This window comes from Carica papaya, chromosome 3 (assembly GCF_054855325.1).
Source record: "Carica papaya isolate Zhongbai chromosome 3, ASM5485532v1, whole genome shotgun sequence".
NCBI lineage: Eukaryota > Viridiplantae > Streptophyta > Magnoliopsida > Brassicales > Caricaceae > Carica > Carica papaya.
The window spans coordinates 13,998,673-14,070,761 of NC_142311.1; the positions used below are offsets into that span (position 1 = coordinate 13,998,673).

The following is a 72,089-nucleotide window of genomic DNA, read 5'->3' on the forward strand; positions in this document are numbered from 1 at the left end:
TATGTATATACACATATATACATGCCCCTTTTGATTATACACACACACACACACATGCCATTCTAGAACCTTGAACAAATGATAACCCAAAAGACTAAAACGGAAGTAACAGGGAAAAACATTGTTGACAATCTCTTTTGGGTAACCAAACCTGTTCCCTTCTGGAGACTACTAGGTGCTACGAATATGGATGGCACGCTTCCAAGAAAAATCATTTTGCACAAGGAAAACCCATCATACCTCTCCTATTATACGCATCATGCGTGATATATATACATATATATACATACGGTATCAAGACTAAACCTCCTTAAAAAACACAACCATGATTCTCTGTTGGCCATATGTATGTACTTGCTCATGGGACTCACTATCATTACATCATATCCCCTCTCATCATGTCAAGTTGTTGCATATGTTTGCTCGTTGGAAAATGTTTTTGATGCCCATGTTTGATTGATCCAGAAATGTATCATGATATGGAAGTGAATGATTAAAAAGCATGTTAACATGTAAAGCCTTTGTTTTATGATTGATGTATGGGATGAGAAGTACATGCGCAATGAGCATCACTCTTGGAAGTCATATAGGCAATAAATAATTTCCACAATCATTAGACTCTATTAGAAGTAAAAAAAAAATTTGGATCCCGACTTTCAAATACTTCACAAATCCAATTAAGCCGTAATGAGTTTTATATGCAGTAATATTAGTAATATTATGTAGTAATTCAGCAATTACTGTATAATGATAACTTCTCCCATTGTAATGTTGCTAAATGACCATAAACTGTTTAGGAAATTACAAGATAAATGACTTAGAAGCATAATGAATCATGGAATTATTCTTCATTTTTATTTAATCACCATAATTAATTCTCATTTTAAAAAGTAAATAAGAAAAATCATCCAGAAAAGTTAATGTCTTATGCCTCCAATATTCTGGTGAACAATGAATTGGCAGAGTATTCTCTCTCTCTCTCTCTCTCTCTCTCTTTTTTGCTTTTTCCCCTCTGACACTTTGTAGCAGCACATGCAGGAACTAGAAACGAGACCCCTCATAACTGAGAGACAAGTGCTTAACTATGTGGCTAAGCTCATTGCCTCATATGGGTTCCCTTCTTTCATCTTATTGTTGAAGAGATTGCTAAGGTAAATGCATTCGAGAAAGTCATCAATACAAATGCAAATGTCTCTCATGTAGATAGCGGCAAAGGGCTTACTTTACAGACCTCTGTATTGAACCCACAATCCATTAGAAGCAATAGCCATGCTCGTTGTTGTTCAGAGAGTCGATCCCTTGGACCTTTAACTTCAACAAGCTTTGCTTCACCTCTGTAGTCTCCGTGGAAGCGCCATAGCAATAAATCTGGCATTCCACTGGACCAGCTCTTGTAATCTTGAGCAAGATGTCGGCAGAGTGAGGATAAACAAGGACCTCCAATGCACGTGACAGCTGCCCGGAGTTCAGAGAGAGAATGCCTTTCCCAATGAACTCCTCTACAATTTGTCCCCAAATGCAATTCCCATGATGTGATGAGCATCTCTTCAGCCATACCATCATTGATTTTCTTAAGGTGAGACTCTATAAGACTCTCCCTTGTTAAATAAAAGCCATCGGTCTCTAAATCCAGGGGAGCAGTCTGCAGAAAGCACGATATTTTATATTTAAGCAATTTCAACTCGCAAACAAGGAAGACTAGTGTAAGAAGTCCTTTTCGTAAAAAAATTTTAAGGATGAGTGAAAATTTACGCTTTTAACGAACTATGCTTCATTACTCAAGTCCATCCATACCCTTTCTTTCACTAAAAGAATAGTCATATCCCTCTCTCTTTCCTCCGTACAAAACACAGACATTTATTCCTCAATTAGAAAGGTTACAAGAAAAGGTAGGACAGACCAAACTCTGAAACTATAGTTGGTGCTCTTATCCCAAGAAACTACATGGAACTGAGCAGAAAGTTCTTTTGATTTTATTCCTGCACCTATGAAGCTCGGGCCTTCCTATCATTCATCTGGCAAATGACCAAAATACTATTCATTTGATGTGAGAAACACAAATCTCTTCTCTTCCTTTGTCTCTCCTTCATCCTAAAACATCTTTGATAGGTTGACAAGTATTCTTCTAGTTCATACTTATACTGTTTTGTTTTCAATTGTAAGCAAACAGAAATATTCTGTGTGATCATTATTTTATACAAAATCAATTTATTAGCTTGAAAATCAAACCTGAAATTTGGTGCGGAAAACATTTGGCACGTCAGAAAATAAAATATCCCACATAAGAAGTCCGAAGATAGTCAACCAAATGCCACTTTCAGAATGAACACCCTGCCACCCTCCACCTTCCCCAGCATAATACTGCAATGCGAGCTGCTCTACACCGCATTGTTCCCCATCATCTCCATAAAACCTGCTCTTTGTACCAGTTTCGCAATTCAAAGGTCTCCCTTGAATATGAACCTATACTCCACAACAATTGTCATCAAACAGGAGAAAAGGACAGCATGTCAGAATATCAGACGACAACTTTTAGTTCAAAGTTCTAGAATCAAGGAGCATCTAGATTCTAGAAAGTTAAAAACCATGGGAGAATAAATAGAGCAATAACCTCTGGGATTTTTCTCTTGATATAATCTGAAAAACTTGGAGTTTTCCAACGTCTTGGAGGTTTTCCTAAGCGAAGAATTCGCCTTTGCAGTGCCATTCTTGAACCAGCACGTACCCATGGATCTAATAATCCATTTTCTGCAACTGACAGGCTCTCATTGGGCAGGTCCATGTGCTCCAAATCAACAGACAATCTTAATATCCAATATCCTCTTCTTCCATCACAATTGAGACAATCAAGTAAGAGCCTGAGTAGATAAACTGCATCATTGTACCTAAACCAGAAAAAATAAGTTCTTTACGCAGCTAAAATCTCAAATGCATAGAGGTGAATAGTATGCAGTATCTACATAAGTCAACTATTTTCCAGATTTTGCAGGCTCCTAACTTCTAGTTAGCATTGGTTATCTATATAATCATGTCAGGGTCCATCATGGAAAGGAGTTAAATGATTGATGAATGCCAATAGTTTCCCCAGGAACATATAATGAAAGTCTAATTATGATTGATTCTGGAACCAATCATGTTGTATGCATATAAATAAAAACAATGATCCATAAGTACAAATTTGATACCTGCGCTCACGCTCAAGGAAGGAAATTCCTAATAGAGCCACCTTTGAGTAAACCCATGATGCAGTAAACCGTGAACTGAATGCAGCAACTGATTTAGATGTTCTGGATTTAAATTCTTTTGTATAAGAGCTGGAAATATGGGAGTCAGCTATCGTGATGCATCTCAACACCATATCAATCTCGTTTTTATCAAGAGATTGATCCATTATTTGTGCAACTTCAATAGCCTGCAATAAAAGGTTGTTTAATATGGTAGACATCACAGAATGTTAATATTTGTTCTCATGGAAACAAAGACCTCTTCATAAGCAAGCAGCTCCACTTGACAGGAGAAGATTCGCTCTGTGATTATGCACTTGTAAGATGGATACTTGACGATCCCCATATTCACCAATACAAAAGATGACAGATCCTGCTCCCCATTCAGAAAGAAAAGCCTCTGCAATAGCAATAAAAATCTTGAGTAGTTGTAAATCATTCAATAAGTTTATCTAAACATCTATTGTCTATTTATATAACACTATGCAGAGATTTATGATCACCTCAGCACGCCAGACAAGGGATTCAGCTTGTGAAGATATCCTAACACAAAACCCTGTTTTATCTGAAATCAAGCTTGGGAGGAGCGGACTGCACATTGGAAACCAAGGTTGATGAAGACAGAACTTAATGAACACGCACTAATTCATCAAATTAGCAGGTTTAATGTGTCTATAATGAAAATCGCATGTACCATAACCCGTCTTCATAGGAAGAAAGAAGGGACCCAATAAGATCTTGCTTTCTTGAGCCACGATCAAAATTCTGAAACCTCAACAGAAGCACCAAACTGTAAAAAGCTCATAAAAGACACGGCAATGAACTAGAATTTAACTTATCTTTTTCCTTCATAAATGAGGAAGAAGTATTATTATGGAAAAGAGTTGTTACAGAAGAGGAATGATGATAAGGCATCCTATTTGAACAAAAGCTAATTGGCCTATATTGTGCATGCATATATACATCATGTGCTTATTTATAGATACAAGTACCAATAAGTTTACTGCTACAAAAGAAAAAATGTTTGACCCGTATCTGTCCACACAGCAGATCTCTTCTTGTGTAGTCATCAGAAGTCAATTCATCACTGTCGGAGCATAAACTATGGATGCAACCAAAATTAGAAAGATCCAACCAAGATGCTCCATCAATATATAAGATTTTCTTTCTTTTTTCTTTTCCAGAAATGATATGTACAAAATTTAATTATCTGAATTGAGATTGACCTCCTGCTTCCATAAAAAGGTGATGTCCTGCTGGGTGGGCATCCAACCTCTGCCCGCCAGCATGGACACTTCAAGTTTTAGGCAACCATGTGATTAGTATAATTAATAATTCACCCAACCTTCTTTGCCAGCAACAACTTCCGATCTCTTAAAGTCTTTGTACTGATAGATGAACTAACATTCGATATGACATTGTTATTTTGTTACTCTCAATAAAATAAAAAATTTAACAAAATCATGCAACAAAAGAGACAGAGTGATTGGATTACAGAAATACAAACCTTCTTAAGCATAGACAAAATATCACGGAGCTCAAAGACATTAAGTAAATCTAAGATATGCTTCATATCATTGTCATGTAGTTCATTTCCATCTTCAAACGGACAGATCATGCCTATTGCTGAACATTCAAAGGAAAATAACTTTCCCGTTAATAACTTCAATTTTAAGTTTGGCATGAAGAGTTATGGTCAATATATCTAGTATATAAAAATTACCAATGAGTTCCCCAACAGCTTTTTGAGAATCCAACACTTCAGGGTAGGAAATTCTAGACAAACGAAACCATGGCCCTGATTCAAACAACCATATTAAGGACTCCGATTATCTTGTTTAGAAAATATGTGAACCACATTACAATACCACAAAATGTAAGCAAAAGTCTGTCATGCCTAGAAGAGCAATTTGCATATATGAAAGTCACTAATTATTACCAACAAAACTATAGGATTAAGAAAGAAGATAACAGGAGCTATCTGTAGCAAATTGCTTTTAACTTTTACGCAAATAGCACAAAACAATAAAACATGAACAACTAAAGCCATTTAGATCCACGTTTTATCAACTAAAAAATCTTCAAAAAAAGTATATAGAGAGGAGGGATAATCATAATGCAAATTGCTTGCAAGAAACCATAATGCAAAATTATACAACAATACCCATTGCAGCAACCACTACATGTTTGTTTGTGACAGTTCTATCAGATAAAACTTACTTGTAGCAATCATATTACAGTTTCTTCATCTGATTGAGTTCTAGATATTTGTTTACATGTATATATATAAGAAAATCAGATGGCAGCACACATAGAAATGATCCAGGAGCTAACAACTTTTTTTTTTCTTCCAGACTTGCAACACTTCTAAGACATCAAAGGACCTCTTAGAAGAGGTAACATTCCATGGAATATTTATTAGCTTGGCTATCCTGTATGAACACAGCCAGCATCTCTAGGTACAAAAAACTCTTTCAAGACGATAATTCTTAACAGCTTATGCAATTGATATCTTCGTTAAACAGAAATGGAATTCATACAGTTATTTCTCACTGCCATAATAATGGGATCATATTACAAGGAAAATAACATGAAAAAACCAAAACATAAAAACAAATGAAATTGGCAAATGAAGCACCTTTCCGTGTGTAAAGCCGAATAAATAGCCTCTGGCTATCCTCCGAGGCTGAGGTGAGTGATTCTGTCAACAGAAACATAGCAGCAGTTCATAATACATTAAAAAAATGCAATTACAGAAACAAGAAACGGGATATTGGTTTTATACCCAAAAAATCTTTTTCATCAGCCGTGAAAAGATGAGAATTGTTCCCTAGGACCTCGTTTATCACCAGGTTAAAATTTTGCTGATACTTCATCATAGTGGGCGGATGTTTCCTCTGAGATTCAACAACCTGAAGGACTTTTTCCCACAAAACTTTAAAATCTCCAAAATCCTTGTATTCTTTGTCATCATTGGATGTCATCTTGTTACACGTAATATCAATGGGAACAACTTCAGGATAATATTTTGGAAGAGCAGCCACTCGTCCCTGCAAGAAGTCTCAGACTGAAACAATGACAATTAAACATATAATTGTCTATTGCAATAATTACTGTGTTTCTACAAACAAGTCTTATGTTGTCAATAACTAGCTGACCTTAGCTTGTTTCAGCAAAATATTTTCTCAAAGAGATGGTATAAAACCATAATTTTTTATCTTCAACCTTGCCAAGAGAACCAGAGTACAAGGCTGGCTATCCATCTACTACTACTTTTTCTCATTGCCAGGATATTCCGAAGAGGAGATATCTCCTTTGCTTAGCATATTATTTTTTTGTTACCATATTCACTCAATTAGAACACATAGACAGGTGCACATAAAAAATCAAATTAACAGCAAAGCATTCAATAAACAAGAACTGAGTAACCTCAAAGTTCAAGCAATACTTCTCAATTAATGGAGACAAGTATTGAGCTAACTCTCGAGGAAGATAACCAAGCACTTTGCTGACACCAGAATCTGCAGAGAGAACCTGATGCAAAAGGGCCATACAGTTTCTTTAATGAACATACACGAGAAAACCATTTTATGCAAAAGGATAGAAAAACAAAATAAACCTTGATAGCATTCCGGTCCTTAATGTTAGCAGGATCTCTAAGAAGAAAGATGCTCATCCCAAAACTTAGCATCCTTTCATCACTGAACCTACGACCAACAATAAAAGTTTGAAGAGTCACTGCAGATATTTCAGCCGATGTTGTATCTGTACAACATTCAGGCACCTCGCTATTTGGGGAAAATAGTCTGTCAACCTTGCAGTGAATAGTTGAATCACTAATAGGATTTTCAGCCAAACAATCGCTGTGACTTTGTTCAACGGACCCCAAGTTCAACAGCTGTCCGCATGCCTTGTGATCATTTTCTTCGGCCACAACAAGGTTGGGGAATCTATGAGTAGCTTTCTTTGCAAGTGAATGCCCAGGACCTGTATGAATTGCATTCATCGCCAGTCGCTCTGATCCATTAGAAAGAAGTTGAACTTTTGATCTTGAGCAAAAATTCAACTGCAGTAGGGTGCGCTGCGTCAATTTTCGTTTGGTTCCTCTTGACAGACATGAATCTGAAGGCCATTAATTTAACTAAAAGCATCAAGACTCAGAGGTTAGTAGCAGCAAACATCATGTTATATACAAGAAACTGGATTAGGATGTAGCATGATACTTCACACATCATACAGGGAGGCAGTTCTCTTAATCCCTACCTGGTGTAAAACAAATAGCAACGCACATTTTTAGTATCTGACCACATACAAATACAAATTAAAAACCTCTGGAAGCATCCAAAATTCTAATATTCCAACCTGATTAATCGAAATTGATCTTTGAGGAAAACCTGCCAAGTGGACTATCAAATTACAATAACATAATACAAAATACTGCTGCATCAACTTTGTAACGAAGATATCCACCTAACAAATTTTTCAAGAGCAAATGGTTGTTCAGGAACTCTCAGAAGCTTGATCTATTCACTTTTGAGGGCAGGAGTTCCTCTCTCTCGATTTGTGAATTCATCGATTTTGCTCAAAAAGAAAATTCACAACAATTTAACCAGGAGAAATATCATGCATGAATTTCTCCTTCAAACATATCCTGGATTACCAAAAGAAGAAGGTAGAGTTGACCTAATATTTGACAACAAGTCAGGAAAAGACAAAGCTTTCCCACTCACTGAGTATCGAAGCACTAATGTGCATTATAACATGATGATTGATAAAGCACCACATACTGTCAAATGACGAACAACAAAACATGTGTTGTAAATTGATAAACAACAATATTCATTTACAAACTGATGTAGTACAAAAAAAATAGTTTGTGTGTCCCCCCGTTGCATAAGGAGTAGAGAAACTGGCACCTTACATAATAAAAAACCCAACTTGAGAATGGTTTAGGCAATGAAGCGACTAGGACGACAAGAGTTTTGAATACTCAGAGACACTTGCACACTTTTATGCTGAACAGCAATAATAGAACCAACATTAACACTTAAGATGCAAAAAATCTGAAAACATTTATGCACAATTGGTAATATGAAATGCACTACTGGAATAACAGTAATTTTTAAGTCTATTTTGGAGATATTAATAACACGCATATTTCCTTAACCTTTCTGGGTACTTATCAATTGAATAAAAGATGAATATATAAAAGAGAAATAAGCAAGAGATTTACAGAGAGAGAGAGAGGACGAAGAAGAAAATAGAGAATAACAACATACCCAGATGTGAATTGATCATATAATCCCCTCCTTGGAATTTTTTCCCGCAAACAGGACAGTTTACCCAATCAGAAGACAACATCTCATCAGCAACGCCTTTTTCATTTTCTACAGCTCCAGAGGGACTCATTTTATCCTCAGATGATTTTGCAACACTCTCAGTTGAATTGATTTTTCCATTCTTATCAATGCAGAAATTCAGGGAACTCTAAAAATTTCAAACTTACAGTAAGCAAAAAATTTAGTATTCAAAGAGAAACGAGGAAGAAGTGGACATGAACTTAAAATTCACAATTCTGGACTTATATTTTCAAGAGTACACATAAAAATCCGTTAAATGGCTTAGCAACTATCAGAAAAATGAATTGAATGTCACGTTTTAAAAGCTACAAGCTTAAAAACATTAAAATTCAAAAAGTTTAAAAAAGAAAGAAAAAAGCCCTTCAAAAACCAAGGCTATCTAAAATAATCAATTGCATATTATATATATATGAAAGCACACGTATTGAATCTCTTCTAGCTTTGATATACATATAAATTTACATATACATGCACAATCGACGCGACAAAAAGTGAAATGTTAACGAAACGAGAACGCGCGCGCGCGCGCGAGAGAGAGAGAGTGTACCTGGAGAGGTCTAGAGAGAAGAGATTTGCGATTAGGGAGGAATCTTCTGCGTCTGCCAATCAATCTGATCAAGCTCTCTCTTCCTGTCAGCATTATGTTTTACAACTCTACTGATGAGTAGACCTGCAAGGTTTTCCAACAAATTGTTGACGATTTTGCTTTAGCAATATCATAAAATGCAGACAATAAATGGATCAAAGATTTCCCGCAAAAAACTGAAGATAAAAATTGAAGAACAGAGAAGCTTAACCTTGAAAGAAGGTACATGAAATCAGAGCGGCAAGCAAGCAAATCCCCTTCGGCTAGGATACTAGAAACTTCAATTCCAGGGATATATCGTATGTTCTTCGCTCCATTCAGGATGCCCAAAACGGCTGCGTTTTAGGAGCGCGGCACTATTTAACTGAAACTAATTTTTTAAATACAAACCGCAATTTCCAAATTTCTTATTACATAAAAATATACTTTTTATTTATCTAAAATTTTACGAACTAAACTTGAAATTTTTTTTGTTGATTATGAAATTTTTTATTTTCATGCTATTTTTATGGAGAAAATTACGTTGAAATTTATGTTGGTCATTGACTTAGTTTTGTGTGTGTGTGTGTTTGTTTTTTTTTTTTTTTTTTAAGAAATAAAAAACTTATCTAATACATTTCTTTTTTATATTTTTTTTTTAAAAATTATATTTTTTTTTATATAAGAAAATTAACTAGTAGTTATATAGTAATTTATTTTTATTAAAATTATAATCTCCTAGCATTTTTTTTATTGAAGAATAATTTTCTCTAGTCGAATTTTCTTCTTTTTTTCGTTAACAAAATTGACATCCCATAATTTTAATATTTATATTATTTTGTTATGGTATTATGTAAACATATTGTCTACTTCAAATTTAATGTTTGATTCATATTTATTTATTTTTCTAATACTGATTTATAGCTATATATAAAATTGATAAGGACAAAACTAATGACTATATTACATATAAAAGTAGTGGAGACACTGAATCTTAATCCATAATTAATAATTACGTGTAAAATCAGAATACTCATTTATATGCACACACACACAACAATATTTTTTAAAAAGTTAATTAACAATATTACAGTTCTTTATAAACAAAAAAAATAATGTTAAACAGAAAACCTTTCATTGTTTTCATATACACATCCTATATGAGAAAAAAGCTAAAACTATGACTCCTTTTTTAAGTTAGCAGTCACAGAAGATTTATAGAACTTCTTAATAAACAACTACCAAGGGGAATAAGGGAAAAAATGGAAGTTCGGACAATTTGTCAGGCCAGAAGGAAAGTTACCAGCCAAAAAAATCTATACCCAATTCAATTCTTCTTTCTCTGTATATATATGTGCGTATATATATATATATATATATGAGTTCCAAAAAGTAACACCTTATTCTCAGTTCACTCTGATATTCTCTGACAATTTAATCGTCGAACCACGGACTGCGGCAACATCCTTGCCCTCCTTCATGTTTCTCCTTACTCTCCCTACTCTCTCAAGAACCCTGCTCACCGCTACATCAAATGCGTCTTCAAGGTTCAGCAATGGCGAACTTGGGTCTGCGTATATAATACTGGGGATCATATTCACAACCTCCTCTCTCATTCTCTTTACTTTCTTCTTCCTAACCTGAGCCAACACCTTCTTGATACTCACTCCCTTTTTATTTATATCTTCTTCGGGTATGAAAATGGAGTATTTGGTATTGTTTCTAGGGAAATACCATAAGTACTGTGTGTAAGCCGAGTCGGGATGGAAGAAAACCGGGATGCAGCCGGCGAGAATGGAGTCGAAAATCGACCGGCGAGTGAGGGAGTCGCCGGGAGGTTGTAAGCAGAAAACAGAGTCTTGAAAAACCTCCATGATTTTAACAGGATCATCACAGTTGTTCTCATGGCAATTCAGAAGCTTGCAGCGCCTGGTTGATGATAAACATTGTTTGATGATTTTCCCTCTAATGGAGCCTGTCATGTTGGGTCGTGGGGCTCCGACGAAGGAGAATAAGAACCGCCGGGTTCGGGTTCGGGTTCGTACCCTGTTCTGCCATTGACGAACTTGGTCGTCGCTTGATGGATGAAAGTACGTTGGGTACGGAATCGCGATTTCGTTGTTCCATGGAGTTGACTCGATGGTCAACATCGTCATGTTGGAAAATTCTGGTAAGAACATGAGCTTGCTTCCCCACTCGTCTTGTTCGTCGTTTACTCTGCGAAAATCCCAAGCAATCCGACCAGCTACAAAAAAATGGTCTCTGCCTCCCATGGATTTCCACTCAGGCCGCTCTCGGAGCCATTTCGCCAGAGTTTTACCCAGAGAATCTCTTATCGATACGTTATACCCCCATAAATGCCGACCTATATCGAATCCCGCGAAGTACGGAACGTAAATTGCAGACGCCATGGCTGAGTTGTTCGTCAAGCATTCGTAACCTTTCATTCTGTCGCGAAAAATTGATTCTAAGAAAAACTGATTCGTCATAAACCAGCCTTTCTCTGATAAAACCCCTCTGGAATTCTCCACCGCCGGGCCAAGACCCGAATTCGCCATAAACGGGCACACGTCGAACCATTTAATCAGTTTCCGGCAATCCTTGATTACGTCGTCGTTAAACCTACTTGGAAGATCGTGAATGTATATGTATCGACCTAAACAGTTATCTTCTTCCTGGCCTCCAGTGAGAATCTCGGCTCCATCATTAATGGCGATTTCAGTACTTTCAGTTATCGATGGACTTTTACTCCTGAGAAACGAAACAGAGTCAATGATGTTGAGCTGACCTTCTTTCTCGATTGTTTTCCCACTGTCGATCATCGGAACAGGACTGACTGCCATCCTCGACGAGCTGGAAACTTGACTGGAATTAACAGAGACGAATTTCGAAGCATCGATCGAAGTAGTGAAGTTGCTGAAGAGAAGAGTGATGCCATAGATGCCCCCAAACGTGAGATAATCAGCACAGAGCAATGCCAGGCATGAAACAAGCGAAGCAACAATCAAAAACCAGATTCCCAAACTCGATTTCTCCATTTTGATCATCTCCCCGTAATGTTCGTCGTCAAACAGAGGAAAATAGAGAGAATGGTTGGGAGTGTTTGGCTTGCGGGAAAAGAAAATTAAGAAGGAAAATTGAAGAAGGGAGACGATGAATATTCGGTAGTATTAAGTAGGGGCCCAGCAGATTTGGAAAAGTCTCAGAAAGTGATTGACTTACTAATCTGCCGTGTCATTTGACTGTGTTTAACGTATATGGTCCACATCATGCCATCAAAAAACAATTTCTTGCGGGAACTTTTGTAATTTTATGGAAATTTTGGGATATTCATGAAATTTAGTTGGTATTTTGGGATTCTAGAGGATTTTTCTGTGACATTTTTTTAATTTAGGGGGGAAGAATTTTTTTAATGAAAATCTTGGGGAGGAAAATTAAGTTTAGAATTCTTTGATTTCAGTTTCCAGAATTTTGAGATTTTTTAATTATTGTCAGAGTTTTTCTTAAAAGGAAATGAAATAACTGCAAATTAAAAAATGAGAATTGAACCATTTTTTCAGTGTAATTAAATTTAGTGTCCATTGAATAATAACTCTGAATTTAGAGAGTGATTAATTTTATGTTATAAATTACACAAACTTCTAATATTTTACTATAATTCCAAATAGTTGACTTTTCAGAAAAGCCATTGCTACAATTGGATCTAAAATTTTTAAAAATTTTCAAGAATTAAACTACAAAAGAAAGTAATTACTCATTTTTAATTTAATTTTGTCGTATCTCATTAGTGCCCAAATCAGTCAACCAAAATTAATTAAATCAATAAATTTAATATTTGTCCTAATACTAACAAATATCACGTGTCGTGTATACTTTGTAAACCACTAATTTGCTCAATTTATTAAAAACGGTTTCAATATTAATCTGCACATATATTTATTATAATGATCAAAATGGGTGTTAATTTTTTATAATAAAACATGTTTTCTTTATGATTAATCAAATTAATTTTTAAAGCAATCGGAACGTAGGGAATGTTAAACAAAAAATCAGTAGCATTTGATCACGAAGGAAGCCTCAAACACTGAATCTACATAGCAAATTGTGATCCTAAGCCTTAAATTGATAACAAGTGTTGAGGTCTCCTCAAAATCTTAAAATGATGAGCTATAATCCATGACATGTAAGCAATGCTTGTACAAAGTATAAGAGAGTTAGGAGAATTAACCTATTTGGAGTTTGAGTTTCAAAAGCCTATTTTTAGTCGATTGTATCATCATTTGAGCAAAAGATAAGATTAGAATGAAAAGTTCTCAATAAAGATGGTTTGAAAAGTAAAAGCAACACCCAGGGTGGCTCTTTTTGTATTATGGAAGCGCATTATAACTCTGGATAAACTGATCACAAAGAGCAAAATCCTGTTCGTTAGATGTTATATATGAAACGACTCGAAACTTAAAAAAGAATAAATTATAAATTGAATACGGAAGCAAAATAATATAGTGAGCGTTTACATTACTTACATAATAATTTAAAATACCCAATAAAATTATAAGAATGACGATTCTAAAAAAATAACCGAAAAAATAAAAAATAAATAAAAAGTAAACAATTATGTATCATAAAACGACCTTAACTAGCATTTGAAGGGAGTCTAAGTGGTGAATTATTCACAACCCCCTTATTAGTAGAGATCTGGATCTCGATGCTCTCGATCTGAAATGGTTAATGAAAGGATGAGCTACACTAACCCAGTAAGAATATCACATTACTCACCGATACAGAAATAAAGGTTGGTAAAAATTATAAAAATAACTAATATAACTCTTAATTTAAATAAATTTATTTATCATAAGTAAAACTATTTATTGCATACTTACCGTTTGCGAGATTTAAAAAACTGACCTATAGAGACAATAACTCAACAACATCATAATCTCATATTCAAGTAGACAAGAATAACAACTTTCCCTTTTTATTTGCCTACTGGTATCTATAGGAGTCCATAGAGATGTCAAACTACTTGTAAACTAACATCCAACCTTATCAACTAACCGGCCATTCCCATATTCCGTTCGGTATGAGCGCCAAAATACTATTTCTCAATACCTCATTCAGTATGAGGATGAAACGGGCTGTCCCCATACCTCGTCCGGTATGAGCGCGAAAATATCAATTCTCGATGTCTCGTCCAGTATGAGAGTGAAACAGACCGTCCCCATACGTCGTCCGGTATGAACGCCAAAATATCAATTCTCGATACCCCGTCCGATATGTCGGTGAAATGGGTCATCCCCATACTCTGTCCGGTATAAGCACCAAAAATATCAATTCTCAATACTCTGTCTAGTATAAGGCGACGTTCACGGTAGGGTTTCCTATGTACTCAGTCCGTCCACCATCTTTCAGAATATCCAGTAAGACTATTATTCATTTATTCACTTAACCAATCAATTTTTTATTTACATTTAATTCTTAGTTTCATAATTTAACTGTAAATCACGAAGAAAATACAACTGAATCATCTTACAAATTCTAGTGTATTATCATATATTTAAAACTGTAAAATCAAACAATCAGTTAAAACAAGACAGACAGTAATAAATAACCGGTTCTGTCTCAATTATTAACCTATAATTAATTATTAAATTTTTTTAAATTTCGCAAAATACCGTATTATTTATAATTAGACTTCAATTCGATAACAGAGAATAAGGTGAAGAATTCTTATCCTAATCGGTGTCCGAAATACTGAATTTTTTACTGTGTCTACTGGCGGTTTTCGAGTTTCATAAATTTTCTTGCGGAGATTAAAACACACTTCACGTACTTAGAAATATCCCAAACAATCCAAAATCGATGTTAAAAACTTTTTTCGGCCAATTTCGAGATTCTGGCACAGCGACACCGCCGCCCATGGCGGCGATTTACCTTGGATTGGCTATTTTCAGCCAGTTTTAGCTGGTTTCGGTCGGTTTTATACCAATTCCTATAAGAAAATATGTTAAGGGGCTTCGATTGGCCCAAAAAAATCGAAAACAATAACTTAATGGTGGCAGAATTTTTCGGTGTACTACCTCCGCCGACTCATATTCGCGGTTGGACATTTTTCGTCTGTCAACTTATAGAAAAAAAAATAATGAACACAATGGTGAAAAAATCGCACGAAACGAAAAACATAAAGGGATTCATCAGAGGTGATTTTTAATTTTTTTCGTGACGGCGGCGACGGGCTTTACCCGTGGTTTTCGGCTCATATGTCGTTCCTTTTGCTCTGATTTGGCCATGGTAATGTTCAAAATCAAATTTCGAGCAAATAGAAGAATTTTTACCTTTTTTGGCGGTCGGATGTGGCTCTCGTGCGACGGTGGGCGACAGACAGCGGTTGGAGGTGGCTCCGGCGCGACGGCGGGCGACGGTTGGCTCTTTTCTTCGGTGATTGGTTTTTCTTCTCCATCGGGAGCTGGTAGCTAGGGTTTGGATTCAGTGTGAAGTGAGATATTTATACCCGTCTTCTTTAAATTTGGACCATTCATCGCGTTTGATCTCGACCGTCCGATCGCGTTTAAAGAAAAAATAAATTTGGACTGTTCATCGCGATTTGATCTCGACCGTACGATCGCGTTTAAAGAGAAAACGAATCTAAGTCATTCATCGCGTTTAATTACGACAATTCGATCGTGCCTGATGAGGGAACGGATCCGAACCATCCACGCACGTGGGAAAGCATTCGGGCCGTCCGATTACAGGCACGCAGATTGCTAGCGTGGCACCGAGTCAACGTGCATTGCCACGCAGTGTGCTCCAGTACATCAGGGTTATTGGTTGGGTGGTCCTACGTAGTGTAATTCTTTTAATTTTATTTTGATCCCCAGTTTCTGATTTTTCTTTTAAAAATACCCAATGAACCCAAATTTTTACATATTTTTTCCAAAATTATTTTCAATCTTATCATCCATCTATTTTTTTTTTCATAATTTTACATTAAATAAATATTTATAAATTTAAAATTTATATTTTTATATATTTTTTAAATTTTAAAATTAATCTTGGGCCAAATTTCGGGCTCAAGTATTTATAACTCTCATCTTCTTAAAAAAATTTGGTCCCTCAAATTTGTCTCTCTCTCACTCAATCAAACAGTTGGAGATACTAAGATGTGAAATCTGATTCTAGCTCCCATGTTACCTCTCTGTGTGTGTGATTCTGCCATACGACTTTAATGAAAGAAATTTTTCGGTTGTCGAATACTCTACTTTTTCGGTCCACAATACCCACTGGTACCTCCTAATAAAACAGATTCTCTTGGAGTGAAAGGGGCTCGTGAGCCAAGATGTGAGAGGAGTCCAGGTTGTACTTGTGTAGCATGGACACATGAAATACATTATGGATCCTGGATAATTCTGGAGGTAGTGTCAGTTTATAGGCAGCAGTGTCAATTCTGTCTAAAATTTCAAATGGCCTAATAAACCGGGAATTTAGTTTCCCTCTCTTGCCAAACCTATTGATTCCCTTGAAAGTAGTGACCTTAAGGAACACTTGATCACCTTTCTCAAATTCCAAATCTCTCATCTGGGTGTCCACATAACTATTCTGTTTGCTTTGAGCCGTTTGGATCTTCTTCCTGATCTTAACTATTTTGGTTGTAGTATCCTCTACAAGATCTGAGCCGAACAATTTCCTATCACCCACATTTTCCCAACAGATCGGTGATCTGCATGGGTGGTCATATAACGCCTCGTACGGAGTCATGTCGATACTTGCTTGATAGCTACTATTGTAGGCGAACTCTATTAAGGGTAAATAATAATCTCAATAGCCCATAAAGTTAAGAACACAAGCTCAGAGCATATCCTCCAGTATACGGATCATCTTTTCTGATTGCCATCGGTATGATGGTGGAATGCGGTATTAAGGGATAGTTTCGTTCCCATAACTTGCTGAAAACTAGATCAGAACTGAGAAGTGAATCTGAGGTCCCTGTCAGACACTACTATCACTGGATACGGTAGGACTTGGCTATTATCCGGATATACATTCTTGCTAACTTGTCCAAAGGGTTGGCAATTTTGATGACTAAGAAGTGGAAAGACTTGGTGAGCCGGTCAACAATTACTCAAATGACATCATGTCTTGAGTGTGCCCTAGGCAATTATGTCACGAAATCCATTATAATGTATTCCCACTTCTACTCCAAAATTAGTAATGGCTGAAGTAACCTACTTGGGCGTTGATGCTCTGTCTTGACTTGCCGACACACTAGAGACTTGGAAATAAAGTCGGTCACCTCATTTTTCATCCCGTTCCACCAAAATTGGGGTCGTGTATTTTGATACATCTTAGTACTTCCGGGATGTATTATAAACTTTGAGTTGTGAACCTCTGTCATGATGTCCCTTTTCAGCTCACTGTCACATGAAACACACACTATGTCCTGAAATCTAAGCAACCCATTGGCATTGACTCGAAATTCTAGATTTACTCATTGTTCCCCATATTTCTTGAGGGCTGCTAGGGTGGAATCGATAGATTGGAATTCCTTTATTCTCTGGATCAACTCAGGTAGAACAGTCAGGTGGGCCAAATATATAACTCTCTTCAGGTCCTGAAGTCGTACCTGTTGTGCGGCCCCCTATTACCATACATTCTAAAACCATCAAGTGAGCTAATATACCTGTATTTTTTCTGTTGAGTGCGTTGGTTACCACGTTGCCCTTACCCAGGTGATACAAGATGTTGCAATCGTAGTTCTTGAGAAGTTCTATCCATCTTCTCTGACGCATGTTGAGATCCTTTTGAGTAAATATGTGTTTCAAGCTCTTATGATCGATCTAGATATGAAAAGTCTCCCCATACAAGTAATGACCTCAAGTCTTTAAGGTGTGGATAATCGCGACAAGTTCTAAGTCATTGGTGAAGTACTTTTTCTCATGACTCTTCAACTGCTTAGACCCATAGGGTATGACCTTCGCATGCTGCATCATAACACAACTTAACCCTAGGTAGGAGGCATCACTAAAAACTATATATCCACCTGTCCCGCTCGGCAAGGTCAACATAGGTACAGTAGTCAATCACTTATTTAGTTATGAAAAACTCATTTCACAATTCTCGTTCCACTCAAACTTGACGTTCTTCTTTGTGAGCTGAGTCAAAGGAGCAGCTAGGCTAGAAAATCCTTCCACAAACCTACGGTAATAACCTGTCATCCCTAGAAAGCTACAAATCTTCTTGACTGATGTCAATTTTTTCCAATCGAGTACTGCTTCAACTTTTTTGGGGTTTATTAACACTCCATCCTTTGATATGATGTGCCCTAAGAAAGTAGTCTACTCGAGTCAGAGCCCACATTTACTCAACTTTATATACAATTTTTTTTCTCTGAGAACCTGCAAAATCTGAGTCAGATAGTGAGCGTGTTCCTCTCTGCTTTTTGAATAGATCACGATATCATCGATAAATATAATGACAAACTGATCCAAGAATTGTCTAAAAATTCTATTCATCAAATCCATGAAAATGACTGGTGCGTTGGTTAGTCCAAAAGATATGACCAGGAACTCATAATGTTCGTACCTGGTTCGAAAAACTGTTTTGAGAATGTCTTCTGCCTTGATCTTTACTTGATGGTAACCTGAATGCAGGTCTATTTTAGAGAAGACCTGGGTACCCTGCAACTAATCAAAAAAGTCATCGATCCTAGGGAGGAGGTACTTGTTCTTGATCGTGACCATGTTCAGTCTTCTGTAATCAATACATAACCTTAATGTCCCATTCTCATTCTTTATAAATGTGACTCAAGTACCCCAAGATGACATACTATGTGGGATGAATTCACTACCCTGTAATTTATTGATCTATTTCCTCAGCTCCTCCATCTTAACACGACTCATCCAGTAAGGGGAAACCGAAATAGGCTGGATGTCTGGCTTAAGATCTTTATTGAATTCAACTTCTCTGTCCACTGGCAGTATGGGTAGTTCATCCGAAAACACATTTAGGAAGTCTTAAACTACTAGAATCTCTTGAATATAAATTTCTTTCTTAAGTTTGCTTAGTTAGAGAAAACAGTCGAGTTAAAGCATTAAGTAATAAGAAAATTGTCATGAAGGAATAATATTTAAAGAATTTTATTAATTTGTAAATAACTCTTCATTCGGAGGGTTGAATACAAGTTTCTTGTGAAAATAATTTATGCTAGGTCGCTAGCCAGTTCATTTCTAGGATTACATCGAAATCTCCCGTGCCAATCTCTATAAGGTCCACACTCAATTTTTTATCTGTTATATCTATGATACAAGCTGTATATATAACCTCCCCCAGTAGTGTTCTACTCCCAAGAGTAGACACAAATAACACAAAATCGAGTCTTTCAAGTAATACATTCAAGTTTAGTGTAAACAAATGTGAAACAAATGAATGTGAAGCATTAATATCAATCGAAATATGTGCAAGATGATTACAGACAGTGTACGTACCCTATATCACATCTAGGTTGGCTTCTACATCTTACTGAGTGAGGTTGTAAGCCCTGTCCTAGATAGGAGGTCTAGTCTGGTTCTGATTCATCGGGCACTTTCTCCCGTAATACTGGATACTCCCACATATACGACAAGTATTATTGAGACGATAGCAGGGTCGATCTCCATGATCCTTCCCGCAGTACTGGCAAGTCCTACCGCGTCCTATTGTCGGAATCTGAGGAGGAACCTGAGTCACTGACCTAGATCTTTTATTATGCTGAATAGGTGCAGTGGGTGTTGATCTACGGTGTGAAACCGAGTGCCTGAGGCTCCCTACTTCTGAAGGAAAAATACGAAAGTTCCTCTCCACTAGTTGTGCCTTGGCTAAAACGGCCGAGCAAGTATTAACCTCGAACACATACAACTACTATCTAATCTCAGGACGGAGACCCTACTCGAACTTTCTTATCTTTCTGCCTTCATCCATCATGCTCTCAGGGGAATACCGGTCCAACTCTAGGAACTTTCGTGTATATTCTGATATAATCATATCACCCTGAACCATATATACAAACTTCATTTCCTTCAGATGTCGGAGATGCTCTGGGAGGTACTCTACATTGAAGGCCATCAAGAACTGTTTCCAAGTGACTGGAACGGGCAGAGTGGCCTGCTTGAGTTGCCACTAACGGCCTGCCTCTCCCACAAGTATGTAGGTGGCAAATATGACTCTCTGTTCGGGAATAATCTCTAGAGTCATGAAGACCTTCTCTGTCTTAGCTAATAAGTACTCGACCTCTTCAAAAGAGGATGCTCCTATAAAAGTAGATGAATTTAGTTTTTTATACCTCTCAATGTAGCGTGGATCCATCATGGGAGGAACTGGGTCCCATGGAAGAGGGATTGAATTGTACTAGGGATGGACTGGATGGCCCTATAGTGGTACTGGATGATACGGTGGAGGCACTGGATTGTACTATGATGGTGTCGAGTGATGTGGTTAGGGCACCGGGCTATACTATGGTAGTGTCGGGTGATGTGGTTGGGGTATCGAACCATACTGTGGTGGTGCCGAATAGTACTATAGAGGAGCAGGATCGTACCGGGGTGTCTCAGAATCCTTATGCTGCAGGGGTGGCTCAACCTGTGGCAGTGGATGAGAGTCAGGTAGCTCCCTCCTTTCCTCCTCGGCTTGTTGGGTAGCGATGAGTCTCTCCAACATTTCAAATAGTCGGTCAACATCCTCTCGAAGCGAACCCTCCTAGGCTGCTCGGTTTAGTGGGGATTTTCCTCTCATCATCTATCTGTATATGCATTTCACAAGGAATTATTGAGTGCTAATTTATTTTTTGTGTGTTTCCTAAAGCTTTTGTGTAAGGAATGGTTCCGAAGAATCTAACTCTGATACCAACTAAAACGACCCAGAACTTAAAAAAGAATAAATTATAAATTGAATGCAGAAGCTAAATAATAGAGTTAGGGTTTACATTCCTTACACAATAATTTAGAATACCCAATAAAGCTATAGAAATGACCATTCTATAAGAATAAATGAAAAATAAACAATTAGATATCCTAAAACTACCTTTACTAGCCTTTGAAGGGAGTCCGGGTGGTGAACTATTCACAACCCCCTTGTTGATCGAGATATTGATCTGGATCATCTTGATCTGAAATGGTTAATGAAAGGGTGAGCTACACTAGCCTAGTAAGAATATCACACTACTCACCGATACAGAAATAAAGTCTGATAAAAATCATAAAAACAACTAATGAAACTCTTAATTTAAGTAAATTCATTTATTATAAATAAAACTGTTTATTACATACTTACCGTTTGCGAGATTTCAAAAATTGATCTGTAGAGACAATAGCTCAACAACATCATAATCTCATTTTTAAATAAGCAAAAATAACAATTTTCCTTTTTTGTTTGTCTACTGGTATCTATGGGGTCCATAGGGATGTCCCACTATGCATAAACCAACATTTAACATTGTCAACTAATCGGTCGTCCCCCATATCTCGTCTGGTATGAGCGTCAAAATACTATCCCTCAATACCCCGTCCAGTATGAGGGTGAAACGGGCTGTCCCCATATTTCGTCCGGTATGAGCACCAAAATATCAATTCTCAATACCCCGTCCGGTATGAGGGTGAAATGGGTCATCCTCATATCCCATTCGGTATAAGCGTCAAAAATACCAATTTCAATACCTCGTCCGGTATGAGGCGACGTTTACGACAGGGTTCCCTATATACCTAGTCTATCCACCATCTCCCAAGATATCCAGTAAGACTATCATTCATTTATTTGCTTAACCAATCAATTTTATGTTTACATTTAATTTTTAGTTTCATAATTTAACTATAAATCACGCAAGACAAGCAATACATGCATCAAGAAATCACAACTGAATCATCCTACAAATTCCAGTATATTACCATGCATTTAAAACTATAAAATCAAACAATTAGTTAAAACAAGATGAATAGCAATAAATAACCTGTTCCGGCTCCATAAGTAATTTGTAATTAATTATCGAAATTTTCTAAATTTTGTAAAATACCGTATTATTTATAATTATACTTCATTTCCATAATAAGGAATAAGGTGAAAGATTCTTACCCGAATCGGTGTCCGAAATACTGGACTTTCTACTGCGCCTACTAGCGATCTCTGAGTTTTCTGAATTTTATTACGGAGATTAAAAGATGCGTCACGTACCTAGAAATACCCTAACAAAATTGGTGCTAAAATTTTTTTTCCAGCCAATTTCAAAATTCTGGCACGGCAGCATCGCCGTGCTCCAGCGATGGTACCGCTGCTCGAGGTGGCGGTTTGCCTCGAACTGGCTGTTTTTGAACAGTTTTAGCTAGTTTTATACCCATCCCTGTGAAAAAATACGTTGAAAGGCCTCGGTTGGTCGAAAAAAATTGAAAAACAAAAATTTATCTGCGGCGGGATTTTTCGGTGTAGCGGCTCCACTGGCTTACCTTCGACTGTGCGTTTTTTGTCGGTCACCCTGTAGGAGTAAAATGGCGAACACAATGGTGAAAAAATCGCATGAATGGAAAATAGAAAGGAGCTCATCGGAGGCAATTTTTAGTTTTTCCCGCGACGACGGTGCCGGGCTTTACCCATGGTTTCTAGCTCATCCATTATTCTTTTTGTTCTGATTTGGTCATGAAGGTATTCAAAATTAAATTCCGAGCGAATAGGAGAATTTTTACATTTTATGGCTGTCGAAGGTGGCTCCGGCGCGGCGCCGGGCGGTGGTCGGCTCCATTTTCTGGCGACTGATTCTTCTTCTCCATAGGGGGACTGGCGGATAGGGTTTGGATTCAGTGTGAAATGAGATATTTAAACCCGTCTTTCTTAAATCTGGACCGTTCATCGCATTTGATCTCGACCGTTCGATCACATTTAAAAAGTAATGAATCTGAACCGTTTATCGCAATTTAATCTCGACTGTATGATCATGTTTAAAGAGAAAATAAATTTGGACTATTCATTGTGTTTAATCACGACCGTTCGATGTCGCCTAATAAGAAAACAGATCCTGACCGTCTACGTGCGCGAGAACGTATCCGGGCCATCCGATTGCGGGTATGTAGATCGCTAGCATGGCCTCCTGCGTGGCACCGAGTCAGCGTACCTTGCCACACGGCTTGCTCCGGTTCGTCTGATGGGCAATCCTACGTGACGTAATTTTCTTTATTTACGTTTTCACATTCAATTTTCAATTTTTTTTTCAAAAATATCTCTCGAACCTAAATTTTCACCATTTTTTCCTAAAATTATATTTAATTTTATGCTCTACCTAATTTTTTTTCAAAATTTTACATTTTTTTTAATTTTAAAATTAATCCTGTACTAAATTTCGGGACCAAATTTTACAAAATATATAGGAAAGAAGCAGAGACGCGTAATCATATCCTCCTCTAATGTTCATCTATGTATTGCATTTGGTGTCTGCCTTACAGTTTATTGAGACTGAGTTGGATCATTGCGGGCACAATGAAGGATGAGCTTTGAGCGTAATAAGGTATTCAAAAGGATAAACACTTTGTTAAAACTTATTTCTATACTACTATTTACGTAAATTTAGAAGTTTTTAAGAGTATCGCATTTAATTTTGACAGATTTAAAAACACATGGTTCCAAATATTGATGGAGGATATCGAGACATCATTGATGTTTTGGTAGTAGGAAATACATTTGTCTATGAGTTACACTCTCTTGATACTCTTTGAATATGACTTACAATTTTTTCTTTAAAAAATGCTTATATTGACACTATCTTCCTAGGAGAAAAAGCAGGACACGTACCATAAAAAAGATGCACAAAAGGATAAATAAAAAATCATCCTATTTAACCCAAAAAAAGGAAAAAGAAAGAAAGAAAAGAAGTAATAACGACATAAAATTGAGATAGCATTGCATTTCACTCTAGCCAAAAATACATCTCCAAAAACTCAAACCTTGAACCCAACAAAAAGCAAGGAAAACCAATTGATCCCATAAAAAAAGACAAAGCCAAAAACCTATCCTTCATAAAGTCAAGCGTTGAACTCTAGCCACAACAGCCACAAACAAGCTAAGAAAGCTCCTCTCCCTATCACCTAAAATTCTTTTTTCATCCACAGTAACATAAAGAGGAAATTTCATGAACGCATGATTGGATTATACTATTAGGCTTTTATTTTCTTAGCAATTTTGTCTAATGGGATAAAGAATTATCAAGATCCGCAACATAAGATATTACGTTTTCCCCTTTCTTTTTCTTAAAAATAATTGATGCCCTGGCAACCAAAATGGAAGCAAATAAATATCATAGACTGACTAATCGAAAGAAAACCGATCTTCTATAAAGCATAAAGAGTAATTGATCATACACAGTTCTTTAAAGAATCTCCAGCTCCCTGGAAGAAACAATAAGATAGTGCAAAATCAGCAATAAAAATACCAACAAGAGAGATGACGACAGCTGATGTTGTTGATTCTCCAACCCCTTTTGCGCCTCCCATGGTAGTAACTCCCCAGGCACAGCTCACAATAGATATGATGGCACCGAAAACCTGTGACTTGATCATGGCACTAATAATATCCCATGATTTAAGAGCTCTTTGAGCTGAATCCAAAATAATATTAATGCTTATCCCATAAACACTATCAGCCAGGAGGGCGCTAGATGCCATCCCTATAGTGAAGCACATTAGAGTCAAGAATGGTAGCGCTATACAGGAAGCAAGTACCCTTGGTGTGACCAGGTAATCCACAGGGTTTGCCCCAAGAACTCTCAACGTGTCAGTTTGCTCAGAAACCTGCATGGTTCCCAACTCTGCAGCAAATGCACTTCCAATTCGCCCTGCAACCACAATTGATGTAACAACAGGACTCAGTTCTCTTGAGAAGGCCAGGGCTAACACCCCACCGACAGATCTATTCAGGCCTAATCTGGTAAATTCTCTAACGAACTGGATAGTGAAGGCCATTCCAACAAATGCTGAGGTCAAAAGGCATACTCCAACAGATTTTGGACCAACCCTCTCCAGCTGTTGAAGAGTATTCCTCCAGTGTACTTTACCCTTTAGAGTTCTAATAATCACTTGCCCTGCCATGACAAGAACTGATAATCCCCTCCATAGATATTCAGGAGGAGACCACTTGCTAAATAAAGTATCTGCTCCTGAATTGAGTGTCGGTGCATGGTTTGCACTGTTGTCTTCTTCCATAACAGATAAAGATGGGTGGCCATCATCTGCATTGAGGACTGCAGGCAATCTACTTTGCCATGCTGATTTTATTAGTCTAGAGCCTTGAGTTTTTCCAGCAAAGCCAAATTGAATGGAATTTGAGACTTCAGATCTAATCAAAGCATTTGAGCTCTGATAACTTCTCCTGTAATATGAGTCAAAGATTTAAAACCTTTTTTTAATGTTAGCCTTATGCCTACCTGCCTACTGTCTTTTACTTAAGTTATCTCATTCCTTTGAATGAGATAACTTAAGTAAAAGACAGTAGGCAGGTAGGCCTTTAACGAGCCAATTCTGTCTTTTTTCTATTTCTTTCATTTTTCATATAAAAAGCTTTCAGATTTGAAAATTATAAGGTGAATAATCTACTTTGAATAAGCAATACCCTGAACACACTCACAATTTTCTCGTGTACACATTCAAACACACCAAGAGAGAAGAAGACAGAGACCTGTGGTAGAAATGAAATATTGGATGAAGAAGAGAAGCTGTTTGCATGGCTGCCTGCTCTACTTGAAACTCTTCTGGGAGACTATCCTGGTTTGCTAGCACATTCAAGACTCAAGTTGTTATGAAGGCCCTGGTATAACACAACAATCAGCCGCAAGAATTTCAACTGTTTTAACATAAAAATATTTATAAATATTAAACACAAACTGCTTGTTAGTCTATCCACTGTTCTGAATGCGAAAGAAAAGAAAGTTATTTTCCATCTGTAGAAGTATTCACAGCAATACCAAGTTATAAATAGTTACAAAAAGCCTAAATTGTGAAGGATGAATTCCTTCTCAACCAACCAAACTCTTACAAAAGCTGACCAAATTGTATGCCTGCAGGACATTTGCACAATAAATTTCAGCCTCCATTGTCGTCTTCGAAGTAGTAATGAATCAAATAATCCCCGAGAACAAAAAAATAAAAGCTCGTAAAAATTACACCCAATCTAGAAACAAACTTGGTTTCAAGCCTACAGGTAGCTTTCCAACTAGAATGTGACAAATCTTCATCCTACTAGTTATAGCCTAAGCAACAAAAGTAACGCATCGAAAATAACACAAGTCCATTATTTCAATTTCTTGGAAGGAAATTGATTATAGAGCTGCCCATGTGGAACTAGAACAATTCGAAAATGGTAAATCATCAAACAGGATGTCTTAGAAAACGAATAAAATTCAAACCTGGTGAAGAATCCGGCGACTTGCAGCGGAATTTGGCTACCGCAGTCCTCTTGTAGAGCTCGTCGGAGGTGATTGCAAGGCACAGTGTTGGATTCAATGGGTGCGAGGCACACAGAATCGGCGCCCAAAATTCCTTTTGCTGCTGCTTCTTGTTGATTAGATATCACTGCCACTTGAGAGAAGGAGAGGAAGCAGTAGCCTGTTTGGAGACGATCTGGGAATTGACTGACTGAGAGACGCTATTGGTGTTGCTGTATAACAAATTGCAATCCTAAGAGCTACCTCAGAGTTTACTTGTAATGAGCGAATTAATGCTGAAGTCTTAGATTTTACTAATCGTTAACGATATCGCGATTAAAGTTTCCTTTGGCAAGCTTGTCCTCACCAGTTAACGATCGTCTTCTTCGCAGAGCACATCCATGAAGGGAGAACAGAGAGGGAGACTTCGTCGCAGCTGCTGATCGGATGTAGCAAAATGCAGCAGCTTGGTGCGGGAGGCTGGGGGAGGGGGAATTGGGAAGTATTATCTGGGCTTTGGGGTGTCTGATTTCTGATTTTCTAAAAAATACATTAATACTACGCTTGGGTAAATAATTTTTATTATTATTATATATAGAGAAAAATAAATAAGCTATAATTATTTATGTTAATATATGATTTATTTAGTTAGATAGAGTCTAGTAAATTTTAGTTATAAATAAAATAAAATATACTATTTTTTAGAAAATAATATATAAAATTTTTATGTAATAAATATATATTTGTTTCTATTTAGAATTTTAATAGATATCAAATAGTGATAAATATATATTTTGTGTTGATTACTAGTTACACATAATGAAAATTCAAATAACAAAAAAAAATTCCATCTATATAATAGAAAAAGTAAAAATATATAAAAGGATATGCATATTATAGTTGAAAAATGTATTATGATTATATTAAATAATTAGTATATTATTATTTTAATTCTAAAAATATTTTAAAATTAATTATAATAGTATTAATTTTAAATTATATAAAGCCCCTATAATTATTTTCTTAAATTAAAAAAGGGATATATAAAAATATTTTTTTCTTGATATTCTTGAAACAGTCAAATCATCACGTGAAGAAAAATAAATATTATTACAATAATATCCATAAACGAAAGGAGCTTCTCTTTTACCTAAAAGCCTTGATAAACATCAAAAAATAAATAAATATAAATTTGAAAAAATATCCTTGAAGGAAGCAGACCCGTATCATTTAATACAACACACTCACCCATACATTGCTCTTACTAATTTTTTCTCGAGATCCAAGCACCTGCACCGTGCGGGCTCAAGTTCAGGGATCACAGCCTGAGCTCGAAGGTCTCTTCGTTCATTTCATTTTCAGGCTCAAGTTCAGTGAACCAAACAGCAAACAGAGTATCTTCATTTTCAGGCAATAAAAAAATGGAATCTCTTGGCGCCTTACAGACGTCTAGTAATACTCTTTTCCGGAAGCAATTTAGATTCCCTCCCTGTACTGCTTTACCTCATATTACTTTCTTGAACCGGAGGAATCCTTTTCCTTACCGAGATTGGGACCGAGTAACTAGTTCGCGGAGACGTTCGCTTTGGGTGGTTACTGGTATTTCTGCTCCAGAAATGAGGTATTTCTTTTTTATTTTTAGTTTCTCTTATCCTCGTTTTTCATGCACCAGAGCTATAGAGTTTCGGTATTTGTCTAATCTTATCTGTTCTGCTTGCTTCTGTGACATATTTGATGTTAGGAAAACGTGAATGGATTTTGAATTATGTGCTTGATTTTGGTTCAAACATTTTGGTGGATGAATGATGATTAAAGCAAGCAAAAGCAATTTTAACGAACAACTGTTTTCTTTTTTTGAAATAACAAAAAAAGCACGTAAAACTGCAATACAAAGAGTCATTACTCCTGGAAGCAATAAAAAGTTGAAAAACAATGATAGTTTAATAGAAGAAAACAATTTTAACGAACAACTGTTTTAAAGTTGATGCCAATAATCCCGTTTTCTTATATGATTACGCTAGACGTTCTCTGGTTTTAGTGATGGTGTGCTTTTGTAAGGTTCACTATGTTTTTTTACTGCTGCTCGATTGCTGATGAAGAGAAGAAACGGATGTTTTGATTTTTGATGAGAAATAGGGAGATAGCAGCTTATTTGAGGGTAGCTAACTCATGCATCGGGCATCCATTGGTGGAAATCTTTTGCTATATTTTTCTCTTTTATTTAAACTTTTCATGTGAAAATTGTTAAATAAAATGCCTAATGCTTCTTTGGAAATGCTTACAAGAAAGTGGATGATACAATTATCTTTTCTTGCCAGAGAGGAAGAGAAGAAGAAGATGAAAAGGAAATCGAAGTCGGTTGGGGAAAAAGTGCAGTTGAACATTAGGCTGGACCACCAAGTTGAGTTTGGTGAGAGGGTTGTGATTTTGGGGTCGTCCAAGGAATTGGGATCATGGAAAAAGGAGGTGCCAATGGATTGGACAGAGAGTGGATGGGCGTGCAACCTTCAGTTGAAAGGGGGAGAATCCATTGAGTGTAAGTTTGTCATTGTGACAAGGGATGAAGCTATGATATGGGAAGGTGGTGACAACCGTGTCCTGAAGGTACCGAAGGGGGGGAACTTTGGATTGATTTGTCACTGGAATGCAACATCGGAGGCTATGGAGTTGTTGCCTTTGGTTTCTGAAGAAGAAGTGGAGGATCTAGTTGGCAATGATGAAAATGGATCTGCAGAAGCTGCGGCTAGTCTTACAGAGGTGGAGACAAGTCCTTTTGTTGGGCAATGGCAAGGAAAGGCTGTCTCATTCATGCGTTCAAAGGAGCATAGAAATAGAGAATCTGAAAGGAAATGGGATACTACAGGTCTTGAAGGTTTAGCTCTAAAGTTAGTTGAGGGTGATCGTAGCGCAAGAAATTGGTGGAGAAAGGTAAGCTCCAGTTACTAACGTTTTTTCAAGGATAGGGAAATCAATTCTGTGATCTTACACCTTGTTGTATATTGAGTTTCTCATGATTACTCAATTCTATATGATCCATGATTTTCTGCATTTATTGCAGTTATGAATATCTTCTGCTTAACTGTTTCGTTCAAAAGCACTGCATTTTCAGTTTGATTTCATTACTCTATAGTGATTACACTTTTTTAGCTCTTAATCTTTGGCAACTCATGCTTGTAAGTTTATCAAACAGAGTCCAATTATCTAGGGTTTTGTTATTTCGATTATGCTTCTCCTTTGTCTTTTAACTAATTTGATTAGTCTGGAGCTTGCAAAAATAGAAAATATTCTCATTTTGAAAAAAATGTCTATGATCTCATTCTTACTTGAGAGATGATACAAAATTTAAAAAATGTCCTCATATTTAGTCATTACTTAATTTCAAGTATTAAATTTTTTCATACTTTCTGCTTTGCTATTGATATTCTTTCTGTTTGTACGTTTGGTGGAAGCTTGAAGTCATACGCGAGCTAATAGTTGGCAGTCCTCAAGGTGAAGAGCGGTTGGAGGCATTGACATACTCTGCTATTTACTTGAAGGTCTTTCCTGCATAATATTGTTCTTTTGTTTTTGTTATTTATTCTTTTGTATCTGATGTTTTCTTTCCAAGCAGTGGATAAACACAGGGCAGATTCCTTGTTTCGAAGATGGAGGCCATCATCGACCAAACAGGCATGCTGAAATTTCTAGACTTATCTTCCGTGAACTGGAAAAAATTTCCTGCAGGAAAGATCCTTCACTTCTGGTAGTTTCTAATATCATATAACTCCAATTTTTTTTTCAGGTGAAAAATAGTAATTGTCTGTTCAGAATCTAGGATACAATAGATTTTCTAGAAACTGTTTTCCAAAGTTCAATTCATATGGTCTTACCTTTTGCTGAATTTTATATGCCAGTTGCTTTCAACCATATCTTTAGGGAATATAACAAGATATAAATAATTTTGTTTAACTTTTTAATTTAGAAATCCACAGATCTGAATGAAGTCCATCCCATTAAGTTAGAACCCAATGCAAACATGTTTGCAACTGAGAATGCAGCTTTCTCTTGATGAGTAAAGATGTTATTGCCCCGCAGAACTTATTGTTGCTTTCTTTTATGAATGGACATCATATGGTAGTGTTAGAGACCCTATGTTTTTTGTTTAAGGATAACTGTCTTTTTTATGTTGGGGACCATGAGACCTTATATGATACATTTGATCCACTTGAAAATCCTTCTTTTCTACTTGGGTGACATCTCCGAGGTGCCTTGTTATTGTACTCTCTTTTTTTTTTCTTTTTTTTAAAAGGATATGTTGCTCTATTATCTCAAACTAAATCCCTTTATCCCTAATTGGGATATGAGAATCCAAATTCTGGGGAGCGGGTATGAAGAAGTTTGTGACTGGCCATGCAACATACACTGCATCAATAGTGTATTTAAGACTACTTGGTATATAAATGGCCCAAATTGTGTTACATTTACTTTTTGGGCTATAGCTCTATTTTCTATTATCTGTGGAAATCTCATATGTTAAGGAATTACCATTGATATTTAATGGTAGAAAATTGTTATGCAGCCCCAATACAATGAGATTGTGATTGACATTTAAGAGCAGGAAATCAGTGATTGATTTCACTTGTCTATTAGGCGTAAGTTTTTTAATTAATTAGGTGTAGTTAATTGCTTGATTTGTTTCTTTTTTTAGTAGATCCTTGTACTATAAAATGGGAGAGATCTGTACAACTCTGTAATAATCAGAAAAAATTAAGATTTCAATTATGTTTTCAATCTTAAGATCCATCCTAACTTTATTAATAATATCTACATGTAGAAGATGCAATAGGTAACTTGTGGATATAGAAGTTATCTGTCTTTTAATATCTTTATTTATGTTAGGTACTACAGTTTTACTTCTAAAAGTTTATATGTGCTCCAACTTCACATGGTTAATATGTTATTTAGTCATCTTTTCTCATTGTTTAGTTCTCTTTTGTTGTTCAGGAAATACTTGTTGTTCGCAACATCCATCCTTCTTTGCCATCTTTTAAGGCAGAATTTACTGCATCTGTTCCTCTAACTCGAATAAGAGACATTGCCCATCGGAATGATATTCCACATGACCTCAAGGTTATACTAAATGAAGCACTCGCTGAATTATCAAGACAATTATGAAATCTTTGCTAATAGATACTCATTTTTCACATTCCAGCAAGAGATCAAACATACAATACAAAACAAGCTTCATAGAAATGCTGGTCCAGAAGATTTAGTTGCTACGGAAGCAATGCTCGCAAGAATCACTAAGAATCCTGGAGATTATAGTGAAGCATTTGTGGAGCAGTTCAAGATATTTCACAGTGAACTCAAGGACTTCTTCAATGCTGGAAGGTAGAATAGTCGTGTAGATCAGTATATATAATTTTCCACTTTGCTTGTTTTGGCATAAGCTCTTAGAATGATTTGAACAATTTTACTTTTGGTGGAAAAAGAAATTTTTCCGTATTAATCAAAACTTCCATCCAGCTACAGTCAAACTAATGTACTTTTTACTCTATTTAGCAGATTGAGATTTATGCAAGATGTTCAAGTTTTAAAATTTTAGTCTGCTAATTGTGTTATTGTTGATATCATTTGTTCTAAATATGGAATGTAACTGTTTTATTTATATCCTTTTTAATTAGTAAACAACTGCAAATTGGTTGACTGTCGGTTCATGCGGTTGCAGCCTAACTGAACAACTTGAATCTGTTAGAGAATCTTTAGATGAAAGGGGCATGTCCACTCTATCACTGTTTCTGGAATGCAAAAAGGTATATAATAATTAGCATAATCTAGACTTGGCAATGATTATGCTGTATGATGTAATCTTAATTCCTGCAATTTTCAATTCCTATAAAGAATTTTTTAGAGAGAATGTAATGACTATGGGGAACCTACCACAAATGATCTTTTAACAACTAGTTTTGATTGTCTAATAATAACTTTATAGTTTTTTTTTTTTTTTGGAGGGGGGGAGGGGGGCAGGGCTCAAAGTTAGCTTGTGGGGGCTTTGAGATGATCCTCTGCAAAAGTTTACTTAGAGTATCCCTCCACCTATCTAGTGTTTGATGTATTGGAAAGCATCAGAAATCTAGGTTTTTGACAGTTCCTTCTAATCCCTCTTTCCTGCCATCTGTACAAGAGGCTACTTTGTATAGGAATGTTGAGTTGAGAATTGCAGCTTCAGGATAAACTCTATGGTGTTGTTAAAGAAAGTTGATATGATGAGCTGACATTCCTTTGGATGCTTAGCTCACTTTTCTCGGCTGTATAATCGATTGGTAAGTGAGGAAAAGGTGAATCGAGCCTATTAAGTTATGTGAATCAGATGATAATCAAGAGATATGGATGTTTCACCACACCTTTCCTTCTACTACGTGCCTTTCTCGGTTGCATGGTGATCCATTTGGAAGTAACGAAAAGGCAAATCATGCCCTATTAAGTCATCTAAATGGGAGGATGATCAAGTGACAGTGATATGTTGCCACACTTTAAAGGGAAAAAAGAAATAAATAAAAAGACATGAAAAGTAAAAAGTGAAACTAATATCTTTTCTCATGCACTATACTGGGTTAAAGTTGTAAAACAATTATTTGCATATGTGATTGTGTTCTGCACATTATTTGCATATGCCTATTAGTCTTGTGGGTTGTTTGTATAAACTAATATCGAAGGTTTTGGCTAGAAGATTGGCAAAGGTGTTTGGGAAAATGATTGGGGAGAGTCAAAATGCTTTTGATGAAGGTAGACAGATTCTTTGTGCTATTTTGGTGGCAAATGAAGTGGTTGATGAATTGGTAAGCAACAAAAGGGAAGGTATTGTGTGCAAACTCGACATGGAAAAGACTTATGATCATGTAAATTGGAATTTTGTGGACTATATGTTGGGCGGATTGGGTTTTGGAGATCGGTGGAGGAAATGGATAAAACAGTACATTTCTACTACCTCGTTTGCTGTGATGGTTAATGGGGGAGCTTCTTCCTTTTTTAAGGCTTCCCGTGGGATAAGACAGGGTGATCTACTGTCTCTGTTGTTGTTTATTATCGTCATGGAAGCTTTTAGTAGATTGTTGGAAAGGGCTAAGGAACTTAATATGGTAAAAGGGGTATTGGTTGGCACAAAGAAAACTAAAATTGAGGTATCGCATTTGTTTTTTTGCGGATGATGCTATCATTTTTTGCCAATCAAGTATTGAGACCATGCTTTATCTTTGATGTATACTCCTGTGCTTTCAAATGGTTTCGGGATTAAAAATTAATATGGTAAAGTCGGAATTGGTAAAAATTGGGGATAGGAGAGAGGAGAGACAGTTGGCGGAGGTGCTGGGTTGTAGAGTGGGTGATTTGCCTTTGAAATACCTTGGCCTTCCTTTGGGTGCGAATTTCAAAGACTCTAGAACTTGAGATCCGGTCGTTGAGGTGTTTGAGAGGAGATTGGCGGGCTGGAAGAGGAATTTTCTGTCAAAGGGTGGAAGATTGACACTAATTAAAGTAATTTAGCTAATTTACTGATTTGTTATCTTTCGGTGTTAGCTATTCCATCCAAGGTTGCAAAAAAGCTGGAAACAATACAATGCAGATTTTTATGGGGTGATGAGATAGATAAAAAGAAATATCATTTAGTAAGATGGGAGGAGGTAAAAAACCCAATGGAAAGTGGAGGATTGGGGTTGAGATATATTGTTCAAATGAATAATGCTTTGTTAGGAAAATGGTTATGGGGAAATTGTAGGGAAGGTGACAGATTATGGTGTAAAGTGGTGGGGGCTAGATGGGGTGCAAGGGGTGGGAGAGATGGTTGGTGTGTGGATGGGAGAGCCCATGGCTGTAGTTTATGGGAAGAATATATTAAAAGTTAGGAAAGCCTTTGAGGAATGCACTAGATGGTGTGTTGGAAATGGTTTAATGATAAGGTTTTGGGATGATATTTGGGTTGGAAATGTTAGACTAAAGACAGATTTCCAAGAATTTTCGAGATTGCTCAGAACAGAAATATGACGGTAAGGAAGGCATATGTGGAAAATGGAGACCATAGCTGGTTGTATGCGTAGGTGAAGAGAAATTTGAATGATTGGGACACTGATGATTTTCAGCAACTATATCTGTTATTATCTGAATTAAAAGTGGGGGTTCGGGATGATTATAAACAGTGGATGATGAAGAAATATGAGATTTTTTCTGTGAAATCCCTATATTGTCACCTTCGGGGTGGAAAGGTGAATGCAGATTTCGTGTTTCCGTTTAAGCAAGTATGGAAGACTAAAGCACATCTAAGATTGACTTTTTTTGTATGGGAAGCGTGCAGAGGAAGTGTTTTAACAATAGGTATGCTCATGAGGAGGGGGAGATGCTTGGTGAATAGATGTTATATGTGCAAATGTTATGATGAATCTTGTAACCATATATTATTGTGGTGTCTGCTGGTTTATGATCTATAGACTTCTATTTATGCAATGTTGGGAATCAAATGGGTTATAGCGGGGTCGGTTAAGGATGAATTGTGGGCTTGGGCTAGATTGTGTGAGGAAAAAAAATATTTAATGCTGATTTCATTATCTCTAATGTGAGTTGTGTAAAAAGAGAGAAATTTAAGAACTTTTGAGAGGATAGAAAATGATTTTAATACCATCAAGGATAGATGGTTATCTTTTCGGTTCTTTATTTTTGGAATATAATATTCAGGATCTTGAGGATTTGGGGATAGTTTTAGATCATTTGATTGAGCTGTAACTGTTGTACCCTTAGTACCTTTGGAATGATATCTCTTTTTATTTTTTTTAAAAAAAACTTAGTCGAACTTGTATATTTAGTGTGATTGGTTTTGATGTCTGATTCAAATGATCAGTAAAAAATGTCTTTCCAGAATTTGGATGCTTTAGAGGAATCAAGCGATCCCTTGGAGTTAATAAAGACCGTTCAGTCCCTAAATGCTTTAAGAGAAACGTTGGTAAAGGGTCTTGAAAGTGGCCTCAGGAATGATGCTTCAGATGTTGCAATAGCCATGCGTCAGAAGGTGAGCACTTTTAGGAATAAAGCTCTTTCAAGTTAATGAACTATTAATCTTGGTAGTTTATCAGTCTGGTTTTTATTTTGCAGTGGCGTCTTTGTGAGATTGGCCTTGAGGACTATTCCTTTGTTCTCTTAAGCAGGTGAGAGCTGCCCTTTATTTCCAGTTTACCAGGGAAACCATTTTGTGCCTGGAATTTTATGAAAAAAAAGAAGGCATTTGATCAAAATTTTCTATAAAAGCATTACCTTGGATACGCATGACAAGAGATTTAATTTTCATCTCCTTAAAAATAATAAGAAATTACATATTTTTTACTTTATGGTGAAACCTAAAGGAGGTATTATTTATCATTGTATTTTACCTGAAAATAGAAGGCATTTAGTACAATTTTACTCCAAAAGCATAATGTTTGACACTTCTTGATGTGCGACCTCTGTCAACTTGTTACCATGTCAAGATGTTAAATTTTCATGTCCTTCAAATAATAGTAAAGTAAATATTTTTTGATTTAAAGTTTAAAGCCATAAAACCTTAAGAACTTGCTATTCACCATTTTGGACACATTAATTATAACCTCAAGAAGATACTGTTCACCATTTTAAGTCTTTTCTTTCACTCAGGAATATCTTCTCCAAGTTTCTTCTTGCTTAAGAAGAACCATTTACATTTTTCATGATGTTAGTTACCTAATGTTCCTTTTTGTACCTATTGTGTTTCTTTCTCAAGCATAGCTCTGGTTCCATCAAGGGTGCAATGGATTAATGGATTAAGGAAAGAAGGAAAACTTTATCTTTTAATTTCTTGTATTACTTTTTTTGAAATATAAAGTGTAAAGTATTTTTCATAAGGTACCAAAAAAGGGGGTATCACTAATGTACAAAAACTTCTACGATGAAGTTAGAGTGCCAATGACATCCTCAAAATGCTCATCATTAATGATGTCATAATCTAGCATAATTGACTCAAACAAGTGTATTTATCTATCAATTAATCTATTATAACTACCCTCAATGCTATCAAAAGTTCTTCTATTCTGCTCTTTCCAAATGAACTAAAAAACAGTCAAAGGGATGATGTTAGCAATGTTTCTTTTTACATATAAACCATCCCAAGCTCAAATCTACCCCCCCCAACCGAACCCGAAATAACCCAATTGATACCTAACCACCCATAAATCCTGCACCATAGGTTAGAAACTGTAGGACACCACAGCAGTAGATGATTGCAAGTTTCCTGAGCCTTAAAACAGCAGTAACAACCATTTACAATAATCTTGCCTTTACTTTTCAACCTGTCCAAAGTAAGGATTTTTTCCCAGCATGCCTCCCATGCAAAAAAAGCAATGCGTGGAGGAATTTTAGTCTTCCAAATCAGCTTAGCAGGGAATATTCTTCTGTTTTCAGCACCCATCTCATTTAAGAACTTATAATATGAAGTGATTGAAAATATTCCATTTTTTTTCCGGATTCCATACCACCTGATGATCACTATCAGACACCTGCACATATTCAAGAGTAGACATCAAGTCTTTAAACTTTTCAACCTCCCAATCATTCAAATTCCTCTTAGTATTAATTGACCGTACCGTGTTCCTGTTAATTACCATGTAAGCCTCCAAAACAGTCATATACTCCAAAACAGTCATATATTTGGATTAAGTGATATTATAAATTTTGGGAAATCTTCTCAGTAAGGTGCCATCCCAAACCCAATCTTCTTCCCAAAAATTTATCTTGTTACCTCTGCCAACCTTTCACTTTATGCACTGATTAAACAAATGCTACTGCATCAGAATTTTCCTCCACAAAACCTGTCCGTGAGGGATAGAAAATCTGTCACCTCTTCTTGTAGTCATATGCTCACCCCACCTAGCTTCAACAATCCTTCTCCACGTTTTATTTTCTTCCTCCAATACTTCCAAAGCCATTTGTCTTGAAGAGTTTCATTCAATTTAACCAAGGACCGAATCCCCAATCCCCCATATTGAAGAGGAGCTTCAATGTTATTCTAATTAACCGAATGATATTTCCGATCGTCAATACCATCGTCCCACAAAACCTACACTGGATGCTTTCCAATTTTTTGCCACCTTCACCAAGATAGTAATTGTAGATAAATAATATATTGGAAGATTCGCCAACGTGCTTTTAATTAAGGTGAATCTCCTTCCTTTAGACAAAAAACCCCTTTTCCACCCCGCAAGTCTCCTTTCATACGTGTCAATGACTGGCTCTCGCATACTTTGATCTTTATATTTTGCCCCCAAAGTAACCCCTGAGTATTTAAAAGGGAATTTAACTTTTCTGCACCCAAATATTTCTGCATAAGTCCCCGCAACACCACTACCACCAATTATGGCCATTTCGGATTTGTTGAGATTAATTTTGAGCCCATAAACCACTTGAAAATATAATAATATATATCTTAAATGTAAAAGATTCTTTAAGTATGGTTTGCAGAATATAAGAGTGTCATCAGCAGAAAATAGATGTGTCACATCTGTTTTGTTTTCACCCATACCCACTGATACACCCAATCAACAACTGTAGATTATTGGCCCTACTCAAAAGGCCATTAAAAGATTCCATAACACAGATGAAAAGAAGAGAAGAGAGAGGATCCCCTTGTCTTAAGCCTCTTGTCGCCTTGGAAAATTTAGAAGGACCCCCATTTATTAGTATGACAAAAGATGTAGTAGTAATGCATGTTTTCATCCACTTCCTCCATTTTGACCCAAAACCTATTCTATCAAGTAAATAATTAACAAAAGTCTAGTTAACATAGTCATAAGCCTTCTCCATATCTAACTTGCACACCAAGCCGTCCCTTTTATTAACAAAAAGATCATCAACCATTTCATTTGCAGCCATCACCGCATCAAGAATCTATCTTCCTTCAACAAAAGCATGTTGGCAATCCCCAATAACCTCCCCCAACACCTTAGTTTAATTTCTTATATTACTATATAACTCTTCTTACATAATCTTTAGTGAGAACTCTGGACCTAAGATGACTAGGCTAAAAGCTATTAAAATAATGGGGATTAATGCGGATGAAATTTTGGGGTTTATGTTGGGTAATATATAGGGCTGTTGTCTAAAACATATCTTTTTGAAAAGTTCTGTTTTGTTTTATATTTGTGGTACAGATTTGTCACCTTTGCTTTTTCACACATTTGGTTCAATCTGTGAATTTTTTTCACGTTAAAAGTAGTATTCTAATGAACTGTTTCTATAAATAATCAGTTTTTCATGTCAGATATACCTTTTCATAATTTTCTTTTGAAGAATCAATGAATTTCATTTTTAGTATGTATAAATACTTTCTCAAGTACTATTACTGAACATCAAGAAATTATAAAAGGTCCATTATCTCTTCTGTTGATTATTAGCCACTTGAAATTCATTTTAGTATGTAGAAGTACTTTATTGAGTACCATTACTGAACATCAAAAAATTGGAAAAGGTGCATTACCTAGGCTGCTGATTATTAGCCGCTTTCATTCTATCACGTGCTTGTTGCAATTATGTTGTCCATGCATGTATGTACACTAGAGAAGATACACTCTTCAGCAACCAGCAACCTACCTCTTAACTCCCCACTAATTGTAGAAGCTGGTTATAACTTAATTCATGCATTTTGCTCATTTGGGGCAAAAAAGCCAATTTTGAGTCACTAATGTTTTAACAAAATAATCTAATATGCCCTCCAAAATGACGAGGAATTTTGCTTTGTCTGTTCCTTACATGCTAGTTGTTATCTTCTGTAGTTTTTTGTTTAGAAATTTGATATACCTGATTTACTTTTTAATCTGCTGCCATTGATTTAAATAGATTCCTAAATGTGCTTGAAAATTTGGGAGGGGCTCCTTGGCTTGCAAAAAATGTGGAACCAAAAAATGTAAGCTCTTGGAATGACCCCCTAGGTGCTCTAATTGTTGGTGTCCGTCAACTGGGATTGTCTGGCTGGAGACCAGAAGAATGTTCTGCTATTGGAAATGAGCTCCTTGCCTGGAAAGAGAAAGGTCTCTTTGAAAAGGAAGGTACCTTGTCATTCATTTGATTGTAGTAATTATGGAAACATTTGATATACGAGGTTATTCGTTATCACACCTAATTATTAGCTAATGAGAAATGTCATTTAGTTGTGGCTGTTATTCACAAAAAAAGTTCATGTACAACCTTTTCTCTTTTTGTGCCTAGGGCTTTTTAATTATGGGATAGAGCTATTGCTAATTTTGGATTTTCTCCAAAATCCAAACTCTTGTGAAAGAATCATACTTGGCGATGAGGCCTACAGCAACATTGCCAAGCCACATAAAATTCTTTTTGTTCTCTCTTTCTTGCCTTCTTTTTAATCTGAGTGTATTCACTACAAATGCCTCAACGGTTCAACTCATTCTTTTTTATTTTTAAATAGGAACTGAAGATGGAAAGACTATTTGGGCACTAAGGCTCAAAGCTACACTTGATAGAGCAAGAAGGTTAACTGAGGAATATACTGAAGCACTGCTTCAAATATTTCCTCAGAAAGTGCAGGTAGATTAATTTGTTTCCTTTGTGTGCTTGGAAGTTCTTATCTACTGTAGGATAGTCCTTCATATCAGCATTAGGTGCTTCCCAATGATGAACCATTCAGGTGGTAAATTCAAGATTCTATCACACTCTTCTGTTTCTGAGTGGCAAAAGTAAAATTTATAGCCGAGAGACTGATGTAACATGGAAAACTGTCTGCCTGTTTCTCTTCAGATTCTAGGAAAAGCTTTTGGCATTTCTGAGAATACTGTAAGGACCTTCACTGAGGCTGAGATTCGTTCCAGGTACAGCGACATTATTATTAATCATTTGTTTGAAGGCTATGTTGTGCAATTACTTTTGTCTATGTAAATAATGGTGTTCTCTAGATTGTAACTAAAAATTGTTGTTGTAGGGTGATTTTTCAGGTATCAAAACTCTGTACCCTTCTCCTAAAAGCTGTTAGAAGTACCCTTGGATCACAGGGTTGGGATGTACTTGTCCCAGGAGCTGCTTTTGGAACATTAATTCAGGTATTCTAACTCTGTCAAGTTAAAGTGTATAACAGTCGCTGGTTACTGAAGAGATGCATTTTTACAATTATATTTCACTTGAAGCTCTGAAATTAATGTTTAAGGAATGGAATATCCTCACCTTTCTCTGAAAGATGACCTGCAGCATATATGTATGATGTTTTCTGTTTCACTTTCAGGTTGGGAGCATTGTCCCTGGATCACTGCCATCATCAGCAAAAGGTCCTATTATTCTTGTGGTCAATAAAGCTGATGGAGATGAAGAGGTTTGTAACTCCTTATATACTCTCTTCTATGCAAATGGACCTCGATAAAATGGCAGCAGACATTACATGAATTGTCACTGTTTAACACTTGGCAGGTAACTGCTGCTGGGAGTAATATAGTTGGAGTTGTACTTCTGCAGGAACTGCCTCACCTATCTCACCTTGGTGTTAGGGCTCGGCAAGTAAGTTCTTTCTCTTGTATCAACAATTCTAGAAAATGATTTTGCAGCATAGATAACAATGAAAGTTACGGTTTCTATAATGTTCTTCAGGAGAAAGTTGTCTTTGTGACATGTGAAGATGATGAAGAAATTGCCAATATACAAAGACTTGCTGGAAATTTTGTGAGGTTATCTTTTCTGAACATCTCCTCAGCTTGAATTATTACATACTTGTATATTTTTGTGAGATTTGTTCTTTAAAACTTCTCTCTCAGTAAGGACTAGATGTATCAGTGACCACTTTTATGGTCTTGCTTTCTGTTTAATATGGTAAATTCTGCAGGTTGCAAGCATCCTCAGCAGGTGTTGATCTAAAGCCATCAGAAAATACCCATGGAAATGCAAGTGTGAAAAATCTTTCGGCTGAAAGTTCATCAAAACTTGATGTCTCTCGACATAATCCATCATTGTCAGTTGGGAAAACTTCTCTGTCCAATCAGGTACTGTTTTATTTCTTTTTTATCCTTCACTTTTGGACTTCAAAATGCTGTCTTATGGTTTTAGTTGCTATTGATTGCCAAAATGACGTAATTATTCTTATCCAGGGTGCTCCCTCTGGTGGGGTCATACTACTTGATGATGCAGATGTGCTTACATGTGGAGCCAAGGCTGCTGCTTGTGGTCGATTAGCATCTTTGGCAGCAGTTTCTAGTAAGGGTAATACCTTGGCTTCCTGAAGAGAATATCACTATGTCATATTTTATGCTTTTCTTATAGAATGAATGGACGCAGATCAACTTTGGACGGATTGACACATCACCGATTATATTTTATTTGCCAATAGTGAGGTTTCACGGAAAATTTGTGTGAATTAGATGTACATATTAAGAGATTTAATACATTCTTCTGAACCCAAAAAAAAAAGTTCTCTTGTATCTTTGCCTTTAAAATGTTACTGTATAAAATTTTACATTGCAAATCAAGGTTGGCTTTCCAAAAATTTGATGATTTAGCAAGTTGAGCTAAATCAATTCGAAGATTGTTAGATGCAGAAAAAGATCCTAAAAAGAAAATATTCTGATAATAAAATATACTTATGTAATTATAATGCTTATATATTATTAAGATATTTGGCTTATTAGGAACTAATATCTATGAGCTTATTAAGGTATAAGTTTATGATTTCTTATATGATTATAATCTTATTAGTTATTCTCTATTATAAGATATTTCAATTAATTATCTTATTTTTCTATTAAATAAAATTCTTGGATAAAGTTGAGAATTCCTATTTTGACCATTTTGGTACCTATAAATAGGTAGCCTGACTTAATTATCTAGTAAACTTCATCTAATTATTATGTATTTCTTGAGTTATTAGTTTGATTACTAATATTTGAGACCTCCAACTTTGTTTCTTAATATTTTTTCTCTATTTATTTTGTTCAAGCTCTATTTGTACTATATTATTGGTATGATATTTTCTTTCCTAAAATTTGCATTCTAAAACATACATTTCATATGCTTGATTTTTTTCTGATGACTGGGGACTTTTAACAAAATGTATGTCAGTTCCTCTAAGTTTTTGAAAATAATAATGGACACTTGTTTTTGGGACCTTCTGTGAGATCAGAAACCAGGGAGTTCAAATTTAGCTCTAAGTTGAGATATTATTACAGTTCCAAAGGTGAATTGTCATTAATATACGATCCTCATTTACAAAAGTTATTTGTTTCATCTCAGGATATTCTAGGAAAACTGAAGCCAATGTATAGCTCTATCCTTTACATGCCTTGACATGTGAGATACTTGGGTCCCATTTGGTTTGCTTTCCATTTTATTTTTACTTATCATTCACTAGCTACTAAATTGGTGATGATATCTTGCATTATAATTTTTATGTTTGGACCACCTCCATCTGTATCTTAAAATTTTCGGAGTTGGATCTCCAATTCTCACTTCTTCAACTATTAATTGAAGATCTGCTACCAAAGAATTCAAGATAAGAGAGAAATTGGAATACAATTTTATTGTCAAGATTACTCTAGTAATTACGTGAAGAAATTAAGTAACAAGGAATGAGAATTGGACCAAAAGACTGTTATACCTATTTAATTGTTATATGCTGCTCAGATGAGCTTTGTTCAGCCACAGATGTGCTACAAAAAATTGTTTACTGTTTCCCAAATTCTTCAGAAGTTCAGTATATAATTTCAATAGTTTAACTTCGAAAAGGCTAATCTTGAATCAGTTGAACCAAGCTCATGATGCTGTTTCTTCTAAAATGTATGTCGAAAACATGATGGACATGACTTCATCAAACATAGTGTATAGCACTTTGGTTAAGAACAAGAAAATTATGTATTGACTTAAACTTGATACTTGTGAAATTTCTTATTCTGATTTTTCTTTTTTGTGTGGCAATGACAGTATACAGTGAACATGGGGTACCAACTTCCTTTTGTGTCCCCTCAGGGGTAATAATACCTTTCGGCTCCATGGAATTAGCTCTGGAGCAAAGCCAATCAATGGAAAGGTTTACTTCTTTACTGGAAATGGTTGAAATTGCTAGCCTGGAAAGTGGCGAACTTGACAATTTATGCTGCCAACTTGAGGAACTGATCTCTTCACTCAAGCCCCCAAAAGAAATCATTGATAACATCGCGAGAATATTTCCAGGAAATGTGCGCCTAATTGTCCGTTCAAGTGCTAATGTTGAGGACTTGGCTGGAATGTCAGCTGCTGGACTGTATGAATCTATTCCTAATGTTAGTCCATTGAATCCATCAGTTTTCTCAAAAGCAGTTAGCCGAGTGTGGGCTTCACTGTACACACGAAGAGCTATTTTAAGTCGTAGATCTGCTGGCGTGCCTCAAAAGGAAGCTTCAATGGCCGTCCTGGTGCAAGAAATGCTTTCGCCAAATCTCTCTTTTGTTCTTCACACACGCAGCCCAACAGACGATGACAATAACTCTGTGGAGTCTGAGATTGCCCCTGGCCTTGGTGAAACTTTGGCTTCTGGCACGCGGGGCACCCCATGGCGTCTTTCTTCTGACAAGTTTAATGGGCATGTACGAACCCTGGCATTTGCAAATTTTAGCGAGGAGCAGCTGGTATCTGTTGCAGGTCCTGCTGATGGGTTAGTTATCCGCTTGATTGTAGATTACAGTAAGAAACCATTGACTCTGGATCCTGTGTTCCGTCACCAACTCGGCCAGCGTCTTGGTGCCGTTGGCTTTTTCCTTGAAAGGAAGTTTGGCTGTCCACAGGATGTGGAAGGATGCTTGGTTGGAAAAGACATCCATATAGTTCAAACACGCCCCCAACCCATGTAAAAAGCTTCTTTGTTTCAAGGTAATGCTCTACTTGAAGGGGACATGATTCTTTAAAAACCATGATGTATAGATAGACGCACACGGTTGCAGACAGCTTTCATCTTAATGTTATTCAGCATCCGGAGAGGTTCCATATGTTGGCACTTTTGTTGCTGGAGCTGTCATGGGCAGGGCTTACTCAGGATGCTTCAATATGCACTCTTGGTTATGGAAATGCGTTTCAGTCAGAAATAGCAGTAAGAGGTAAATGAATACCTTCCTCTCAAAGTAGGTAATCTTTTGCATTCGCTATTTGTTTTTTGAATCATGTCCAAGTCTATAAATGGCCCAGTATGAATTCTGTACTGATGAGTTGTAAGATTACATCAGAAATACATAAATTTTGCCTTTTCATTCTACCAAATTATAGGGGTTTGATGGCTTTTCTTCCCCAACCACCCTCCCCGCCCTTCTTTTTTTAGGGGTTTGATGGTTTACCCTTCTACAATTTTTCAAGAATTCTAGCAGTACTACAAATCAGGTCGGGAGCAATTTCTGATGTCTAAAGACTAGATTGTAATGCTTCATCAGAAAAAACATATACATATAGATTGAGACGAATTTAGGTGTGAAATGCGTATTGAGTACTCCTGCAGTACTTGATTTTTTACAGGTTTGTTGGATTTGCATGTGGATGATATTCTTCACTGATAAAATGATGAACTTTTGATGAAAAATATGAATGGTCCTAATTTTTTGTTTTCAGGATTCTGTCTTCGATCTAAGTCGTTTTCTCGTGTTTTGAAATTTTGGGACAAGTTTGACATCTATTTCTTCCGAAAATATGTAGAGATATTTCAAATATTCAAATTTATTAACAAAAAATATGATTAGTGTTGTCTGATGTCTGAACAGAATATAATAGAACATGAAATAAAGAAAGTAAACAGTAAGTTACAGGGTTAATAGGTAAGAGTTTGAACATAACCTTTCCATTTATCTTTGTGCTCTTTCATTTCTTTTTTATTCGCGCATAGCCTCTTTACTTATAAGGTGAAGGGTGTAAATTATTCTAGCCCAGCTGATTATGGTACGGTGAACATGGTGTATGCATAACATTAGTTTTAACTTAATCCCGAAGTAAGTTGAAAAGAAAAATTATCATTCCTTCTTAATCCCGAAGTAAGTTGTTTTTACAAAATAAAATCAACAAAATAATACTTGAGCTAGACTCTACAAAATTCTGATTACATTATTCTTGTTGCTGAAGGATGATTCACTCGTTACATGACCAAATCCAGTAAGGTTTTTGATGTGGAATTTAGGATCAAGTAACGTGATTAGAAACTTTTCATATAACATTAGTATTCAGAATCATAAAACTCTCAACAAATCCTCCATATTTGGTCTATATTCAACACGTGAATGTCAACTAAGATAATTAGAATAGTTTGAATTGATTAAAAATGTCACAAGTATGAACTTGATAAACTAGATATCAATTCGAAAAAAAATTGATAAAACACTATAAGGATTTACCTTTAGAAGTTGAATCAATTTTCATTCAACCTAAAGAAATCTAACTAGTTGAAAACTGAAACTTCATAGTTTTATTATTTTCAAACTTAATTATATATAAATGAATACTTGAGAACTTATTTATAGAATATATCATGTGAATAAAATGGTAATAAAAATCTCCTAATTTAAAATTACAATTATATATGAACTTAATTAAAATTAAAGTCTAAATTCTTAATTAGAATAGTTATGGAATTCCCTCTTTATTAGAAGAGATTATGAGTGATTTAGAAAATTAATTAAAATTTTAATTACATAGGAAATTAATTAAAATAAAAATCAAAATTCCTAACTAAGATTGATATGATCTTTTCTCTTTATTAGAAGAGATTATGATTGGTTTAGAAGGAAGATTTATGGTAATTTAAGGTTGGTCATGAAGGTTCCATTGATAGCTACCTACAATCTCTCTTCTCTTTTTTCTTGGTTGATTCTCTCTTTAAAGGAGAAGAATTTTCTTTTCCCTTTCCTTGCTCACATTAGTTCTCACTATATTATTTTTCATCATACTTAAGAGTGAAATAGAGATATTATATGCACACCTAGAAGTCATAATATATAAATCAAATACTAGTTATTTCTAATACAATAGAGTATATATGTTCTTTCTCTATAAAATGCAAAAGAATAATCCTAACTAAAGATTAACATAACTCGCTTTTGTTCACTATATGCTTATTAAAATTAACTACTCTTTATTAAAAAATAAAATAAAGAAAAGCACGGTGCTAAGTCAATGTTACCTAACTTATTGCCTTTTGTCTACCAGATTAGTCTCAGAAGAAAGTACACACAAGTTGACCTATTTGTCCACCATAATTAATTACCAAAAATTAAGAAGTGTGTAGCATGTATTTTCTACGTAAAATTCAAAATCATAATGTACACAAAACAGAACTTCCCACTCAAATCAACAAATTAAAATTTTAATTGAGTACATACTTGTTATTCCTATGTACCTTTTGTTTCTTCTGTACAAGTTTAGGGAATGACTTTCCTACAGTGAACGAAAAATTAATCCAATAACAATAGTCTTCTCTTATGCTTTAATTAGCATTTAGGATGTCATAAATGGTATCAGAGCAGTTATGAAGAATAATCCCTTACAACTGAGGCTATAATTAGGAAACTCTTTTAAGATATTTAGGATATGCCTTTTCTAAAAAACTAGACCACTAATTCGTGTCTTCCTTTTCTTTTATAAGAATGACGCGAGGAAGACCTTCTATAGAGTGTACCGAAAGACCTGAGACCTAAGATCATCCGATCAGGACTGAGTTTACTGAGCTCTTTCGAGCCATTCGGGGTCTTACTACAGCCGTAGGCCAAAACCAAGTAAACCAATGCCAACACCCCCCATGCCCTTGACTATCGCCAAGCTGAAAGGTTCGTCTCTTACAACATAGCAAAATTTATAAAACTTAACCCACTCCACTTTTAAGGAGGCCCCGACCCCTTAGTAGTCGAAACCTGGATCCTGCAGATAAAGAAACATTTCTTTGTCTTAGACCTAATCGAGAAACAAAAGGTTCTCCTAACAGCCTTTATTCTAACAGGTGAAGTCAAACATTGGTGGCAGCTTAAAAAAGGAAGTTTTACCTACCCAACCACTTGGGAGGTTTTCATGGATGCATTTTTGAAAAACTTCTTCCTAATCTATGCCCGAGAGAAGAAAAAGGAGGAACGTCAGGATCTCCGCGAGGAAAATTTCACAGTTGCTCAATATGCAGTTCAATTTGTCCAACTGTTTAGGTTTGCCCTACTGATGGTCACTCTTAAGAGTCACAAAGGTATAAAGTTTTTGAAGGGCCTTTGTGCCAATATCTATGATTTGGTTGCGATGTTAAGACCCAACTCGTATGTTGAGGTACTGAAATATGTCCAGTTGGCCGAAGATCTTATCTTGGCCTGACATTAACGCATTGTCTAAGTCTGTACCCAACAATAACACCAACTTCAACAACAACACTAATCACAACAACTAAGAAAAAGATTGTCTGGCCCAATTAGTAGCCATCCTGATAAACGACCCCAAGTTGCCCCTACCGCTACTCTGCCTCCACCTACTAAACACCCTGCTCGATCTACCCAACCATGTCAAAATTGTGATTGCTTGCATGGTGATCAGCCATGTTGGCGTTTGAATAACGCTTACTATAAGTGCGAAAGCATTCAGCACTTCGTGAAAAACTATCCCCAGCGGCCAAAGGACATAGCTAGACCAGTAGTTTAGGGTTGTGTTACCACCTTGATGAACCCGGTGCCCTCCTCATTCCTGCTCTTATTCAGGGTATGCTTTATATTCATGACATTTATGCCTGCGCTCTAATTGATACATGTGCTACCTGCTCTTTTATCTCTTGTTCATTTACTTATAAGTTAGATGACCTGAACATTTAAATAAAGTGTTAGCAGTAGAAACTCCCTCTAGAGGTTTATTAGAAGCTCATTGTATGTATAAAAATTGTAAAATAAAAGTTTCAGGAGTAGAACTGTTAGTAGACCTTATACTTTAAAATTTTTCACGGTTCAATGTTATTTTAGGGATGGATTGGTTAGAGAAGTATAGGGCAATCATAAACTGTGAAAATAAGATTATAACTTTGCAGTCACCAAAAATGAAATAAAAATCTATAAATTGGTTTTGCAATTCTTTAACCTCCGAATAAACATGAGTATGGATGTCGATCTTACTGTATATACCATTCCTACTGTTTGTAACTTTTCGAATGTCTTTTCGGAGGATCTACCTGGTCTACCTCCACTATGAGAGATAAAATGTTATATTAATTTGCTTCTTGAATCACAACCTATTTCAAAACCTGCCTATTGCATGAGTTGTACTGAACTTGCAGAATTGAAAAACCAGCTCTTTGAACTTCTTGGTCAAAAATTTATTTGCCCTAGTCATTCCCCTTGGGATGCCTCGGTGTTATTCGTAAAGAAGAAGGACGACTCCCTCCAATTGTACATAGATTACAAAGAGCTTAATCGTGTAACGATGAAAAATAAGTATCATTTACCTTGTATTGATGATTTCTTCAATTAATTACAAGGTGCTACAGTTTTTTCGAAGATCGATATCAGATCGGGGGAACGACCTTTTGATGCCGATACGGTTAGTATGAGTTCAAAGTTATGCCTTTTGGATTAACTAATGCCCTTGATGTCTTTATGGATCTTATGAACATGGTTTTTCAGTATACACTATATCAATACATTATCGTGTTCATTGATAACATCTTAGTGTATTCTAAGAGTCATGAAGAACACGCAGTTCACTTGTCTAGGGTATTCCCTCTGTCAGAACCATCTGTATGCTAAATTTAACAAATGCTCTTTTTGGTTGAATCGAGTCTCATTCTTTGGTCATGTAATTTATGGCGAAAGAGTTTTTATGGATCTATCCAAAGTTGAAACATTAATAAACTGGAACCCGCCAACCAATGTCGTAGAAGTATGTAGTTTTCTTGGTTTGACAGGTTATTATTAGTGATTCATCGATGGGTTTTTCAAGATTGCAACTCCGTTGACTCGTCTCACCAGGAAGGGTGTATCTTATATTTGGGATAAAAATGTGATAAAAATTTTACTGAGTTGAAGTATCGTCTCACTGCTCAAGTGTTGATCCTACCCGACAATACTAGAAGATTTTAGGTTTATTGTGATGCATCTCACGTGGGTTTGGGTTGTGTTTTGATGCAACACGGTTGGGTAGTTGCTTATGGATCCAGATAATTGAAGCCCCATGAACATAACTATCCCACTCGCAACCTGGAGTTGACGGCCATAATCTTTACCTTGAAGATATGACACCATTATCTGTATGGTCAAACATTTAAAATCTATACTGACTATAAAAGTTTGAAGTATATATTTTTGCAAAAAGAACTGAATACGAGATAAAGGCAATGGATGGACTTCCTAAAGAACTACAACTGTAAAATCATCTACCACCCCGATAGAGGTAATGTAGTTGTTGATGCTTTGAGCTGGAAGGAGTCTACTTTGTTGGCCCAAACCATGGCCTCAAGTTAGAAATTAGTTGATGCTATGGAGGCACTCCACCTTAACCATTATGAAAATGGTGCCTACCTTGCCCAGATCCGAACTTTGCCTAATCTTTTCATGAAGATTTGGGAAAATCAATTCACCAATCTAGAAATAACCAAAAATCTGAGTAAGTTTACTTTTGATGAATTTCCTAATTTTATGCTCATAGATGATGGATTGTGTTGATTTCGGGATCGTATTTGTGTCCCCATAGCTGTCAGGACAGATGTTCTCAAAGCTGCTCATGCCTCCAAATTGTCAATCCCTAGAAGTACCAAGATGTACCGGGACTTGAGGTGTCAATATTGGTGGCATGGAATGAAGAAAGACATTGTTAACTATGTCTCCTAATGCCTTACTTGCCAGTAAGTTAAGGCTAAGCACTAGAGACCCGACGGTTTATTGCAAGACCTCCTTATTCCGAAATGTAAGTGGGAACATGTGACCATCAACTTTGTCATCAGTTTGCCCAAAACTTATTCCTGTCATAATGCAATATGGGTCATCGTTGACAGGTTGACCAAGATCGCCCATTTCTTACTAATTAGAATCATGGATTCTACCAACAGATTGGCCCACTTATACGTCGAGGAGATCGTTCGACTCTACGGCGTCCCTCATCCATTGTATCAAATAGAGATCCTTGGTTCACATCCCATTTCTGGAATAGCTTTCAAGAAGCATTTGGTTTGAGATTATACTTTAGCACTACCTATCATCTTCAGATCGATAGTCAGTCTGAACGTACTTTCTAGACATTGGGAGATATGTTACGAGCTTGTGCTATAGACTTTGGTGATAACTGGTATGAATACCTTTCCTTGTGTGAATTTGCTTATAATAACAGTTATTATTCTAGTATCGGCATGACTCCATATGAAGCCCTGTATGGTAGGCCCTGTCATTCTCCCATTTGTTAGAACAAAGTCGAGAACCAGCATCGTTTAGAACTTGATTACATCCAAGAGACTACTAGAATTTGTTGTTGGCAATCAAGTCTTTCTTAAGATCTTCCCTTACAAGGAAAAAATGCGGTTTAGTAAGAAGGGTAAGCTGAACCCCCGTTATGTGGGAACTTTTCAGATTGTGGACCGTGTCAGACTTGTGGCATACTGTCTTGCTCTCCGTTTAGAGTTTACGCGTTCACATGATATTTTTCACGTCTCCATGCTCAAAAGGTACCACCATGACCCTTCTCACATTATTCCTAACCAAGAAATGCAGGTTCAAGCTGATATGACATATGAGGAGCTTTCTCAAATATCCTTAATTGGACCGACAAGCTTTTGCACAACAAGAGGATCCTTATGGTGAAGGTGCAGTGGCAACACCATACTTCGGAGGAGGCGACATGAGAATTGGAGAGTGAGATGCGAGTGATGTTTTCTGACCTATTCATGATAAATTTAGGGGACCAAATTTTCTAAGGTAACACCCTGAAATCTTCATGCTTAATTTGTAATGTAAACCCCTATTTATTCGGACCCTAAGACCATTTTAAAACTCTTTGAATGTTATATTTTGAGTTTTGGATGAATTTCATAATTTAATTATGTATTTATTTAGATAATTATTAAAATTATTTTATTTAATTTAATTGTGGATAAATTTGTATTTAAAATTAATTAAAAAATTTTTTTAAAAAGGAGGAAAAATGGCAGAAATCCTTCTCGCCTGCGCGTTCCGCACACCATGCATGTGGTCAGCACAAGACGTGCGCCTGTGCGCACGTCCCATCCTCACAGGGCGCGGGGCGTGGTCTGCGCACGTATCCCATCGTGAGTTGATGGGTGCGCGACTCTGCAGGCTCTGTGTGTGACTCCGCGCGTTCTGTGCACGTACCATCCGCGCAGTAAGCCTGCCTGCGCGGCATGTTGGGCCTGCAGTACATGATAGGTTGGGGTAGTGAGCCCTGCCTCAGGCAGTGCGTGCCGCCCCTTTGGGCGCCGTGTGCACCTTTGGGCGGCGTGTGCCACTGGTTAGGCGATGAGCCGTCGTTAGCTTAGGTGGCTTGCCACTGTCGCTTGGGCGATGTGCCTTCGTCATTTAGGTGGCATACCTCCGATTTTCACACTGCCGTCACATCGTGTCGTCCAATTGTCGGTCACATCCATTGGTCGTCACATCTCATCATTTCACCTTGACTTTCTCTCTCTTCATCAGATTTTGCCACTTCGTAGAAATCTAATAGTCCCCATTTTCTATAAATAGGGACTCTCACTTCACCATTTTCTCGTCACTTCCACTTCATTCTTCAATCCACCAAAGGATTTTAGAGAGAGGGAGTTATTTGGAGAGAGAAGGAGAGGAAAAGAAGGAGAAAAGGCGTAGGAAACACCAAGATTTTGGTAAGAAATTTAGTATTTATCTTTAAACATCATAAGGAATATTTCTAGATTAAAAGTAACGAAGTTTAAATTAAATGGTTGCATGATTTATTTTATATGTTGTTAATTGCATGTTTTGTAAACATATGTAAATCGATTAATTTCACGTCCAATTTGGATGATTAATTGTTTGGGATAAATGTTGAGGCATGACACATTGTATGATGGTAAAGAAATGAAAGTAATGTCTTAGCATGAGAAATATGTATTCATATTAGCATGTATAATTCATAAAGTATTTCATTAGTCTTTTTATCTTTGAGGAGTTTCTGTTTCTCTCCCATCTGATCTTCAAAGTGTGAGAGCTCCTTATGGATAACAGCGTACTTTTTAGTGAGAGTGGTAACACGATATGATTATAAGGGTCACCTTTGGTGAAGTACAACCATTACCATAGTTTACATGTAGGACCACTGTGGTTGGCACGACCATGGTCATAAATCGTGTCATGATTTAGCCAAGCCGCAAATGTGCTATTGGTTTTGCAAGCTATAAATTGCTATTATAACATGAATTGAAATGGTCATTCCACAAAGTAGTTAGGAATCCGTATTGCCCTCAATAGATGGAAGTCGAAATAATTTTGCACGAAGAATAAAATAAAATAAAAAGCATGTCATGATTTGTTTGATTTTTTTTTTAACATGATTAATTTGATTGATATGATATGAATTTGATATGATATGACTTGACTTGATGATTTCTTTATTAAAATAAATCATTTTCATAATTAAACCTGACATGACTCTTGATGGTAAGTAAATATTGGTACTTTTTAATTACTTTTGAAATCTTATGATGTTATTTAAATACTATTTTTCTTACTGAGTATGTAAAACTCACTCATTTCTCTATCTCTTCCATATTAGGAAGATAGTGAAGAATCAATCGCTGATCTACTCCTTAAAGCCTTTGAGGATCCCGTGGATCATGAATTTTTATGAGTGCATAGTTGTCTCGCACTCTGATAAATTCATCTTTTATAAAGGCTTGTAATTAGTTTTGTTTATGCTTTAGTGTTATATGGAACTCTTCTATTATTTTGTAAGGGGTTGTAATTATTCATTCCGCTACATACATTTATCTTATATGCATTCGTAATCTATTTCTGTATCTGACACCTTTATACTTTAATTAGCATTTAGGATGTCACAATCTTCACATGAGGTGCCATTTTAGTGTTTTTTTTTCTCTAAACATTGAACTTACAAATTTAGAGACTTTGACTCTTAGTACAAATTGTTGTTCTAAATTACCAATATAATCCATAAATGGGGTGAATTGTCTTTTATCAAATTCTTGTTAATTTTTAAACTTAACACAACTTCTCAACAAATTAAGTTTTTATAGATTGTTTCTAATTGATTTTGGATATGATGTATAAAAATAAATTCAACTTAAACTTAATTAATACAGCTCAAGAACAATAAATGCAATAAAATTAAGAATAAGAGAGACAAAATGCAAACACAATGTATAAAGGTTAGTCCAATACGTGCTTACATTATCTCCTTAGCTCTTAAACTTGAGAATCCCATCAATAACCTCATTGATTATAATTTCTTGTTTTTCCTAAGATGACATGCTATACCTTACACAATGTTTATTATTCTAGTGGTGAGCTCACCCTTACAGTTCTTGTTATAATCGATGCCAAACTCACCATTAGTTAAGTGTTGCCTTAAATATTTTTTTACTAAAGGAGCTCTCACTCATTTGTTACTATACTCAAGTATAATGAATAAAAGATTAAAACTTGAAATTTTCTATTTCAAAGAGTAGTTGTATAAGTTAAAGATAAAAAACATAAAGTTTACGAAAGGCTGTAATTTCAAATTCAGCGGTTAATCGCACTCAAGCAACTTTATGTAGGAAGAGTTTGATTTCTTGGGGGTGATAGTAAAAAAATTGACAGATAAGTCACCCTTACTGCCACTCTATAGAATCGTACATGAGATTTTTACCTCATGCGACTCCTCGTTCAATTTTTTTGAAGTCATTGGGTCATTCTTCTTGTTTGAGAATCTCCTCCCTTCTCCTACTCCGTCCCGAAGAGTAACTAGGATGAACTCAGTCATATTTTCATGTTTCAATTGAATACTTTCTATTTTTAATTATTATCAAAGTAGAAGATTATTCTTTTTTCTAAACATTTGCGGATCCAATCACACGATCTTATAATAAGAACAAGAGATTTTTCTCGATTAATCATTTTGCCCCTCATTTTTCGAGAATTAGAAAGATACTTTTTCAAGTTTGAATTTATTCATTTAGAATTTGGCTTTTTCTAGTTTATTTTTATTTACTTATTTGTTTATTAATTTTCTCTCTTTTTTTATTTCTTTTTGAAAAGTTATAATAAATAAAGTGAGGAATGACATTTAAAGGCATTCAGGCGAAACTACTTGTTAGACACAGGTTTAAGATAGGTGAGATCATTTAATCCCATTAAATATTGTCGTTTCCCACATTTTCCGTATTTTGACACCAAAAATGTTTTTCAACAATGTCAACACATTATACATGGTTAGATTCCCAAAAAAAAAAAAAAAAATTCTCATAAATTAATCTCAAAATATTTTCAACCATTTTTGATGATTTTTTTTTAAAACACTTCATAAATACCACTATGAAGATCTAAAAAGGGATTAAACTAAAACTTTTTAAACTATAGATTCGATTTTTTTTACACAATAAGGAAATAAAGTTGTTACCTACTATGATTTATTCTTATGTTTTTCTTTGTTCCTCATTTCACTTGAAGGTCTTCAATTATAATGTTCTTCCGTCATTATTGTTGCCAACTTACTTTGCAAGAGCTTATAAAATATTCTTAGAGATTAAATAATTGACATTGTCAAAATTAGTACAAATATTTCAATAATCTCTTATTTTTTGATGGATGATAAAACTTAATTTTGATTCTCGAATTCAATAAAAAGTAAGGTAACATTTTTTATATATTTTAAACATATATTATTATCACAAACCTAGTTTAATTTCTTGTATGCAGAATGTGGGAATTCTTTGTTGGTTTATATAAGGGGTGGACATTGTTTTTTTACCCATACTTCCTATGGAAGGTTAAGTTCATCTCCCCTATTGTGGGTATGTGATGTTGCTCTTTTGAAGTTGAACTTATATATGTTTAAGCTTACATATGTTTTGTTATGGATAACAAGTTAATGTTTGAGCTTATGTATGATTTTGCTATGGGTAATGTGTTATTGGGTTTTTTATAAGCAAGCCTTCTTTCATCTGTGAATTTTGAATGCCTCCAAAAGTTATTCCAAGAGTGCATTCTTATTTTCCTATCCACTTTGATGCATACCATGTTGTGCTTGCTTATTTAAGTATTCACGTCAATATTTTGAAATCTGCTTCTTATACATAGTTAGATATGTTCCTAGATTTATTATATATTCTATTTCAAATATGATTTGACAATGAATCACACCTTTCCTTACATTACTTTTTATCTTCAAAAGTTAGTCAATTTATTATTATGGAGTTATAGTTGTGAAGTAATCTTTTTCACAATTGATTTGTTAATTTACTTTGTTTGTAAATTTTTCAATGATTCTTCCAAAGTTGAAGATGATAATGATGGTAGTTGTTGATGATTTTGATCATGTATGAATCTTTGCTTACAGTAGCCTCTCTCTTGCTTTTTAACAATGTAACTTTGATATTACTTGCTCATATGTAACTGTATAGATTTATAAATATTATTTTGTTTCTTAGTGAGAGCTCTAAGGACCCCTCTACCACATAGACAAAAACACATAATACACATTGAATTAGTCACAATAGTAACATTCGCTAAGTGACACACATATATAACACACTCTCATCCATGTTTATATTGAGTACAATCATCTATTTATAGGTAGGGTTCACCATACATGAAAGAAAATAAATGTCTCATGTTTTATAAACACCAGCAATCTAAATCCCTAAGGTTTGCATTCAACAATGTATGAAATTGTAAATAAAGGGAAAGAAATTACTACTCCATCGGAGAGGTGATTTGCTGCAATATCACACAAAGTATTTGAGCCGATCACTTGCATAATGAGAAAAACAAAGCGGTTACGATTTTGGAGGACAGTGGTTGAAGGTTGAATAAGAAGAAGAAGGGTGTAACATCTTAGATACCTGATGAGGTATAAGGGAGTCTGATAACATATGAGAGTCCCAATAATTAGTTTGACATTAAAGAGGAAATTAAAAATCTCTTACACAAAAACCAAAGGTTTATTTTACACTTACGGACAAAGGTTGGCTACCAAAATATGAATATACAAAATATGAATATTTTAAATGTTAGAAAAGGAGTTATCAGAGTGTAGACAAAATAAGGTAACTATCCTAAGGATCCAAGAGGGGATCCAAATAAGCGTCAAGGTGTAAATCAATGCATAATTCATCACTTGCATCATCTGGGGGGACACAGATTAGGGGTGAGTTCCATGTAAACTCAGTAAGGAAAATAATATTTAAACTACATTACTAAAGTTTAAAAAAGTAAGTAACTTTTAAGAAGATACATCATTTCTTGAGTAAATAACTTTCCTCAAAAGCTTCCATAAGACGAGATCAATTTTAAATACTTAGAAAAGATTGTTTATTTTATTTATGAAAAAAAATGAATATCAACGACATATTGACATATTGGATAGTGAAGACATAGAAAATATAGAGTCAAGCATAAACGTGTATTGCAATAGAAACTAGTTGAACTAGCCCAGATTACAGCAAGAGTGAGATAATTTAGTAGAACCATCATATAAAATGATCATAGAGTTTTTAAACAACCATTCTCAATCATATTTGTACTTTATTAAGTCTTTTATTGACATTCATGCGAAACCGTTTCAATATATATCTACTGAGGGAATAGGGGATTCCTAGCTACCACTATGAATGACCAAATCAATTTGATCCCCATTGGGGTAAATTAAATTCTCATTTTTGGAAGTTTCATAACAATATTGGGTCAGTTCCATAACGACATTGGGACAGTTCCATAATGGTATTATGTCAGTTCTATAACGATATTGGGTCAGTTCCATAACAATATTGGGTAATCTATGACCACGCTTGTACGTCACCACTATAGCTCGACATATCATATTGCGATTTCACTCTCGTTAGAGGAAAACACCAATCATTCACATGGAGTGGTTCACCAACATATCGTATTCAGATGAGGAAAAAACAAAAACCTCTAAGAGATAACAATTAAACATATTTTCAATTTTTTCTCTTTCATATTTGATATTTATTCATAACAATCCCATATTCAAATCCATCACGTATTTATAACCGTCTCATATTTGAAACCCAGTGGGGTTCAATAACATCCAACCAACGACCCATTTTACCCAAACTTGATCATCGGGATATTCTTTGGAGCTGAAACTCCTTAGAACAACCCTCTTTGCCATTATCAAAGGTAAGACAAAAGGTCAATCCCACATGAATTTCAAATCATCAAATAGCCCATCCTTCATAAATAATATCTCATATATTCATATTCAAGAAATCAATCATCAAAACAAGCATAAAAATGAACAAAATCATCAATTTTCACAAATAAGTTAATCTAAAAAGTGCACTTAGAAATGTAGATGAAAATACTAAAGAATCCTTTACCATGACCGTAGCTAGAGTTTCCTTCCAAGTGAAGAAGAAAAGAGCCTTGTGACAGTTCCTATTTCCTTTCATTTCTTTCTCTTTATAAAATCTCCTCTATTTTTCTCTCTAAAATTTACTAGGAATGAAGAAGGAAAATGGTGAGAAATGAGGGGAAGGCTTTTTAAAAAGGCAAAGAGGGGTTAGATTTGCACTACGTGGTGGGAATCTAAAAAAACATATGGCTAAAGTTGAGTGCAAGCAACTAGCGATGGGGCCCGCATGACATGGAGGAGCATATGACGTGACAATTGATCATGTCTTGCATGGTGGTTCATGGCTGGCAGCACCAAAGCTGCCATGCCACCCACACAGACGCACCATGCTACGCACTGTACACGCCCAATGCGCGGTGTGCATGCACGCAGCACCTGCACGCGGGTTGCCGGCGCGCGAGCCTGCATGTTTACATTTGTGGGTTTCCAACCTTTTTATTTTCTTCATTTTCTTCTCCTTTTTTTGTTTCTTTCCTTTCCATGGAAATATCTCAAAATAATCTTAAAATAACTCAACAAAAAATTAAAAAGGAATTATCGATAAAATTTAAATCGTTATGAAGCCTAAAACAATAGAATTAGACATCAAAATTGAGCACAAGGGTTTCAAGGTGTTACAATCCCCTCACCTTATAAAACTTTGGTCCCCCAAATTTGAATAAGTTTCTTAAAATAATTTAAAAAATCATTTTCGCATTTCTTCTTCCACTTTTCATGTTGCCTCCTCTGGAGTGTAGTGCTGCCATAACACCTTGACCATAAAAATCCTCTTGTTGCATAGAACATTCTTCATGCGATTGATGATTTCTACAGGATACTCCTTATAAGCAATATTCACATGGATAGGAACCATTAGGCACGGAATGATGTGAGAAGGATCATGGTGACACTTCTTAAGCATGAAGACATAGAAAACATCGTGTAAGGCTGCATATTTTGGGGTCAATGTAAGGCAGTATACCACGGGGTCTACATGCTCCACGATCTCAAAAGGTCAAACATACCAAGGACTCAGCTTTTTCCTCTTTTCAAACCACATCTTTCCTTTGTATGGAAAGACCTTAAGAAAAACATGGCCACTAACAGAAAACTCCAAAAGTCTTTTTTGGTTATTACCATAACTTTTCTAATAACTCTAAGCAGTGACAAGGTATTTTGAATGACATCGACCTTCTTAATTATTTCTTGGATATAATTTAACACAGGGAGATGCCTGTTTCCAACTTCATTATAATAGGTTAGAGATCGGCAAGGCCTACCATAGAGAACTTCAAATGGAGTCATACTAATACTGGAGTGGTAATTGTTGTTATAAGCAAATTCATAAAGGGGAAGGTGTTGATCCCAACTACCACCAAAGTCCAGTATATAAGCACGCAACATATCCTCTAACATTTAAATAGTCCACTCTAATTGCCCATCAGTTTGTGGGTGATAAGCAGTACTAAAGAATAATATGGTATCAAGGGCTTTTTAGAGGCTATTTCAAAAGTGAGAAGTGAAATAAGGATCTCTGTCTAATACCATGGAAGTAGGGACACCATAGAGTCTGAAAATTTTCTCGACATACTACTGGGCTAATTTTGTGATTGTATCATTTGTCTTGATCACAAGGAAATCGACAAATTTGGTCAGTCCGTCCATAATGACCCAAATGGGATCTTGGTTTATATTGGTCCTTGGTAAACCCGTGATGAGATCTATGGTCACATGTTCTCGTTTCTATTTGGGGATGAGGAGACCTTGCAAAAGACCACCAAGTCTCTGATGTCTAGCCTTAATTCTTTGGCAAGTGAGACACTGAGATACATGATCAACAATATCCTTTTTCATTCTAGGCCACTAATAATGACACCTCATGTCTCAATATATTTTAGTACTTTCTAGATGGATAGACAACTTAGATGCATGAGTCTCCTTCAGAACATATGATATGAGATTAGGGTCATTTGGTACCCACATTCGATCTTGGAAATTGTATAACCCATCATTGGTCATTCTGAAGTTGTAGGCTTCCCTAGAGGTAAATTTATCGATGTGCTTCAAAATCTCATTATCCTTTATTCGGGCTTTCTGAATTCTCATAAAGAATGTGGGTTGGATTCAGATTTAGGTAAGGTATTCACCATTGCCGTAATGACTCAAATGGAGATCTTGAATTATCTCGAGCATCATATAGTTAGAAGCCAACAACTGGCCTAACATGGCTGATTCTTTTTGGCTAAGGGCATCGACAACTACATTACCCTTATTAGGATGGTATAAGATCTTGTAGTCGTAATCCTTCAAAAGATCCATCCAAACGCATCTGCCTAATGTTCAACTCCTTATGGGAAAACAGATACTTCAGATTTTTATGATTAATATAGATTTCAAAAGTCTAACCATACAAATAGTGACACCATATTTGCAAGACAAAGACAATGGCGATAAGTTCAAGGTCGTGTGTGGGGTAGTTACACTAATGGAGCTTCAGTTGTCTGGAACCATAAGCCACTACCTGACCATGTTGCATGAATACACATCACAGAAAACCTAAAACTGTCTAGTATCATTAGGGAGGATCAACACCAGGGCGGTGGTGAGTCGAAACTTGAGTTCGAAGAAGCTTTCCTTGCACTTTTTATCCCAAATGAAAAAAATCATTTCTTGATGATTTTGGTTAAGGGAGTGGCAATACAGAAAAAATCCTTGAAAAAATGCTAGTAATACACTGCCAGACCTAAGAAGCTACAAACTTTTATGATATTGGTCGGTTAGCTCTAATTAACAATAACCTCTACCTTGAAAGGGTCCACAAAATTTTTTTCACCAGAAACAACGTGACCAAAGAAAGAAATTCGATCTATCTGAAAGGAGCATCTGTTCAGTTTGGCGTAAAGTCGATGTTGAGGGTGAACTACATGTTCTTGAGGGCTCTTAGAGTATACTAGGATGTCATCAATGAAGACGATGATATGTTGATCCAGTACAGGCTTGAAGACCTGATTCATGAGAATCATAAAGGCAACAGGGGCATTGGTTAACCTAAAAGACATGACCCTAAATTTGAATTGGCCATATCTACAGTGGAACACCATTTTCAGAATATCTTAAGCCATAACCTTCAATTGATGGTAGCCCGACTTGAGATCAATTTTGGAGAAAACAGATGTTCCCTGTAATTGATCAAATAAGTTGTCAATTTGGGGCAAAGGGTATTTATTCTTGATGGTGACTTTATTTAGCTTCTAATAGTCAACACAAATTTAGAGGGTCCTATCATTCTTCTTCATAAATAACACTAGAACACTTCAAAGAGATCTACTTGGTCTAATGAGGTTCTTCTTCCTTAAAGCAGCAATTTGTTGTCCTAACTCCACAAGTTCTGCTCGACCCATCTGGTTTGTGGGTTTTGAGATAGGTTGTGTTTTAGGGACTAAAACATTTGAAAAGTTATAGATAATAAGTATTGTTTGAATTGATGGCTTAGGATCCATTCGCCTAAGCATTACACAGGTTAGAAAAAGGCAAGTAACAGTTTGAAATAGTCCCTTTTTATACAGTTACATATATTTTATACATTCAAAGAAATATCTATTCAAAATAAAAAATTTCCATTAGATCCTTAAGATGGTTTTCTTTTGGGCGAGCCTAGGGTTATAATTTTATCATCACAATCAATAATAGCTCAGTAATTCTCTAACCAATCCATTCCTAGAATTATATTAAAATAAAAAAAGTTTAAGAGTATTAGATATATGGCTAATTCTTTACCCAAAGCATTTACTCTACAATTTTCATAAATGAAGTGTGCTTCTAAAAGTCCTCTAAAGGGTGTTATACTACCAAAACTTGTCCTAATGGTTCCAATTTAAGTTAAGTTCCTAGCGAATTTATGTGATACAAAAGAATGATTAACATTAGTATCAATCAAGGCACAAGCGGTATAGTTGTAAATAGAAAGCGTACCCTGAATGATGGCTGGTGTAGTAATGGCATTAGGCTTATCTAGATGGAAGACTCTTCCTTACATGACTGGCTTCACAATGTCTCAAGCCTCTAGGGACAATCCACTCATAAAATATTGTGTGCTCCCGCACTTATTGCGGGAGTGTTCAGACGACGACAGGGTCGGTTACCATGATCTTATCCACAATGTCGACAGGGCTTGCCCAACTGAAAGGTTTTTATAGTGGGTGGGGGCAGAGCAGGATTTGGTGCTATACGATGTTTCTTGTCAGTACGGTCGGGACCAAGGTCAGTTGTTCTCCACTTGGGCTGCTGTTGAGTATAGATGTGAGTGATGCGTTGATGTTAGGCCGAAATGAGTCCTTCAGCTAAAAGAACATGCACAAGGGCCTTGACATAGGTATTAGGCTTCATTAGGGCAATGCAGTCAAAAATATTTACTCTAAGACGCTTCAAGAATTTTTGAGCTTTCTGGCTCTCAGTAGCAATCATTAGGGGAATAAACTGGGATAGTTGAATAAATCTAATGACATACTAGCTGACTGTCATACTTCCTTGACGTAGGTCCTGAAATTTTTCCTCCTCATTCTCTCATACATACATCAGAAAGAAATTTTCTAGGAAGACATCCATAAATCCAAGGTGGTAGGAGTGGGCCAGATATCTTTCTTAACCCACAATCAAAGCTCATCCTCACCTGTAAACATGAAAGCAGCGAAAGAGACATTTTATTCCTCAATTAGGTCCAAAAAAGAGAAAAACTTTCCGATTTGCAGAATCTGAGCTTTTACAACTAAAGGATCAAGTCACTATCAAAGGAATGAGGGTTTAATCCCCTAAAATCAAAGATATTTTATGAAATGGTTCTGTCTACATGACAAAAATCATTGGCAGGGGGAGGCTAATTTTGGTTATAACCAACAGCTGCGGTCAAAACCCTGGATGGCTCGGAATATTTATGTAAACTTAGCCAGGGTTGGAGTGTCCTGGGCCTCGGGGCGTTCTACGGATGGTCTCCCTCGAGTTATTGGTCCCACAAAAGAGAGACAACAAGCTTGGTGACAAGATAGAAAAAATGTCATTTTTAACTGTAAGAATTTTCTAAGGTTTTTCTCTAAGTTTACACTAAAGAGCTCAGTGTAATAGATTTTTTTTTTGAGAATCAGACTTTGATACAATTTATAAGTTCCTAAATACCTGATGGGGTATAAGGGAGTCTGATAATAGATACGAGGGCCAATAACTAGTTTGACACTGAAGTAGAAATTAGAAATCCCGTACACAAAAACCCAAGGTTTAATTTACATTTGAGACTAAAGGTTGGGTACCAAAATATGAATATACACGATACGAGTCTTTTAAATAGTTACAAAAAGAGTCATAAGAGTACAGACAAAATAAGGCACTCATAACCATTTTAAGGATCTAAGAAGGGATCCAAACAAGTTTCAAGGAGTAAATCAGTGAATGATTCATCACTTCCATTATCTAGGGGGACATGGATTAGGGGTGAGTTATATGTAAACTCATTAAAGAAAACATTATTTAAGCTACCTTGCTAAGGTTTAAAAAAGTAACTTTAAAGAAGTTTCTTGAGTAAATAACTTACCTCAGAAGCCTCCATAGGATGTGCTCAATTTTAAAAATTTAGAAAAGATCGTTTATCTTTTTTATGAAAACAATTGAATATGAACGACATATGGGATAATAAAGGAAGAGAAAATATAGAGTTAAGCATAAATAAGTATTACAATATAAACTAGTTGAACCAGCTAAGATTACAGCAACAGCGGGATAATTTAGTAGATCCATCATACAAAGTGACCATAGAGTTTCTAAATAATCATTCTCAATCATATTTGTATTTTATTAAATTTTTTATTGACCTTTGCATGAAGCCATTCCAATATATATCTCTTGAGAGCAGAGGAGATACCCAGCTACCATTGTGAATGACCAAATCAATTTAATCTCCATTAGGGTAAGTTCAATTCTCATTTTGGGACAGTTCCGTAATGATATTGGGTTAGTTTCATAACGGTATTGGGTCAGGTCCATAATGATATTGGGTCAGTTCTATAATGAAGTTGGGTAATCTATGACCACGGCTGTACGTCACCACTATGGCCCTATATATTATATCATGATTCCAATCTCATTAGAGAAAAATGTCGATCATTCACAAGGAGTGGTCCACTCAAATATCATATTTAAAAGAGGGAGAAACAAAAACCCCAAAGATAATAATTTAATAGAAACCTCTCAAAGATAGCTTTAATATTTGATACTTATTTATAACAATCCCATATTCAGATCCATCATTTATTCACAAATGCCTCATATCCGGAACTCGATGGGGTTCAACAACATATCTGGTCAACGACCCATTTACCCGGACTTGACCAGAATAACCCTCTTTACCATTACCAAATATAAGATAAAGGGTCAATCCCACATGCCTTTCAAATCATCAAATAACACATCCTTCATAAATAATATCTCACATATTCATATTCAAGAAATCAATCATCAAAACAAGCATAGAAATCCACCAAATCATCAATTTTCACAAATCAGTTAATCTAGAAAGTGCACTTAGAAATTTAGATAAAAATACTAAAGAATTCCTTACCGTAACCGTAAATAGAGTTACCTTTCGGATGAAGAAGAAAATAGCCTTATGAGAGTTCCTACTTCCTTCCACTTTTTTCTCTCTCTAAAATCTCTTCTTTTTTGCTCTCTAAAATCTACTAGAAATGAAGAAGAAAAATGGTGAGAAATGAGGAGGGACGAAGGCTTTTTAAATAGTCAAAGAGGGGTTGGATTTGTGCCAAATGGTGGCAGTTGATTACAAGAAACCAATGGTGGGTTCGCATGACATAGAGGAGCACACGACATGATAATTGACCATGTCATGCATGGTTGTTCACAACTGGCAGCAGGCAAGCGGTCATGCTGCCTATACAAGAGCGCTATGCTACGCGATGTATGTGTACATTGTGTGACATATGCGTTGGCGAGCTGCTGACACACTGGCCCGCATGTTTGTTTTTGCAGATTTTCATGCTTTTTTTGTTCCTTTTCTTCTCCTTTTCTTGTTTTTTTCCTGGAGATATCTTAAAATGATCTTAAAATAATTCAGGAACAAATTAAAAAAACAATTAAAAATGAATTATCGATAGAATTTAAATGGTTATGAATCCTAAAACAATAAAATTAGGTGCAAGGGTTCTGGGTGTTATAAAGGGAGTCACTACTGGGTTTCCAAGTGGGACGAGTATTTACACCCATCTCACCTGGTGAATGTGCACTGAAGCGGATTATATTATTGTCTTAGTTAATGAAACGATGCATTTTAGTGTAGGGCATCAGAGTTTCAGGCGAGTTGACCTCCAGGCCTGCATGTATTAGACGAGCCTGAGCTTGTTAACATTCCCCTCAAGATGGCGAATAGATATTTTCTGCTCCCATCTTGATCATATGTTGTTTGAGTAACTAGCTAGACAAAGCCTTGGTGAAAATATCTGCAAGCTGTTGATTATTATTGACATGCTTTGTTATCACACTTTTGTATTGCATTTTTATCTGATCATATGACACCCTAATTTGATATGTTTCGTGCGCTCATGTTAATTGGATTGGTGGCTATATGAAGAATTGCTTTACTATCATAATAGAGCATTATTGCTTCTAGATGTTCAATTCCAAAATTTTTCAAAAGATATCTAATATAAATTAATTTGTGGCACGCACTTGTCATTGCTCTATATTCTGCTTTTGCAAAAGATCTGGAAATAATTTTTTTGTTTCTTTGATTTCGAAGATATTAAGGAGCTTCCAAGAAATACACAATATTTGTGATGGATCTTTTTGTATCAAGACATCCTGCCCAATAACTATTAATATATTTTAGTGCCTTGTATGCAGCATTCAGGTGGTCACTTCTAGGGCTTTCCATAAATTAACTTAAAAAATGCACTAAAAGATAAATTCGGTCTTGTTAGTGTTAAGTACATAAGCTTCCCAATCATTTTTCTGTACATCATTAGATTCTCTATTCGTTCACCTATATCTTTGAAGAATTTACTATTTTGTTCCATTGGTAGAGCAGAGATTCTCCCTCCAAAAAACCCTGCATGCTTTAATAAATCCAATACATATTTTTTCTGATAAAATATCTATTCTATTTTTATATCTAATGACCTCGATCCCAAGAAAATATTTTTGGTTCCCTAGCTCTTTGATTTTAAATTCTTTATCCAATTTCCTATTTAGTTCATTTATCATCTCAACATTATCACCAATAATTATTATGTCGTCGACATATATAAGTAGGGTAACAAAACTCGTACCACATTTTGTGTGTGTGAAAAGACTGTAATCTACCTTGGATTGGCTATATCCTTGTTTAATGATAAAATCCAAAAATTTAGGATACCATTATCGAGATGCCTGTTTGAGTCCATAAAGAATCTTTTGTAGTATGCATACCTTTCCTTCACTTTTTTGGGATACTTAGGAGGTAGTTGCATGTATACATTTTCATCTAAATTGTCATACAGGAAGGCATTATTAATATCAAATTACTTGAGATGCCAACCTTCTCTACTAAAAAACAAGCATTGTCCCAACTATGGTTATCTTAACCATTGGTGAAAAAGTCTCATGGTAATCTAAACCTTCTTTTTAGGTTCCCCTTTTGCAAGCAATCTTGTCTAATATCTTTCGATGGACCCATCTGCCTTAAACTTGACTTTATAGACCCATTTGTATCCAATAATCCTCTTTTCAACTTGGAGGTCTATAATTCTCCATGTCTTATTTTCTTCTAATGCCTTAAGTTCACACTCCATTGCTCATTTCCAGTTATCACTCTAGTAGGGTTCTTTAAATGAGTTAGGTTCAACTTTGGATGCCGCTGCTAGTATGTATTTCTTGTGTCCCTCTTAATCATGGAGTACCCTATTGTGCTTGCTATAGGAATGGCTCCTTTAGATTGAGGACCATCCCCATTTATTTCCTCAATATCATTTTTATGTTATCTAATTTGCTAACATATTTAGTCCTTCAAGTATGCCAGTACCTTCTTTGCTTTGTTAGATCTTTTTCTGGTGGGTGTTTTACTTGTGGAATCTCCCTCAAAAACATGTTTCTATTCAATGTCTTGCTCATGACTTTATGTTCGTCCAATTATTACCTCTTCCTGTAACTGGTCAGACATGTCTACAATGCCTTCTAAATTTTCCTTTTGGCTTTTTTCGTTAACTTTTTTTAGTTTTGGTGCAATATATATTCCTATTATGGCTATGGATTCATGCTTTGATTCTGTTAAGGTTTCAGATGTCTTCATCCAACCTCTATCTTCGTAAAAAAACATATGCCCATGAAAGATGACATTTTTAGATATGATAATGTTAGCTGATTCAATATCTTACAACTTTTATTCCTTGGTACCAAAAAGATAGGCTAGAAATATGCATTTCTTGGCTCTTGTATCAAACTTACGTATGTTTTCTATTAAAGTGGATGCAAAAGCTAAACACCCAAAAATTCTTAAATGGTTATATCCTGGTGACTTTCTATACAAGATCTCAAAAGGCATTTTATTGTTTATAATTGGTGTGGGAATTCTATTAATGAGATAAATTGTAGTTAATATGAACTCACTCCAATACTTTGTGTCCAAACTGCTATGGAATTTTAGCACCCTGGTAGCATTGAGAATATACTGATGCTTTCTTTTGATTCTACCATTATGTTATGGTGTCCGCATGCAAGAAGTTTGGTATAAAATGCCTTTTTTGGCATAACATCTTATCATTTCAAATTCCTTAGCATTGTCACTCCTAATCACTTTTACTTTCTTATTAAATTGAGATTTGACAAGCACACAAAAATGTTGCAAGTGCTCCCTTGTCTTAGCTTTATTTTTCATCAAAGATACCCAAACACATCTATTATGGTCACCAAGAATTGATAAAAAATATTTATAACCATAATAAGATATCTCAATACAAGGTCCCCAAATATCACAATGAATTAAATCAAAACATTTTAAAGCTCTACTACTACTATTATCAAAAACTAGTTTATACATTTTAGCTAAAGGGCAAACGTAAAAAAGCTTACAATTGTTTGATTTTAATACATTTGATTAAAAAATTGACTTAAATTGTGAAGGGTGTCTAAGCCTATAGTGTCATACATTAATTTTTTTCACCCCTCTAGTGCCCAAGAAAGTTGCTCCTGTGAAGGCTGATCCTATTATCTCTTTTAGTGATGCGATGGAATTAAGCTGGTATAATCCATTCTTAATTCCCCCCACTCCAATCCCCCTTTAAGTCAAAAGGTCCTGGATAACATAATGTCTTACAAAAAAACCAAACAATAGTTACAATATTGTGTCAACTTTCTTATAGAAATTAAATTGAAATTGAATGATGGCACACATAATACATTGTTAAGAACTATGCCATTACTTAACTTAATTGTCCCGACATGTGAGACATCAACCTTTACACCATTAGGCAATATAACTTCAAAAATGGCATTTAATATGATTTTAGTATATACTAGTGGTGTGTGGATAATGTGATATGATACTCCAGTGTTAATTATCTAGGGAACATGCATGTTTTCACATGATTTTAATAAAGAAATATTAAAGCATAGACACATACCTAAAAATCCTATTGGACTTGGATCTTTTGAGGATTTGTGGAAGACTTTGTCATGTTGACTTAAGATTGACTTTACTGAATGAAATTCATTAATTGATTGTATTAGTCCTTGGTTAGTACATGTTGCTCCTTATTATTGGAATTTCCACGTCTCACTAGAAGACACCTAGTTGACATTATGTCCTTTCACTCTCCCTTAAGGCCTCTGCCCCTTTGACTATCCAGGTACCCTATAACATATCTCAGAAGTTTTTCCTGGAATGTTGCAGTTGGGACAAATAGCTTTTCTTGGATTTGCCTTAAAACACCACTCTCGTGAATGCCCACTTTTTTTACAATGAGTGCAATAATATTTATCTTTATTAGAATTCTATTTTTTCTAGACATTTTTGTTTCCTTAACACTAAAAGCCATAACTTTGTATGTTACTAAGTCTGTTGAAATTTCTCTTCGTTTTTTTTTCTTGTTGTATTATTGAGAATACCTCTCTCATGCTAGGCAAGAGATTTATCATTAAAATTTATGCTTTCACTGCCTTGTAAAAGTAGTCCAAACTCATTAAAAATTTCATCAAATGATCCCTTTACTGGTATTCTAGAATAACCTTTAATCCACCACATGAACAATTCGGAATAGGCTCATAATTAACTAATTCATCAATTAGAGTTTTTAGTTTTAAGTAGTACACTCTCACTGGTTCTTGGTTCTATGAGAGGTTCATGTAGCTTGCTTTATCTCAAATATTATAGGGGCATTTTATTGTGCATAACTCTCTTCGAGGTCAAGCCAAAAGTTGTGGGCAATTTTTTCATAAATTATGTTGGCCTTAATCTTAGGGGCCAGAGAATTTTGTATCCATGTGATAACGATGTCATACATCGTATCCAATGTTTTCTTTGTGGATCATTGGGATCCTTGCCTCAATTAGGATTCCATCTATGAACACTAATTTATTTTGAATACTAAAAGTGCGACGCATGGATCTAGCCCAAGTGTAATAATTTATTTTGTTAAACAATTATGGGACCAAGATCGCACTTGAATTTAGAGTTTTGTCTATATAATAGGGGTTGTCTAGATTTGAATGATCTAAAGCCATTCTGGTCAACATACTTGGGTTAAAAAATGAAGGGGTTTTGTTCATGATATTCATATATGATTCTATACTTTCTAATTAAACCATTTATGTTCTTCACCTTTTTTTTCTCAGGTCTAGATAAACCTGCTCAAATAGATTTTTCTTTTAATTTCGGATTTGGGTTTAGATCAACTCGAACAGATCCTTCATCTTTTTTTTTTTTTTTGTTCAGATTTAGACTAAATCAATTCTTTGATAAATTCTCGCTATGATACCATGTAAGAAAATAAAGGTCTCATTTTCTATGTACACCAACAATTTAAATCCTTAAGGTTTGCATTCAACAATATATCTTTTCTATGTACACCAACAATTTAACTCCTTAAGGTTTACATTCAACAATGTATCAAATCATAAATAGAGGGAAGAAAACTAATACATAATACATCTACTCCATCGAAGAGACAATTTGTTGCAAAGTCACACGAAGTATCCAAATCGATCCCCTGCAAAATGAGAAAAATGGAGCAACTAGGGCTTTGGAGGATGATGACTAAAGGTTGAAGAAGAAGAAGGGAATCGCTATTGGTTTTTTGACTGGGACGAGTATTTATACCCTTCTCACCTAGTGAGTGTGCATTGTATCATTCATTTAGTTAATGGAACAGTGAGTTGTTCAGGGCATCCGAGGTTTGGGCGAGTTAGCTTATGGGACTGTACGTATCAGATGGGCCTAAGCCCATTAACAATGCATCCAGTCAAATTTTGGCTACACACGCACATAGCCCTCCTTGATACATGGTCAAACGAGTTTTGGTATTCAATTATCACTCTCAAATGCTTCTTTCCTTCACCTATGTTGCTTCCAGGATTTTGTTATGTTTATAATTGTTTTCCAATTATTTGACACATTTCTGTTTCTTAGGGTCATTCGAATTCTTTATTTAGGTATTTTAACTTAACCTCAGACTTCAAAGGTTGACCTTATAATAACTTTCCTTTGAATGTTTTAGTCTAAATAATTGTTTAAGTCTAGATAATCAATTACCTTTTTTTTTTTTTTCTGATGGTCTTAGGTTGTCCACAATTTTTCCATTTTTATTAATGTTTGCTTCTTTTATTACAAACTGCTAAATTCTTATGTAGTGTATATTTAGTGCAACTAAATCAAAAGAAGTGTGATATAGATTATAAAAGGAGTTTTAGGGATCAACAAGGGTGATTATTATAAATTTACAGACTGGGTAATTCCAAAATTTACAAATAAAGGAGACAGAGAGCATCAACGAGTATTTCTCAAAAGTGATTAAAATCGTAAACTATATTCAGTATTATGGTGAAGAAATATATGATGAAAAGGTAATTAAGAAAATTTTGATTAGTTTACATGAAAAGTATAAATATATTGTTGTTGCAATTGAAAATTTAATGACTTATCTACTTTTACAATTCAAAAATTGATGAATTCGTTGAAATCACATAAGGTAAGAAAATTACTAAATAAGAGCAATTCAGTTAAAAGTGCTTTTAGCACAAGTATCAAAACTAAAAAATTTTAAAAAAATCAAAAGAATTTTTTTAAAAAAGATGAACGAGATGTACATCAACAACATAATCAATCTAAAAGAGAACCGAGATCAAGTAATTCAAATATGTGGTGCAGTATATGTAAAAAATTAAATCACAGTACATCGAGATGTTAGATGAAAAACATTATTAAAAGTGTAAGAAATATAGACATATTGTTAAGCACTGCAGAACTGAAGATCATGATCAAGCAAATTTCTATAAAAAAAGGAGAATGCATAAAATATCTTTTTTATATATACCTTGCTATGACAGAAGAAAATGCAGAAAATGTTTTCTATACATGCCTTGTTGCAATAGAAGAGAAGATAGTGTGTCAGCTAACAACTCTGATGACCGAGCAACATGATCAAGATAACACCTCATGAAGATGAGTCTAGTTCTTCGAGTCCAAGTTCTAATAAAATTTTTGAGAAGACTCAATTATTCCTGAGTCGACTCTAAAAGGGGTAAGAAGTCTAATTGAAATTTTTGAGTAATAAAGTTTCACCCTGGTTGAGCCACAAAGTCTTGAAGAAGCTGAGAAGCAACCAAAATTTTAGGATGGAAAAGATTATGTGAAAATGAATGAGATTAAAAAAACAAGTACAAGATCAAAATAGAAGAGATGATAATTAGATTGGACTATCATCGACCGATATTTTTTCCAAAGTGGATACAACAGTGTATTAAGAAGAACCAGAAGAATTTCT

General features: G+C 35.6%; 4 protein-coding genes across 8 annotated transcripts; 1 reads left to right on the top strand and 3 right to left on the bottom strand.

Annotated features, from left to right (window-relative positions):
- Positions 1–829: 829 nt before the first annotated feature.
- On the bottom strand, positions 830–9,529 carry LOC110821695 (zinc ion binding/nucleic acid binding/hydrolase). 3 transcript variants are annotated; one of them, XM_088216015.1, is made up of 16 exons: positions 9,382–9,529; positions 9,132–9,254; positions 8,504–8,711; positions 6,844–7,346; positions 6,654–6,758; positions 6,010–6,274; positions 5,863–5,925; positions 4,948–5,022; positions 4,732–4,850; positions 3,919–3,989; positions 3,728–3,815; positions 3,484–3,624; positions 3,186–3,412; positions 2,612–2,885; positions 2,230–2,463; positions 830–1,642 (listed from the first exon to the last, which is right to left on the bottom strand). In XM_088216015.1, exons 2-16 carry the CDS (start codon positions 9,222–9,224, stop codon positions 1,196–1,198), a joined length of 2,913 nt encoding a protein of 970 aa, XP_088072141.1. In that variant the 5' UTR covers positions 9,225–9,254; positions 9,382–9,529; the 3' UTR covers positions 830–1,195. The 3 variants fall into 3 exon arrangements, with proteins under 3 accessions (XP_088072141.1, XP_088072142.1, XP_088072143.1); XM_088216016.1 differs by lacking the exons at positions 8,504–8,711; positions 9,132–9,254; positions 9,382–9,529 and adding an exon at positions 7,587–8,456 and having other exon boundaries at positions 6,844–7,487; XM_088216017.1 differs by lacking the exons at positions 8,504–8,711; positions 9,132–9,254; positions 9,382–9,529 and having other exon boundaries at positions 6,844–6,931; positions 7,039–7,162.
- Positions 9,530–10,204: 675 nt separating this feature from the next.
- On the bottom strand, positions 10,205–12,259 carry LOC110821773 (putative xyloglucan galactosyltransferase GT12). Its single transcript, XM_022051719.2, has one exon. The coding sequence runs from the start codon at positions 12,194–12,196 to the stop codon at positions 10,556–10,558; it is 1,641 nt and encodes a 546-aa protein (XP_021907411.1). The 5' UTR covers positions 12,197–12,259; the 3' UTR covers positions 10,205–10,555.
- Positions 12,260–24,459: 12,200 nt separating this feature from the next.
- On the bottom strand, positions 24,460–26,758 carry ABCI14 (trigalactosyldiacylglycerol 1). Its single transcript, XM_022051700.2, has 3 exons — positions 26,551–26,758; positions 25,824–25,952; positions 24,460–25,517 (listed from the first exon to the last, which is right to left on the bottom strand). The coding sequence occupies exons 2-3, from the start codon at positions 25,868–25,870 to the stop codon at positions 24,506–24,508; spliced, it is 1,059 nt and encodes a 352-aa protein (XP_021907392.2). The 5' UTR covers positions 25,871–25,952; positions 26,551–26,758; the 3' UTR covers positions 24,460–24,505.
- A 1,013-nt stretch (positions 26,759–27,771) lies between these two features.
- On the top strand, positions 27,772–53,521 carry PWD (chloroplastidic phosphoglucan, water dikinase (ATGWD3)). Of its 3 annotated transcripts, none has more exons than XR_015817831.1 (20): positions 27,772–28,189; positions 28,887–29,496; positions 30,018–30,104; positions 30,179–30,310; positions 31,552–31,677; positions 31,760–31,938; positions 32,276–32,360; positions 35,453–35,602; positions 35,686–35,738; positions 39,433–39,641; positions 40,019–40,137; positions 40,348–40,418; positions 40,529–40,646; positions 40,826–40,912; positions 41,008–41,094; positions 41,185–41,261; positions 41,417–41,573; positions 41,679–41,790; positions 43,504–44,651; positions 53,278–53,521. XR_015817831.1 is itself a non-coding variant. In XM_088216018.1 (19 exons), exons 1-19 carry the CDS (start codon positions 27,990–27,992, stop codon positions 44,406–44,408), a joined length of 3,564 nt encoding a protein of 1,187 aa, XP_088072144.1. In that variant the 5' UTR covers positions 27,772–27,989; the 3' UTR covers positions 44,409–44,811. The 3 variants fall into 3 exon arrangements, 1 of the variants encoding a protein (XP_088072144.1); XR_015817832.1 differs by having other exon boundaries at positions 53,282–53,521; XM_088216018.1 differs by lacking the exon at positions 53,278–53,521 and having other exon boundaries at positions 43,504–44,811.
- The last annotated feature ends 18,568 nt before the right edge of the window (positions 53,522–72,089 follow it).

Bases quoted from the DNA above. Each gene is read 5' to 3' on its own strand.
- PWD (XM_088216018.1), top strand. From the start codon at position 27,990: ATGGAATCTCTTGGCGCCTTACAGACGTCTAGTAATACTCTTTTCCGG. The intron at 30,311-31,551 runs GTAGTTTCTAAT...TTTGTTGTTCAG, and splicing joins GGAAAGATCCTTCACTTCTG to GAAATACTTGTTGTTCGCAA. The intron at 40,419-40,528 runs GTACAGCGACAT...TTGTTGTTGTAG, and splicing joins GAGGCTGAGATTCGTTCCAG to GGTGATTTTTCAGGTATCAA.
- LOC110821695 (XM_088216015.1), bottom strand. From the start codon at position 9,224: ATGCTGACAGGAAGAGAGAGCTTGATCAGATTGATTGGCAGACGCAGA. The intron at 3,625-3,727 runs GTGATCATAAAT...TTGCTATTGCAG, and splicing joins CCCTTGTCTGGCGTGCTGAG to AGGCTTTTCTTTCTGAATGG. The intron at 3,413-3,483 runs GTCTTTGTTTCC...CTTTTATTGCAG, and splicing joins AGCTGCTTGCTTATGAAGAG to GCTATTGAAGTTGCACAAAT.
- LOC110821773 (XM_022051719.2), bottom strand. From the start codon at position 12,196: ATGATCAAAATGGAGAAATCGAGTTTGGGAATCTGGTTTTTGATTGTT.
- ABCI14 (XM_022051700.2), bottom strand. From the start codon at position 25,870: ATGCAAACAGCTTCTCTTCTTCATCCAATATTTCATTTCTACCACAG. The intron at 25,518-25,823 runs GTCTCTGTCTTC...CTCATATTACAG, and splicing joins ATATTTCATTTCTACCACAG to GAGAAGTTATCAGAGCTCAA.